This window comes from Aquarana catesbeiana, linkage group LG03 (assembly GCF_042186555.1).
Source record: "Aquarana catesbeiana isolate 2022-GZ linkage group LG03, ASM4218655v1, whole genome shotgun sequence".
Taxonomy (NCBI): domain Eukaryota; kingdom Metazoa; phylum Chordata; class Amphibia; order Anura; family Ranidae; genus Aquarana; species Aquarana catesbeiana.
The window spans coordinates 716,437,341-716,509,429 of NC_133326.1; the positions used below are offsets into that span (position 1 = coordinate 716,437,341).

Here is a 72,089-nt window from a genome sequence, read left to right on the forward strand (position 1 = left end):
GGCAGGTCTTGCGTAAAGGTCACCGGGAAGCTGGCAGCTGTGCAGGGACTGGGAAACGCTGGAGCCCAATGAGGTAGACGAATAGCAGAGTCCAACAGCAGGTCAAAGGTCAAACACAGGTGACTGGTAGCAAATCTTTAAACAGGCTGAGGAGTCTTGCACAGGAGACTGATAACAAGTCCGTAAACAGGCTGGGGGTCAAGCACAGGAGACTGGTAGCAAAGTCCGTAAGCAGGCCTGAGGGTCAAACACAGGAGACTGGTAGCAAAGTCCGTAAGAGTCAAGTGCAGGAGGAGATCAGAGCAGGTCAGGGTCAATCTAGGTCACAACGGCTAATCACAAGGCAGGATACAGAGGCAAGGAGCACAGGAAGCTCAAAATCTGGACCAAAGAGTGTACATAATATACCTGCTTATGGGGAATACTCTATTCCTACTTCCAATAGATTTGGAATATTGGAAGACAGGTATGACAAGGAAGTAGGTGAAAGGGACATAAGATCAATCCCATATGGAGACCAAATGGTCACACACCTCACCATCACCAGAACTCTAATAGGAATTACCCTGGGGAATCCAATAATTGGAATCACCCAAGAAGATCCAATAATGCACTCCCTAAAAGCAATTCATTCATTCATTCATTCAATGGGGTTCAATACGGGGGTTCTGTCCCTTGATCAGAACCCCACTGAGGCCTTTTTAGAGGGAATCAGGGCAACACCAATTTTCATGGCAATAAAAGCTTTTCACCTTTATAGGGGTTCCCTGAATACTGGGAAGGATCGCCTGTATAATGATGGGAGAGGCTCCCAAGGACAGACGAATGATCCCTCCTACATTGGCTTCATGAGGAAATGCCTCAATCCAAGAGATAGAAATTAGGGGCAGGTATCATCATCTATAGACTTGGACTGGTGAATGATGGATGTGTCAGGGGCTACTCCAAACATTGCCCCATGACAACAGTTATTGTTATGGACTATCTCGGTACCCAAGGATTTAGAAAGAGTAAGTATAAAAGTATTAATTTATTGAAAAAGAACAAAATATATATATAATGAGAAACATTAGGTACAGCAATAATATGAAAAGGTTATTGCATACTGTTGCACATGCAAGCAAAGGACAAGTAAACCCCACAATTATATGGGGAAAGAATGATGTAGGTCCAAACGTGATCCTCTACATGTTTCGCGATACAGGGGTCGCTTCTTCAGGAGTAGTTGACCATAAACATCTATAGAAAGATACAGTCTTATAGTTATGTAATCACAAAACCACACAAAAAAAGAAAAGCTAGAGTATACATATACAATTTACATAAAAGCAAATAATCAGATAATTTTGGAGTGTTGTAAATCAGGCATGGCTTACCAATGGGAACCCAAAAAAGGGGACCAGATGGCACAGTTTGAGGAAGGAAGGGGGGAAAAGGAGAGGGAAAAAATGCTGTCACCCGCTTCCCCACAGACACAGGGTAAGTGCCGGGCAGATGGTGAGCGGGCGGGGGGGAACACTGGCAGCATTTAATGGGCACACTGGCAGCATTTAATGGGCATACTGGCAGCATTTGATGAGCACACTGGCAGCGTTTTAAGGACAGACTGGCAGCATATGATGGGCAGTTGGGCACACTGGCAGCATTTGATGGGCACACTGACAGCATATGATGGGCAGTTGGGCACACTGACAGCATTTGATGGGCAGTTGGGCACACTGATAGCATTTGATGGGCACACTGGCAGCATATGATGGGCACACTGGCAGCATATGATGGGCACACTGGCAGCATTTGATGGGCACAGTGGCAGCGTTTGGCACAGTGGCTGCGTTTGATAGCACAGTGGCTGCAATTGATAGCACAGTGGCTGCGTTTGATGGCACAGTGGGTGCGTTTGATGGGCACAGTGGGTGCGTTTGATGGGCACAGTGGCTGCATTTTTCAGTTTTTTTGCGCCCCCCCCCAAAAATTTGGAGCACCGGCCGCCACTGCTATTACTGATAGAATTATCGGAAACCAAAAAAATGACCAGATCACCATGGCAAATAAAGGAACAAACACTTGTAAAGGAAAACAAATGCAGCCACCACATCTAAGGACTGGTAAGCTGCAGTATGTGTTTTTTTTTTTAGTTCTTAGGTTTTCTGTTTCTAATGTTGGAATTTCTACTGTTTATTGACCAATGAATGGGATGGGATGGGGTGCTCTTAGGCCTATTTTTTTTTTTTTTTACCGTCTACCATATAAGAGATAACATAAACATATAAGTTGTCATATCAGGATCCTAATCAAGAGAGATCAAAGTCCAAACTGTATGCAAAAAAAAATAACAAATTGAATTTCCCCATCACTCTTTCCTCCTATGCTTGAATTATTATACAGCAGACAATGCAGGAAAATCCTAATATAGAATGTAATGTTTTCTGTGGTGACCCCTCTAATGGGTCATCCACCAAATACTTCCAGGCTATGAAGACCCAGAAAACTCACCCAAAAGTGTCATTTAAATAATCAATCCTCATCCACGAGCAATGTGATGGAGTTTTTTTGGAATCTTGACTACAGTGAACAAACCTTCATATGGATGATAATTGTCCACCTTTAATTTTCAGAATTGCAAAAATTAGTTTAGATCATTCCGGGATCCGTGGGATAAAAATTAGGGATACGGTTTGGGTCTCCCATGGTGGTGAACCTCATGTTTGCAGTTCACAGACACAATGAAGCAATTTAAGAATCATAAGGCACAGACAGCCTGGATCTTAGATCAGATGGTTTAGATGGGCCAATATGTTTTTTTGTTTTTTGTTTTTTTTTTTTGGATGAGCCACCCACCTCACTATGAAAAGGTGAGGTCACAGCCACCATATTGTCAATGTGCTTTATCAATGATAAAGGAAAGTGTAGGGAGCTCCTGAGGAAGTGTATAGAGAGAGATCAAAGATGTGCATTATCTGTTAAGTTGATGTAACCAGGGCCATTGATAGGGAGGGACCACCAGTCCTCCTGGTGGGGGGGGGGTAAGGCACACAGGGGGGCCCAAACAGCAGGAGGAATCAGTGTGGTCGGTTGGAGGGCAATTACAGAAATATGCCTTATGCAACTCTCTGTAGCAGCTGAAAGACGGTTTCTCTCCCTCCAGCTGTCAGGGCTGGGCTCAGCCCTTCCTCCTCTGAGCTGGCCGCTCAGCTGTCGGCTAATTGCCAGCTCCTATCTCTCCACAGGTACCCAGCTGTTGATGATATCCTGCTCGTCAGTCCTGCCTACCATCCAGCCCAGAGGCTCTCTGCCTTCGCCTTGGTCAACATCACAGAGACGCTCTCCTGTGTTCCTGTTAAAAGACTTGCTTGGCTGACATCCCTTCTGGCTCCAGATCCTGCTTGCTGTTTTACTACGCTCATCTCTGGCTCCCTGACGTTTGGCTTGTCTGACTATCCGTTCCAGTTCCTGAACTCTGCCTATGTTTTGACTACGTTTGTTCTATTTACTTTAAAGCGGTAGTAAACCCGCTGACTTTTTTTTTCCCTACACCTGTAAGGGAAAAGGCATAATGAGCTACCGCATACTAGCTCATTATGAGATACTTACCTTAGAACGAGGCGCTGGCATCTCACCCTGTCCACGCTAAGGGAGCTGACATTTCCCCTCGGCGTGCCTTCCGGGTATTGCAGCTCCGGCGCTGTGAGTGGCCGGAGCCACGATGCAGTCACTCCCGCGCGCATCCTTTTTTTTACCGGCAAAGTCCGATGGCTGCCGGGCTTTCAGCCGAGAATCCCCTGTGCGCATGCGCCGCTGCAGTCAGCGGCTCATTGCGAGGGGAATATCCTAAACCGTACAGGTTTAGGAGATATTTTTTTACCTACAGGTAAGTCTTATTATAGGCTTACCTGTAGGTAAAAGTTTAAAAAAAAAGGTATACAACCGCTTTAATTATTAAACAAGTGTGATTTAACTGTACTTCTGTCTCGGTCTGATATCGTGGTTTCTGACACACGCTGGCTTTCAGCTGCTGCAGATATAGATACAGACACAGGGCAATGTTCCTATAATTGCTTCTCCCGCACCAATCCCTATCCCTGTTCTGCCTACTTCCTATGCCCCCCTGTCACTGTGCTGAGCCCCCCCCCCCCCCTCCCTTCCCATGGCACTGCCGGCTTCCCTGTCCTGTAAAAAAATGAATGGTAAAAAGAAAAGAAAATCCATAATGTAATCATTTAAAAATGTTTTAAATAAAACCATTTAAAAAATTTAAACTTATTAAAAAAATTATACTTTTGTATTAAAAAAAAACACAATAAAAAAGAACCAATTCACACAGATTCTCTGTTATGTTTGTGTCCGCTAATAATGATTTTAGTGTATTTGTAGTGAAAATGTTGTTTTGATATATTGGGGGTGGGGCCTGGTAGGCTGTATGGGGCCCCCGTGATTTCTAACAGCAGCCCTGGATATAACCCCTTACTAAAAGCCTCTTAAGCCAACCATAGATGGAGCGATTTTTCTTTCCTGCAACCACGGGTTGCAAGAAAGAAAATCGCTTGATTCCCCGATCAACACAGTTAGCATTGAAACACAGGGCAGCATTGAAAATACAAAAATTCTTTAAACAACGTGCTTGGGTGAATACCTTAAAGCAGTTCATACAGAACAGTATTGTTTTTACAGACAGCCCCAGGAATAGTGTATACCTGCAATGCACATTTGGCTTTGTTAGCAGCAGAACAGTTTCATTCAGGGATAACCAAGGTCAGATTTCCCAATAGGCACTGCAGGCATGTGCCTACAGGTGCCCTTCCTAGAAGGGGCGGGACGTCTTTATGAGTTTTTTGGGGGTTTTTTTGACAGCTGTCCTGTCTTCTGAGGAGTCCCAGAAATGAAGATCTGTCATGGACAGCTGAGTTGCTTGCAGTGAACTTAGTGCAGATCAGCAGATGCCGCCAAAACAGAAGCTGCCGGGTTGGACGGGTAACAGACGGGTAACTTGCGGCACACAGATCCCTCCCCCCTATCTCCTCTGGCTCCTGGTCCCCAGCAGCTGATCAAGTGGCTCTATTGGCGAATTAAGACTTGTAGTGATTGGGTGGGAGGAGGTGTGGTCGCGTTGGAGCGGACGTTGGTCACGTTGGAGGTGATCGCACCGGCTCGCCGTCTGGTGCAGATCAGGGACGTGCGGTGAGGTGGGTGTCTGGTGAGGCACTGGCTAGTATCAGAGCCAGATACACACAGGTTACATACGCAGCGATCGTTAGAGCGAGAGCAATAATTCTAGCACTAGACCTCCTCTGTAACTCTAAACACGTAACCTGTAAAAAAAATGTAAAGCGTCGCCTATGGAGATTTTTAAGTACTGAAGTTTGACGCCATTTCACAAGTGTGCGCAATTTTAAAGTGAGACGTGTTTGGTATCTATTTACATCAGCTTTCATTTTAAAAAAATTGCTACACAAATTCCATGTAACATAAAAAGTTGCAACGACCATCATTTTATCCCCTAGGGTGTCTGCTAGAACAATATCTATATATAATGTTTGGGGGTTCTGAGGAATTTTCTAGCAAAAAATGATGATTTTTACATGTAGGAGAGAAGTGTCAGAATTGACCTGGGTGGCAAGGGGTTAATTACCATAAGTAAGTAATATTCAAATAATTATTATATATTGTTTTTAAGGTAATTTACTATATTTTCCAAAATCTGTACTCAAGCAAAGGGCTTAATGGACAAATTACTGAAGTCTGAAGTTATAACTTCCAACCAGTAATTTCACAGTTAATAGATAAATAATAAAAGATTATCTTATAACATATAGCATAATAAATGATTTAGAGTGCCTTGAGCAAATATTCATACCCTTTGAAATTTCTCACATTTTGTCATGTTACATCCAAAAACGTAAATGTATTTTATTGGGATTTTATGTGATAGACCAACACAAAGTGGCACATAATTGTGAAGTGGAAGGAAAATGATAAATGGTTTTCAATTTTTTTTACAAATAAATATGTGAAAAGTGTGGGGGGCATTTGTATGGTAAATACTTTGTAGAACTCCCTTTCACTGCAATTACAGCTGCAAGTCTTTTTGGGGATGTCTCTACCAGCTTTGCACATCTAGAGAGGGACATTTTTGCCCATTCTTCTTTCCAAAATATCTCAAGCTCTGTCAGATTTGATGAAGAGCGTCTGTGAAGAACAATTTTCAAGTCTTGCTACAGATTCTCAATGTGATTTAGGTCTGGACTGTGACTGGGCCATTCTAACACATGAATATGCTTTGATGTAAACCAGTCCATTGTAGGTCTGGCTGTATGTTTCGGGTCATTGTCCTGCTGGAAGGTGAACCTCCGCCCCAGTCTCAAGTCTTTTGCAGACTCTAATACCACGTACACACGATCAGAATTTTGGCCCGCAAAAGACCGATGAGAGCTTTCCATTGGAAAATGCGACCGTGTGTATGCTCCATCGGACTTCCAGACAGCAAAGCATTGAGAGCATGTTCTTAATTTTTCGGTCGGAAAAAGTTCCTATCCAAAAATGCGATCGTCTGTGGCACGTCTGTGGCAATTCCGACGTGCAAAATTCCTACGCGTGCTCGGAAACAATTCGACGCATGCTCGGAAGCATTAAACTTCATTTTCTCGGCTCGTCGTAGTGTTGTACGTCACCGTGTTCTTGGAAACAAGGCAAACTTGAGCGGAATCCTGTTGGAGAAGCCATCATATCTTTTTCTGACAAGAAGTCCGAATGTGTGTATGCGGCATAACAGGTTTTCTTCTAAGATTGCCCTGTATTTGGCTCCATCCATCTTCCCATCAAATACCAACAAAGCCTGGGGAATGCCCAGGAAAAAATCCAAGCCTACTTACCACCAGCTCTCAGACAACCAATTAACCTGTCTAACAGTATGCGTTAAAAACAGGGGTCTCGTCCGCACGCATTTGCAAACGCATGCGTAAGCAACAGGGCTTCGTCACGGCACCCTGATATCTGTGGTTCTCACACTAAAATATGAGTATCCTATCAACTCTGACCAGCTTCCCTGTCCCTGCTGAAGAAAAGCATCCCCACCACATGATGCTGCCACCACCATGTTTCCTGGTGGGGACGGTGTGTTCAGGGTGATGTGCAGTGTTAGTTTTCCGCCACACATAGCGTTTTGCTTTTAGGCCAAAAAGTTCAATTTTGGTCTCATCTGACCAGAGCACCTTCTTCCACATGTTTGCTGTGTCCCCCACATGGCTTCTCGCAAACTACAAACAGGATTTCTTATGGCTTTTCTTCAACAATGTCTTTCTTCTTGTCACTCTTCCATAAAGGCCAGATTTGTGGAGAGCACGACTAATAGTTGTCCTGTGGACAGATTCTCCCACCTGAGCTGTGGATCTCTGCAGCTCCTCCAGAGTTACCATGGACCTCTTGGCTGCTTCTCTGATTAATGCTCTCCTTGCCCGGCCTGTCAGTTTAGGTGGACGGCCATGTCTTGGTAGGTTTGCAGTTGTGTCATACGCTTTACATTTTCGGATGATGGATTGACCAGTGCTCTGTGAGATGTTCAAAGCTTGGGATATTTTTTTATAACCTAACCCTGCTTTAAACTTCTCCACAACTTTATCCCTGACCTGTCTGGTGTGTTCCTTGGCCTTTATGATGCTGTTTGTTCACTAAGGTTCTCTAACAAACCTCTGAGGGCTTCACAGAACAGTTGTGTTTATACTGAGATTAAAATACACACAGGTGGACTCTATTTACTAATTAGATGACTTCTAAAGGCAATTGGTTCCACTAGATTTTAGTTAGGGGTATCGGAGTAAAGGGGGCTGAATACAAATGTACGCCACACTTTTCACATATTTATTTGTCAAAAATTTTGAAATCCATTTATCATTTTTACTTCCACTTCACAATTATGTGCCACTTTGTGTTGGTCTATCACATAAAATCCTGATAAAAAACATTTATATTTTTGGCTGTAACATGACAAAATATGGAAAATCTCAAGGGGTATGAATACTTTTTCAAGGCACTGTATAGTGTGAGTAGACTCACACTCTATAAAACCACACTCCATTTTTCAGTGTGATTTAGTCACGTCCACCTTTGACCTCAGTGCTTAACATCTCTACACCTGTCTTTGCCTCTCTCTCCCTAATAAAGTTGGTATTTATGATTATCTTTACTGCTGCAATAAAAACCTCTCTCCTCAGTACTCTGATCTCTTTACCTAATATAACTGATATGTACAAGCCCCACCCTGTGTAGTAGAATGTGACCAACTGCATTCTTCCCCAGTGTCAGGAACCTTCATTTCTCTCTTCTGTCAGCAATGGCATCTTCTAATCTAAGAGCTGAGCTGGAATGTTCCATCTGTGTGAACATTTATACAGATCCTGTAACCCTAAGATGTGGACACAACTTCTGCCGGGTCTGTATTGATCGTGTGCTGGATACACAGGAGGGGTCTGAAGGTTATTCCTGTCCTGAATGCAGAGAGAAGTTTCCAGGTCGGCCTGCACTGCAGAAGAACATGAAACTATGTAACATAGTGGAGAATTTCGTGTCTGCTCAGCCAGATCAGGAGGAGTCCGGGGTCTTCTGTACTCACTGTGTGGACTATCCTGTACCTGCTGTTAGATCCTGTCTGCTCTGTGAGGTTTCTCTGTGTGATAAACACCTGAGAGTCCACAAAAAGTCTCCAGAACACATCTTATGTGACCCCACCTTGTCCATGGAGAGCAGGAAATGCTCCGTCCATAAGAAGATCCTGGAGTATTACTGCACTGAGGATAATACCTGTATCTGTGTGTCCTGCACTTTGGCTGGTAAACACAGAGGACACCAGGTGGAGATGCTGGATGAGGCTTCTGAGAAGAAGAAGGAGACACTGAGGAATGTTCTGCAGACACTTCTGACAAAGAGGGAGGAGACAGAGGAAAGAGTCCAGAGTCTGCAGGAACACAGGAGGAAAGTAGAAGAAAAAGCAGCTGGTGATACCGAGAGAGTCACTGCTCTGTTTAAAGATCTCAGGAGACGTCTGAAAGACCTGGAGAAGAGAATCCTGAGGGAAATCTCCAGGCAGGCAGAGAGTGTCTCCATCTACATCTGGGATCTGGAAATAAAGAAGGAGGAGCTGTCCAGGAAGATACGTCACATTGAGGAGCTGTGTAACATGACAGATCCACTGACTGTCTTACAGGAATCAGACACAGGTGACTTGTGTGATACTGAGGATGGAGATAATGAGGACAGAGGGAGACATGAGAAGCTCCTACATGATGGAGGGGGTCAGGATGTGGCTGGGGTCTTACATACAGGTTTATCTGATATAATAACAGAGGTAAATGTATACTTTCCTATACAGAAAGCTGAAGACATATTACTGGATGTAAACACGGCTCATAATTATCTCCATATATCAGATGACAGGAAAACTGTATCCAGGTCAGATGTAGACCAGAAACACCAAAAAACACCAGAGAGATTTCAATTTTGTCCTCAGGTGATAAGCAGTTTGAGTTTCTCCTCAGGACAGCATTACTGGGAAGTGGATGTCGGGGGGTCAGATCAATGGAGAGTTGGGATGTGTTACCCCAGTATAGACAGGAAAGGGCAGCGGTCACTGATTGGATATACTAAGAAATCTTGGTGTTTGGACAAGTCGGGTTATCAGTATATGGTGATACATGATAATAAACCAATTTGTTTACCGACCAATAACTCCAGTAACAGAGTCAGGATATATCTGGATTATGAGGTCGGGCGGATCTCCTTTTATGATCTTTGTGACCCGATCCAACACCTCCACACCTTCACCACCACCTTCACTGAGCCCCTCCATGCTGGGATATGTGTATGGGAAGGTTCTCTAAATATACATGAGTGTGGATGCACTTGGAGGCTCTATAGGAAATAATGGGTGTTTATGGCTCCTGGGCAACCCATAGAGAGGGGCAGGGCATTATTTCCTATGGATCCTCCCAGTTCATGAGCTCTTTGTATAGAAAGGTGGGATGGTGAAGAATTGTATAGAGTGCTGGACCTGAGACAGAGCGCAGAGTGTAATACGACTTATTGTCTTTGTCCGGGCTGTGATGTCATATTAAGGAAATACTATCTATCGATCTATCTGGCTTGTTATCTAACTATTGTTATTAATCTATCTGTAAGAGTATACTCTGTAGATGGTGTCATTCCTTATAATTGATACATTTACAAGGAGTTTGTTCTATTGATTATTTTATTGTGTGAAGAAATACAAATGAATAATAAATCTACAAATAGAAAGAGATGAAAATCGATGTACAAATCTCAGAGGAAACATATCAAGTAATGATCCCGAGATTTACTAGGGAAAGAAAAAAAAATAGATTTATTTCTAATAAAATTATATTAAATTACTAATAGTGATAATTATTAATGATAATTTATCACAAATTATATTTTTGTATGATTAGGGATGTGGGGGGTGTTAGGATGTAAGTGAGTGGAGGTGCAGGTGTCTGTGCTGATGAATCAGGGTGGGTATGCTGGGGCGTCAGTGAATCGTGTATTTTTAAAATGATTTCAAGTCCACAAACTGAGGATGGCAAAGATTCCCCACACCAACTGCCGTGAGATGAAGATATAAATGCACTTGTCACCACTGTGAGGTAGGGGGCCTCTGATGACATCATATTATGACGAAACGTGCAGGACAGTACGAAACATGCAAGGCAGGACAGGACTATACAACGTAAGCACGCCACATGCTGTGGCCATCTTTAATCATTGTTTGACATGTTTGTTTGAATTTTATCTCTTGTGAGTGCAATATTTGGAATAGCGATTACAGTTTAAGACGTACTGCACAATTGTTTGTGTTATTTGCATCCCTTGAGGTTATCACCACGGCCATTGCATGCACTGCTGGGAATACGTGTTTCCTGTCTTAGGACTGTGAGGAATTTCCATCTGAAGGGGCTATAGTGATGGATACCTCAGTCATCGCAAGTTATGAACTGCCGATTCTTCTAGCCTTATCTCTACACATGCAGTTGTTGACCTCTCTATAATTTGAGGGTCAACATGTTCTGGTAAGCAGGTTTGCCCCCCTACCTCACAGTGGTGATGAGTGCATTTTATATCTTCATCTCATGGCAGTTGGTGTGGGAAATCTTTTGCCATCCTCAGTTTGTGGACTTTCTAGGCACACTGGACGTTAAAATTACGTTATAAAAACGTCAGTAGCTTTTTCAACTTTTTTCAACGTTTTTGCAATAGCGTTTTTTAGCGTTTATTAGCTGTTTTTATCTTTTATTAGTGCTTTTTCCGCATTAGCCTTTTTTTTTTTTTAGGAAAAAATATTTAAAAAAAAAAAATAAAATTTTCAATGGATCAAAAATGTTAAACATTGGCGAGCGAAGTTTTTGAGCGTTTATCGATGTTCATCAGCATTAGAGCGTTTTTACTGCTTAGAAACATCTCTCAGAACCCACTAGTTTTGGGTTTTTTTACTGCTCAAAAATGCCACTGCCCAAAACTGCTGATAACAGACTATGTGTGCATGGACACATAGGATAACATGATGGAGAGTTTAATGACTGTAGAAAAAAAAGTCTACAGCCAAAAACAGCTGCTGTAAAAACGTCAAAAAACGTTCAGTGTGCATAACACGTGAAGATAATTTTAAGGACTCTCTATTTAGTTGCTGCACCTCTTGTGTTTTGTAATTGTATATTGGGTGTGTAATCTACCTACTAGTTCTGGTAGCCAACTAAATATTTTATAAACCAAGCGCAGATTATATTTAGTTTTTTTATAGTGAATTGTCTATGTAGGTGTTTACATTTACGGATCAGTGTGGGGGGTGTTGGGGTGTCAGTAAGTGGGGGGAGGGTGCAGGTGCCTGCGCTGATTGATTGATGTGGGGGGTGTTGGAGTGTCAGTGAGTGGGGGTGCAGATATCTGTGCTGATGGATAAGTATGGGGGTATTGGGGTGTCAGTGAGTGGAGGATGCCAGCGTCTGCGCTGATGGATCAGTGTGGGGGTATTGGGGTGTCAGTGAGTGGCGTGTGCAGGGCTCTGTGCTGATGAATCAGTGTCAGGTGTAGGGGTGTCAGTGAGTTGGGGTGCAAGATACTGTGCTGATTGATTAATGTGGGAGGTGTTAGGACATCAGTGAGTGGGGGGTGAGGTAATTGTGTGAATGGATAAGAGTGGGAGTATTGGGTTGTCAGTGGGTGAGGGGGTGCAGGTTTCTTGCACTGATCAATCAGTTTGGGATGTTGTGGTGTCAGTGAGTGGGAGGTTCAGGTGTATGTGTGAATGGATCAGTGTGTGGATTGTTGGTGTGTCAATGAGTGGGGAGTGCAGGTCTCTGTGCTAGTGGATCAATGTGGGGTGTTGAGGTGTTAATGAGTAGGGAGAGTGGATGTTTGTGCTGATTGATCAGTGTGGGGGGGTATTGGGGTGTCGGTGAGTGTTGGTGCAGGCATCTTTGCTGATGGATCAGTGTGGGGGGTGTTGGGATGTCAGTGAGTAGGGGATGCAGTTGCCAGTGCTGATGGATCAGTGTGGGGGGGGGGATGTCAGTGAGTAGGGGATGCAGTTGCCAGTGCTGATGGATCACTGAGGGGGGTGTTGGGGTGTCAATGAGTAGGGGATGCAGTTGCCAGTGCTGATGGATCACTGAGGGGGGTGTTGGGATGTCAGTGAGTAGGGGATACAGTTGCCAGTGCTGATGGATCACTGAGGGGGGTGTTGGGATGTCAGTGAGTAGGGGATGCAGTTGCCAGTGCTGATGGATCACTGAGGGGGGTGTTGGGATGTCAGTGAGTAGGGGATACAGTTGCCAGTGCTGATGGATCACTGAGGGGGGTGTTGGGATGTCAGTGAGTAGGGGATGCAGTTGCCAGTGCTGATGGATCAGTGTGGGGGGTGTTGGGATGTCAGTGAGTAGGGGATGCAGTTGCCAGTGCTGATGGATCAGTGTGGGGGGTGTTGGGGTGTCAGTGAGTAGAGGATGCAGTTGCTAATGCTGATGGATCAGTGTGAGGGTGTTGGGGTGTCAGTGAGTAGAGGATGCAGTTGCCAATGCTGATGGATCAGTGTTGGGGGTGTTGGGGTGTCAGTGAGTAGGGGATGCAGTTTCCAGTGCTGATGGATCAGTGTGGGGGGGGGGGGTGTCAGTAAGTAGGGGATGCAATTGCCAGTGCTGATGGATCAGTGTGGGGGGTGTTGGGGTGTCAGTGAGTAGAGGATGCAGTTGCCAGTGCTGATGGATCAGTGTGAGGGTGTTTGGATGTCAGTGAGTAGGGGATGCAGTTGCCAGTGCTGATGGATCAGTGTGGGGGGTGTTGGGGTGTCAGTGAGTAGAGGATGCAGTTGCCAGTGCTGATGGATCAGTGTGGGGGGGTGTCAGTGAGTAGGGGATGCAGTTGCCAGTGCTGATGGATCACTGAGGGGGGTGTTGGGGTGTCAGTGAGTAGGGGATGCAGTTGCCAGTGCTGATGGATCACTGAGGGGGGTGTTGGGGTGTCAGTGAGTAGGGGATGCAGTTGCCAGTGCTGATGGATCAGTGTGGGGGGGTGTCAGTGAGTAGGGGATGCAGTTGCCAGTGCTGATGGATCAGTGTGGGGGGTGTTGGGATGTCAGTGAGTAGGGGATGCAGTTGCCAGTGCTGATGGATCACTGAGGGGGGTGTTGGGGTGTCAGTGAGTAGGGGATGCAGTTGCCAGTGCTGATGGATCAGTGTGGGGGGGTGTCAGTGAGTAGGGGATGCAGTTGCCAGTGCTGATGGATCAGTGTGGGGGGTGTTGGGGTGTCAGTGAGTAGAGGATACAGTTGCCAGTGCTGATGGATCAATGTGGGGGGTGTTGGGGTGTCAGTAAGTAGGGGATGCAATTGCCAGTGCTGATGGATTTGGATATTGGCATATTAGTGAGTGGGGGTGCAGGCTTTTTTGCTGATGGATCAGTGTGAAAATGAGGGGGTGTGCAGGCAGGTCTCTGTGCTGATAGATCAGCATGGACCTGTTGGGGTGTCAGTGAGTGGTTTGTGTAGGTGTCTGTGCTGATGGATCAGTGTTGGGGGTGTTGAGGTGTTGGTGAGTGGGGGGTGCAGGAGGCTGGGCTAATAGATCAGTTTTTGGGTGTTAGGGTGTCAGTGAGTGGGGGATGCAGGTGTATGTGCGAATCAGTGTGGAGGAGAGAGGGGGCGGTGCCCGTGCCCCCTTAATGCACGGGCCGCCACTGCAGGCAACACTGTACCCATATGAATTTTATATCATTTTATGAGAGATGGAACTTCTTTTGGTGGTATTTATTCACTCAAGGTTTCTTTTTAATGTTTTATTATATAAAGGAAAACAAAGACAGACATTTAAAAAAAAAAATAAAAAACATTCTTAGTTTCTGTTATAAAGTTTTCCAAATAAATAATATTTCTTTGTAAATTTAGGTCAAAATGTATTTTGCTACATTTCTTTGGTAAAAATAACCCAAACCCATGTGTATTATTTAGTTTGTGTGAAATGGTATATATATTTAAAAATGTATCAATCCTGTTGTACTGATATCATTTCTTGATTCTATAAAATGTCAGGGCAGTATAAACACCCCCAAAATTACCAATTTTTGGAAAGCAGACAGTCCAAGGTATTTAGTAAGAGGCATAAAGTTTTTTATTTTTTATTTTTTTTGTACCAGAATTGTTTGGGAAATGAAGAAAGTAAATAAAATGTGATTTTATTTCACAAAGTTTTTGTTATTTCTCACACACAGCATATGAATACTTCAGTGGCGGCTGGTGCTCAAAATGTTTGGGGGAGGCAAACAAACGGAAATTGCAGCCATTGTGCCCATCAAACGCACCCACTGTGCCCATCATATGCAGCCATTGTGCCCATCATATGCAGCCATTGTGCCAATCATATGCAGCCACTTGTGCCCATCATATGCAGCCACTTGTGCCCATCATATGCAGCCACTTTTGCCCGTCAAATGCAGCCACTTGTGTCCATAATATGCAGCCACATGTGCCCATCATATACAGCCATTGAGCCCATCAAACGCAGCCACTGTGCCCATCATATGCAGCCACTTGTGCCCATCAAATGCAGCCACTTGTGCCCATCAAATGCAGCCACTTGTGCCCATCAAATGCAGCCACTTGTGCCCATCAAATGCAGCCACTGTGCCCATCAAATGCAGCCACTTGTGTCCATCAAATGCAGCCACTTGTGTCCATCAAATGCAGCCACTTGTGTCCATCAAATGCAGCCACTTGTGCCCATCAAATGCAGCCACTTGTGTCCATCAAATGCAGCCACTTGTGCCCATCAAATGCAGCCACTTGTGCCCATCAAATGCAGCCACTTGTGCCCATCATATGCAGCCACTGTGCCCACTAACCCCCCACTCATGGGGCTAGCGGCTCTGGCAGCACCCCAACCCACCCCCCCATGCGCGGCTCTGATAGACCCCCCTGGAACTTACCGCCAGGCAGCAGCTTCTCTCAGTGCAGTGAGTGCACCAGAGCGGTGGCGACCTCTGCTCCAGCGCGTGTCTCCTCCGCTGAGTCCGCTCCTCTTCCTAAGCGCCAGGCATTCAATAGGATGGCCTGGCACTTTGGCCAATCAGGAAACAGGTCTGATGCCCTGCCTCCTGATTAGCAGGGAGGAAGGTTAGTGGGAAAATAGTGAAAATTAATTCACTATCGTCACAAAATTGGGTGGGATCAGGGCACACTCTCTCCGCCCCGAGCCCACCCTATTTTGAAGCCTATTAGAGCCTCTGGCTCTAATCAGGTGCTTCAAAAAGTACCACCCCTCCCGTCCCCACCATAGGCATCCATGTTTTGGTGTCCTGAAAGGGGCCGGGCGCATAGATGGGGGGCTGCGCCTGTGCGCCCACAGTGCACGGGTCACCCCTGGCATACTTACAATTACACCCCAAACAAATTCTGCTCCTCCTGAGTATGGGGATACCACCAGTGGCGGCTGGTGATAAATATTTCTGGAGGGGGCGGCAACCTAACGCCAGCGCCCCTCCGGATGAACAATCACCGCAAGCAAACCCCCCCATGCAGTAGGCGAACGGCTGGCGGGAAGGCTGCAAACTACCCCCCCTTGAGACAAAGGGCAGATAAGGAAGGTGGCGAAGGTATCGCAGCAAGCACTGGGCCCCCCTGGGCAGCGGCAGAGACTAACCTTAGGAGAGACTAACTTGAAGAGCCGGCCCATTCTCCTCTCCGTTCCCCTCCGGGTTGAACAGGAAGTGACCTGAAACATGATTGGCCAGTGTGTCCTGAGAAACAATTGGGAGTCCTAAGACTCCCTGACCAATCAGGACTTAGAAGCTGCTCCCTGATTGGCTGGGAGGAGAAGCAGTGTGACAATAGCAAATATTCATTCTCTATTGTCAAACAAGTGGGTGTGCTCAGGGCGCAGTGCTCTGCACCCCGAGCCCACCCTTTTTTGAAGCCTATTAGAGCCTCAGGATCTAATCATGTGCTAAAAAAAAAAAAAAACAACAATGGAATCCATGTGTCCGGGGCCCTGCATATAGATTAGGGGGCCGGATGCATGGATTAGGGAATTGGTGCCCCTGTGCCCTGCATTACGGGCCAGCACTGGATACCACATGTGTGAGACCTTTTTAGAGCCTAGCCATAAAGAGGGGCTCAAATCCAAAGGGCGCGTTCAAGCGGCACAAATAATGTAATCCTATTTTCCTGACTACCCATCACATTTCTTTGGGCCCTGAAGTGCCAAGACAGGAGAACCACCCACAAAATGACCACACTTTGCAAAGTAGACCTTCCAATGTATTTATTTAGAGGCATGGTGAGTCTTTTGAAGTTCACATTTTTTTTGCCTCAAGTTTTGGAAAACGACAAAAGAAAATGAGATTGTATTTTTTTTTTTTTACACACAGCTGTCAATTCATAATATATTTCCCACACACAGCATAGCCTTACTAAGAATTACACACCCAAACACATTCTGCTATTTCTCCCAAGTATGGGGTTACCACATGCAGTATGTGAGACTTTTTGTGCAGATGGGAGCGTTAATGGGGCTCAAAACCCAAGAAGCATCTTCAATCTTTTAAGGGGCATAAAATAGGCTAATTAGCTGACTACCTTTCACTTGGAGATCAAGGAGTGCCAGGACAGTAGGAATACCCACCACATTTTAGAGAATAACACCCCAAGGTATAATTTAAGAGACATGGTGAGTCTTTTGAAGATCTCGTTTTTCTGCCACAAGCTTTTGGAAAATGCGGAAAGAAGATTAAAAAAATATTTTTTACACAAATTTCTTATTTATGATTTACACCACTAAACACATTCTGCTACTCCTCCCGGGTATGAGCATACCACATAAATAAGACTTTTTTTTCCAGCCTAGCCACTTTCTAACTACTAATACTAACTAACCACACTTTGGAGAGTAAACACCCCAAGGTGTTTTCAAAGAAAATATGTAACCTATAGATGGCAAATAATATGACTAAATACCAAATATTGTAACGAATAGTCCAAAAAATTATAAATGGTGAATCCACAAACGTGATCCAAATGAATGAAAGCAGGTGTCCGTGGAGCATCACATAAAGCGGTGTAATCAATTCAATCAAAAAGTGATAAAAAGATATATATATTGAAGCTTCTCTAAAGTTCCATTAATAATAAACAATGAATCAGAAGGCATCCATGTGGGTATGAAGATGAATTGTGGCCAAGAGGTTGTAAAGAAGAATCCAATCTCCAAGTAGATATATACACCCGAAGTGAGTATGTAATCTCCTTACCCAAAACAATGACCACAACGGCAGTCTCACCAAACACAGGGATTTTGGTCTCCCAAAAACCTAGCAGTGGATGTCTCCAGCTCCTGGATCTTTAATTTTCGGAAACATAAACAAGAATTGCGCCCATAGTACAGTATGTAAAAATATATTTATTAAGCTCAATCAAATTGCACTTACGACATGAAGCTGATAAGCGTGCGGTGTGTCAGTATAAAATATATACTGACACGCCGCACGCTTATCAGCTAATTCTCCCCCCAAGTACGAGACAAGATACTCTGTCTTCAGGTTCAAGCAGGAATGAATCTTTATTCAAACACATGTTATACAGTTCCCACTTCGAAACATTTCCCCCCCCCCCCACCCTTGGAAAACAGGGTGGGTTAAACTGTCCAATAACAATGGACACGCAGGCCAGGTGTGCTTAACTTCTCATCAGTAAATAGTCTTAACAGGGGGGCTGCTGGAGGAATCCCCCCTCCCTCTTTCCTCACAGCAAGACCATAATAGCATAGTTGCCAACTGTCCCGGATTTCCCGGGACATTCCCAGAACTTGGACTCCATTCCTGAATTTGTGGTGTCCCGGGAAATGTCCTGAGAAATCCAGTTCTCGATTTTCGAAGCCGCCGCCACCGCTGCCACCGCTAGAGGTCCGTGCCATTTTATTGAAGTTCAGGAAGACAGCTGGGGGGGGCTAGACGGAGCTCCTGCGTCGCCGCCCACTCTCCACCCCGCCCCGCCTACCCCTGCCCCGCTGCCAGTCTGATATGGAAAGGGGCGGGGGTTCTAGCCATGCTTAGGACACCCCTGAGGTAGGGAGGGGGGGCGCACCACTGTGGGACTCCTGATGTGAGGGGGGGGCTCCACTAGGGACACACACCTGATGCAAGGGGGGCTCCACTGGGGACACCTGATGTGAGGGGGGGTCCACTGGGACACCTGATGTGAGGGGGGGCTCCACTGGGGACACCTACTGTGAGGGGGGGCTCCACTGGGGACACCTAATGTGAGGGGGGGCTCCACTGGGGACACCTAATGTGAGGGGGGCTCCACTGGGGACACCTAATGTGAGGGGGGCTCCACTGGGGACACCTAATGTGAGGGGGGCTCCACTGGGGACACCTAATGTGAGGGGGGGCTCCACTGGGGACACCTAATGTGAGGGGGGCTCCACTGGGGACACCTGATGTGAGGGAGGCTCCACCGAGGACACCTGATGTGAGGGGGAGCTCCGACGGGGACTAATGATGTGAGGGGGAGCTCCACTGGGGACACCTGATGTGAGGGGTGCTCCGCCGGGGACTTCTGATGTGAGGGGGAGCTCCACTGGGGACTCCTGATGTGAGGGGGGCTCCGCTGGGGACTCCTGATGTGAGGGGGGCTCCGCCGGGGACTCCTGGTGTGAGGGGGGCTCCGCTGGGGACTTCTGGTGTGAGGGGGGGCTCCGCCGGGGACTCCTGGTGTGAGGGGGGCTCCGCTGGGGACTCCTGGTGTGAGGGGGCTCCGCTGGGGACTGCTGGTGTGAGGGGGCTCCGCTGGGGACATCTGATGTAAGGGGGGGCTCCGCTGGGGGCACCTGATGCAAGGACGGACTCTGCTGGGACATCTGACGCAAGGACGGACGGCTGGTGGCAGGCGACATGGCTAGTGACACGCTCAGGGATCCCACTGATTCTGCATTATGGTGAGTTGAATGATTTCATTTTATATTACAATGTAATAATAGAAATAATGCACTTCAATCATCCTGACACCATAACAACCATGGTGCCGGGATGATTGAAGTGCTAACACCAGGTGTTTGGAGTATCTTTATCTGCTGATTGTTAAACTTTCTAGAATACACATATTTTTATTGTGTAGGATCTGGGGCTGCTGTCCCATCATTTCCCTCTCCCCCTCTCCCCCTCTAATCCCTCTCCCCCTCACCCCCTCTCCCCCTCTCTCCCTCTCCATCCCTCATTCATCTCAGACTCTAACTACACCCTCTTGAGCCACGCCCATTTAAGCCACGCCCACAATGTCACGTAAACCACACCCATTTTTCACCTGTATATTTTTCGAAGCCACGCCTACAAACGAATGCCCCGCCCCCTAATTATTGCACGGCTCCGTCTACAGCCACAAAAGTGTCCCACGTTTTTTTTTTACAATGTTGGCAACTATGTAATAGTTGAGGCAGACAGCCACAATAGACAATAGAATACAGTCACACCCCAACCGTCGCAGCAAAGAGTCCACAACAGGATGAGACAGCACACATTATATATACATATATACAGCATTGAGTCTGACTAGCACAGATCATAGTGGGGTTCTCATACACCCTGTGCCCCTATTAGTGACTCCCGTCACAGTACCGGAGAGGTCATTCAAATTGGTTTCATAAATATTCTTTTTTTGCCAATAAACACTCCTGATTTATAATCCCCAATGTCTCGAGAATATTTTTTTCTGTTTTTTATTTCTTTGGTCTTTTTCTTCCTTCTCCAGATGACTTTGGGGATTGGACGAAAGAGAACTATATTCACCCAGATTTTTTAAAGGGACAAGTTTATCTTTTAAATCTTTTATTTCTCTGTCTACAACTAACAGTCTATTCCTTTTCCTAGTAATAAGGAAATTGAGAAATTTAGTGACAGCCTCATTAAATTATTTGAACCATGACTCAAAATCAGAGTCTCCCTGTTGGGGATGGACATCCCAACTGAGACTCCTTGGCACCATATGTTCTGATACATATTGTTCTAAAAACGCTATGTCCCAATATAAATTAATTTCAGAGACCATAACATTCTTTAATCTAGTAAATAGACCTCCAATCTCTGTGTCACTGTTACTGACCACAAACACACCTTCAGTGTTGAAGGTGCGTGCAGTCCTATAATCAAAGACATCCATAAAGAATGTGTTTTGTAGGGCTGAACACAGCAGCAGTAAAAAAATGTCTATATAATAGACATATTATATAATATAATAGAAATAGTAAATAGTATAAAAACCGCGCTTAGTGTTCAAAGTAAATAACAAAAGCAGCTAGCACTATAAGAGACAAACTTGTGCAAAAACTATAAACATAAAACATGCAGCACTAAACATGAAAATACACAATCATTGATGATAGTGAATCCAAAAATTGAATATAAAATAATGTGAAAAAGTAAATAACACAATAAGAGAACTTCTGTATAGTTCATATAAGTGAGTCCATAAACTTTGTGGTTTTAAGTAATGATGATCTATCACCCAAAAGATAAGAGGAAAGAATCACCACCACCAAATGGAATATAAGGAGGATTACCAGAAAGAGATGTTTAAGATCTTGAGTGACCTTGAGTAACCAGGGTACATATAGAGAATTGGCTACCAATCCCACTTCACTATATAAAAAAGAATTAAACGTCATTATTGACAAAGGCTTTAATAAATATATATTGAATAAAAAAGAAAAAGCAATTTTAGTGCCACTTGCCCCAAGAATACCAACTATGTATTACTTACCGAATGTCCACAAAGATCCTGTACATCCACCAGTCTGCCCCATAGTAAGTGGAATCGACTCCATTACTTCACGTTTTGGGCGCTACATAGATTTCTATTTGCAACTGCTTGTTAAAAAGACTCCTTCATATCTCAAAGATACCAAGGATACTATCAGATTACTTGAGAGTGTGAACATCCAAGGATATTACCTAATGGCCACAGCGGATGTGGCCTCCCTCTACACCTGCATACCCCAAAATTTAGGTATTGAGGCTGTGGAGGTATTTTTTGGCTAAGGATGATTAACTATCACGACGCCAATGTAAATTTATTATAGAACTCCTTAATTTTGCCACCAGACATAATTATTTCTGGTTTGATGGCAAATATTATTTAGAACTGAAGGGTGTGGCTATGGGGGCTAAATTTGCCCCAAGCCTAGCCAACCATTTTATGGCCAAGTGGGAGGAGGATGTCGTCTATGCTTCCAATAGTTCCAATTTGGTTCTTTGGGCCAGATACATAGATGACATCCTTCTCCTATGGGATGACACTCCTGACTCTCTTGATCATTTTTTTAAGTCATTGAACAACAATGACACAGGTATCAGACTGACATATGAGTCTAGTAAAGAGCGCATACATTTTTTGGATGTGGATATCGGTTTGACTAATTGAGAATTCAAATGTAAAACTTATTTTAAGCCGACAGATCGCAATGGATTAATACCTGTGGATAGTTGCCACCATAAATCGTGGCTACAGTCCATAACCCATAGTCAATTTCTACGCTTACGCTGTAATTGCACAGATACACAGGATTTTATCCAACAGGCCTCTGTACTTAGACAGCGTTTTTTGGATAAAGGTTATGTGCAGGCTGATATAGACTCAGAATTACATAGAGTAAGTAATGTCGAGAGAAGTTCTCTTTTGGAGCTCAAACCCTATCAGAATAGGGGTGATACATTTAAATGGTCCATGTTTACTACGTTTTCCACCCAACATGGACAGATTAAACGAATTCTAGATGAACATTGGGACATTATTAAAAACGATCAGGTCTTGGGTCCTCTCTTGCCAGATCGGGCCAAGATTATTTATAGAGGTGCTCCATCCCTGCAAAGTAAAATTGCCTCAATATAATAAATCCTCAAGTAAAACCCTAATTTTTTCATAATCTTGTGGGTTATTACCAATGCAAAAAATGCAACGACTGCCTACACAATATAAATGGTAAACAAAACAATTTAAATCTACAGTTACTAATCAGATCTATGATATGAAGCAATTTTTCACTTGTGCTTCCAAACATATCGTATATCTTATTACCTGCTCATGTGGCAAACAATATGTAGGCGAAAAAAAAGGGTGTAATTAACCACAGTGTACCCAAACACTATCATAAACACCACAATCGGGATCCTAGTGGCACTAAATTTTTGATCATTGATCAGTATGTACCAACTTGGCATGGAGGGGCTTATACTAGAGGTGTTTCAAGACTTGAAACATTCTGGATCTACCATCTGTGTTCCTACTCCCCGTTGGGGATGAACGTGGAGTGGGACAAACTCCTTTATCAATCAAGCTTGATTCCACTTCATAAAGCTATCTTATAATGGTATAGGGGGATTCTATTAAATTATATATGTTTTTTATTCAATGAATATTTTATTTAATTTGTTCTGATTTATTTTGATTTTGTTTCAAAATTTAAGAGTATTTAATTGTCTATGTATGTTATATTATGATAGACTGTGTGAAATGTGTAGCAGTGGCGTTGCTATTTTCGGCTCTTGCTCTCTATGTGAGGCTTGACCTGCTATTATAGTTATCGTCCGCTGCATTATTCATTCTCCCCAGATGGGGCCTTTGGTGTCACATGATGGGCCTGTTTATGATGGCTGGAGGGTTGGTCTTAGCCTTTGTTGTGATGCAAGGCTTGACCTACATCCAGAATGCCGTCATATCCGGCGGTCTCTCTCCAGTTGAGACATGATTCATGCGTCCCGCCTTTCAGATTGAGGCTTGAGACACACGCTATCACGTCGCTACTAGTACCATTTCTATATCGAGGCTTGATGTGTTGTTCTTGTTTTCATACCAAGGCTTGGCGCCTCTGCGCCATCTTGCTGATAATCCCGGAAATGATCGACGGATTAGATGCGGCGTTAAGCAGCATGATTATCCAGGTGATGGGAGTACATTATCTATAATATTGTGGTGGCACAGGCAGTAGGACACCCAGATAATGTCTGACTGAGACGAAACGTCTCAGTTCCATTGTCCTGCCTATGCCATGTTTTAACTTGATGCATCATTCAATCAATGCCTGTTGACGTTTACTAAAATGTGAGTGTTCTGACTTTAAAAAAAAAAAAATTTATACGGTTTTATGTTGAGTCTTCTACCTTTTCTCCTTGGATCTATGTCCTAATGAAGCACCGATGAGAGGATTCCGATTTTGACTCTGAAGTGCCTCACTTTACTGGCTTTGGTAGCTGTTGAGTAAGTCTTCCAATTACCATAAGACCAATTAGAGAAGATCGCAGCAAACCGCCTTTACCTGTGTGTTCATACACCATTGCCTGTTTGACCTATTTAGTATAAACTGAATAGGGCCCATATGTTCCGTAAGCCTCCTTATATTCCATTGGGTGGCAGGAGTTTTTTCACAGCAGTGATTCTTTCCTCTTATCTTTTGGGTGATAGATCATAATTACTTGAAACCACATAGTTTATGGACTCACTTATATGAACTATAAAAAAGTTCTCTTATTGTGTTATTTACCTTTTCACATTATTTTCTATTCAATTTTTGGATTTTTTTATGGTACTATTTATGAAAAGGACAACTCAAGGTCAGGCTATGGGTATATGGGGTATCTCAGCCAATGGGCAGGGGTTTTCTTGAATCCCTTGGCTTGCTGGGAGAGCCTATATATTTGGATGGAGTCAGGTGATCTATGTTCTGTGCCACCCGGACAGCCGCCTGGGGGCATCTGGCTGCCAGGCTGTGTGAGGGCCTATCCAGAAGTAAGAGGGCATCGCAGGGTTGGGACTGCAGCTTGCAGTCCAACCAAAAGTGACGGTTCTGCGGGGAGGGGAGATGTCGCCACGAAGGGAACAATTGCCAGCAATTTCATGAACGAGGCCTTTCCACTGCCTAGTTATTATGGCTTGATATCCTATCGATGCTTTTACTGCCTCTTTTACTCTATCCTTATCCTTTAGGAATGTTGAAATGGTAGAATGTACAAGTTCCAATTCACTTGCTACTTTTTTAACTTTCTTGCCCGCCTCATAGTCCTTAATGATCTTATTTTTCACACCAAGATCAATAGATTTTCTTTTTTTTGGAGCACTTTCTGCAGGTGCAGGCACGCTTTTTCTTTTCTCTGACATGGCATGGGCAATACCCGTACAGTATACAGTAAGAATACATTACAGTACTGTGTACATAAGGACATAAAACAGTACAGTACAAAGAACGCTGGAAGGGGCATTTAGGAGAACAGAGTACAGTATAGTACAGTACATACCTGTAAATCAGCAGGCCGGGAGTGAGAACGAGGCTGGCGCAGAGTGATGACTTGACGTCCTGCGCGCAGGTCAGGAGAGTGGGAGAGCTAGTCGTAAGTCGTGATGCGCGGGTTGGGAGGGCTGGTCATAAGTCCGAGCAGTTGTGGGTCAGAAGAGCTGGTCGTAAGTCACAGCGGTCACGGGTTGGGAGAGCTGGTTATAAGTTTGAGTGGTTGAGGGTCGGGAGAGCTGGTCGTAAGTCTGAGTGGTCGCAGGTCAGGAGAGCTGGTCGTATGTCTGAGCAGTCGTCCTGCGCAGGTCGGGAAAGCTGGTCATAAGTCCAAGCAGTCGTCCTGCGCTGGTCGGGAAAGCTGGTCGTAAATCCGAGCGGTTGCAGGTCAGGAGAGCTAGACGCAAGTCTGAGTGGTCGTGGGTCGGGAGAGCTGGCCATATGTCAGAGCGGTCGCGGGTCGGGAGAGCTGGTCATATGTCAGAGCGGTCGTGGGTCGGGAGAGCTGGTCATATGTCAGAACGGTCGCGGGTCGGGAGAGCTGGTCATAAGTCTGAGCAGTCGTCTTGCACGGGTCGGGAGGGCTGGTTCTAAGTCAGAGCGGTCGGTAAACAGGTAAGCCGTTAAATGAGGAGTATCTGCATGGGGTGAGCCATAAATTGCGCCCCACTGAGATGGCACGTTACTCGCAGAGGAGTGCAGACCATGTTCCTGAGGGATTTTAGTACGAACCTACACCTAAGTGCATCAGCACTGTCTTTTCCACCTTATGTTCGTGGCTGAAATTATCTCTTTAGACGTACATTGTTTATTTATCATAATCTATTGATTTATCAGTTTACATACACCAATTTTTTGATTAACGTAAGTATCAGTTCTCAATTGGCTGTCTTTTTATTTTTATTCTTTGCAACAAAATGCTGCTGCACACACTCTTCAAATAAAAAAAGAACTTTTTTATTTACAAGCAGCTTTGATCTTTTCCCCACCAGTGGATACAATGTCAGTCCTCTGTAATAAATCAGCACGGTTACACATATCCCAGTGGCACGGTTCCAAAGAAGAGCTAGTTCAGGAATGCCCTGTTAGCTGGAACGCAAATCACCAGAAGTTCTCTCCCTCATTGACACGCACGCCATTTGTTTATTTAAACACACAGACAGAGCGCCCCCTTCCAGCACACTCACAAACAGCACAAGAAACAGATCACAGCTGTTTAAAAGTAACCTGAACTTCTATCTACATGGTCACAGTTTGGTAAAAAATCTATATTTAAACAGCTTTTATTATGAAGGTTTTGATGCAACAATAATCTCCTTTATAGCAAAAATATTAACTTTACCCACAATACATTTTGTATATGATATATATATATATATATATATATATATATATACACACACACACACTATATAACCAAAAGTATTGGGACACCTGCCTTATTGGAACCTGGTAGCCTCCTTTAATCCTTGCTTCCCCCCTATGTGAATGAGTATGGGGTACATTATACTCCTACCCATTCACCAAAAGAAAAGTAAAAAAAAACAAACAAATGACAGTAGCCAGTTTTTGACAAGTTCTTTATTAAAAACATTTAAAAATTTTTTTAAAAAACAATGTCCCCCAATGTAGATCCAACGTTAATCATGAAACCCGTCGCACCGCTGGACCAATTTTTTTTTCTTAAAATACTCAATCACGGCTGACAGCCGAATGCCTCTTTTTCTTAAATAGGCATACCACTTTTACCTACAGGTAAGCCTATAATAAGGCTTGCCTGCAGGTACTGGAACTATCTCCTAAACCTGCACGGTTTAGGAGATATTTACCATATACGCCTGCGCCGACGTCATCGGCGCATGCTCACTGAAGAAAGGACATGATCGTGCCATTTCTATAGGGCCCGTGCCATGACGTCATACGACTCCGGCCAGTCACATAGCCGGAGTCCACAGCCCCGGAAGGAAGAGGGGTGAAGATGGACGTGACCATCAGCGGGGACATCTTGGGCTTCCTTTGCAGGTAAGTGGCACATGATGGGCTAGTATGTGATGCATACTAGCCCATTATGCTTTTACTTTGCAGGGAACAAATGAGGAAGTAAGACCCATCAGGTTTTACTTCCTCTTTAAGTGAGATTTCTCCCTCTGTCACTAATTGATCACTATGATTGGGTAGAATATCTGTCCGAAAACTGAAATAACGGAGAATAACATGTTCCTATGGATCAGTGGGTTTAAGGTATAGCCCATTATCTAAATATCTATTAGGGAAAAGTTGCTGTTTAGCCTAAGCGTATGTTTGGGTTGGTCATTGTTTGTTCAAAGGTTCCCTGAATGCCCAAAGGAAATGGCTGCAGCGGGAAGTGAAAAATTTTGGATTGGTATTATGACCACTGATACATGTGTCAGCTTCCCACCGAGGCTGGCTGGTAGGAAACCAATTGCCAACATCATCCTGACACCCATTAATTTTTCCCACCTGGCCCATTCACCTGTCAACTGGAGACTCCTAGCTGATAGGTGAAGATTCATATCAGGCTCTCCAGGTCTAGTATGGATTTTAAGTGAGATCCCACCAAAAAAGGTAAAAGGTAACCGTAAAAAAAAAAAAATATATCAGACCCTTACTCTTAATGATGGTCTGGTACAGATGTTACGGGGGGCCCTACTCAAAATAAAATCAAGGAGTCCCTCTAAATTCTATACCAGACACTTAGGGTTTGGTATGAATTTTAAGAGGGAAACCCATGCAAAGCACAAAAAAAAATGCGTGGGGTCCCCCAAAATACATACCAGACTCTTATCTGAGCAGAGGGTTTGAACATGTGCACCCTCCACTGTAACATACCAAGCCACATGCATGGAGGTGTACCTTGCCAGTGGAAACCCTCAGACAAAGCACTTTAACCACATGTTGAGGAGAACAAGGGCCTTTTACCCACATCCCTGTCTCGGTGGTTTTGGGGATCTCTAAGCAGGGGTCTTTTAGGAATCTTGAAGCCCATTTTAAAAATAAAGAGGCCCCAGATGCTGGCCCCCTATGTGATGGACTAAGGGGTACATAATATCCCTACTCATTCATAAGAAAAAAAATATGTAAAAAAAAATAGTAATTAAACACAATGACACACCTTTGGCAAGTTTTATTTTTGGAAATGAAAAAACAAACAAAACTGTCCTCTGAAGTCCAATTTCAATCATATCATCCAGGGATGCAGATCATCATCATCGACCACTATGAATGAGGCTCATTGATCCAGAAAAGAAAAAACTTGTCAGATCCCACCACTCCCTCCCACCAGCTTCCGGGCCCTGACACTGAATGTAAAAAAAGGGGTGGGGTCTCCAGGGTTATGTTGATGACCAAATATGGAAAGGACCGTACTTGGCCAATGACAACATTTGGGAGCTGTGATTGGCAGGGAATGAGTGATGGGATCAGATGTGTTGGTGATTTTTTCTTTCCATGGGATGACAAGCATTATTCTTTGTGATTTATGAGGATCTGCATCACTTGTGGTTCATGATGGATTCACATTGTGGGACATTTTCGATTCCTTCTAATTTGTAATAAATGAGTTGCCCAAAAAATATGTGTATTTATTTGTTGATTTTTTTTTGTGAATTAGTAGGGGTACTGTGCACCCCTTACTACATGGTGGGCAGTGTCTTGGTTTTTATGATTTCGATAAGGTTTGTCCCCTCCTTTCCTGGCCTGCAAGGCTGCATGCTTGGATAAGAGTCTGGAATAGATTTTGGGGACCCCCAATAATTTTTTTATTGATTTTTGCATGGGGCTGCCCCTTAAAATATATGACAGACCCTTATCGATGATAATGGTCTGGTATGTATTTATAAGAAAAACCCCACACCATCTATATCAAACCTTCATCTAGGACAGGGGTCTCCAAACTTTCTAAACAAAGGGCCAGTTTACTGCCCTTCAGACTTTTGGGGGGGCCGGACTGTGGCTTTTGCGAGTAGAAAAGGCCCTAACATCAGTGGGAAAAAACGATGCCCGTCTTTGGTGTCAGTGGAAGAAATTGTGCCCTGTCATTAGTGTCATTGAGAGGAATTGTGCCCTGTCATTGGTGTCATTTGGCCCAATTGTTGGTGCAATTAGGAGGAATTGTGGCCCAACATTGGTGTCATTTGGCCCAATTGTTGGTGCAATTAGGAGGAATTGTGCCCCATCATTGGTGTCATTTGGCCCAATTATTGGTGCAATTAGGAGGAATTGTGCCCCATCATTGGTGTCATTTGGCCCAATTGTTGGTGCAATTAGGAAGAATTGAGCCCCATCATTGGTGTCATTTGGCCCAATTGTTGGTGCAATTAGGAGGAATTGTGCCCCATCATTGGTGTCATTTGGCCCAATTGTTGGTGCAATTAGGAGCAATTGTGCCCCTTCATTGGTTTAATTTGACCCAATTGTTGGCATAATTGGGAGGAATTGTGCCCCATCATTGGTGTTATTTGGCCCAATTGTTGGTGTAATTAGGCGGAACTGTGCCCCATCATTGGTATCATTTGGCCCAATTGTTGGTGTTATTAGGTGGAAATGTGCCCCATGATTGGTGTCATTTGTCCCAATTGTTGGTATAATCAGGAGGAATTGTGCCCCATCATTGGTGTAATTTGTCCCAATTGTTGGTGCAATTAGGAGGAATCGTGCCCCATCATTGGTGTAATTTGACCCAATAGTTGGTGTAATTAGGAGGAATTGTGTCCCATTAGTGGTGTCATTAGGAGGAATTGTGCCCCTTCATTGGGGGTCAGTGGAGGGGGGGTATGCCCCATTGTTGTTATTAGTGGATGAAATAATGCCACACAAAGATATATTTATAATTACACCCCAAAACACATTCTACTACTTTTCCCAAATATGGGGATACCACATGAGTGAGATTTTTTTTATAGCCTAGCTGCAAAGAGAACCCAAAATCCAAGGAGCACCTTCAGGCATTCTAGTGTGAAAAATAACACATCTAATTTCTGGAATATCATTGGCATTTTGGGTGCTCTGGACCACCAGGACAGTAGAAACACTCACAAAATTACCCCATTTTAGAAAGTGAATGCTCCAGGGTATTTTTCGAAAGGCAAAATTAGTCTTTTGAAAATGTAATTATTTAACCTCAAGTTTTTGGAAAATGCATTTTCTTTACACAAATTTGTCAATTAATAAGATATTTCTAACACACAGCATAGGCATACTTAGAATTACACCCCAAAACACATTCTGCTACTCCTGAGTATGGGAGGCCACACAGAGAGGCCCAAAATCCAAGGAACACCTACAGGCTATCTAGGGGCATTAATTGGGCATCTAATAATGACCAGGGACACTGTAACTGGTATGGCGGTGATCAGTGACACTGTAACTGGTGTGGCGGTGATTAGGGGACTATATAACTGGTGTGGCGGTGATCAAGAACACTGGGGCTGGTGTGGCGGTGAGCAAGGACACTGGGACTGGTTTGGAGGTGATCAGAGAAAGAAAGGCGGAGTGGTGATTTCTCTACAAAGCCAGCTGGAGACAGAGAGACCTTCAGCTCTCCCACCGGTACAGGAGGTGCCTGGGGAATTGTACCTGCCCCCTCTCCTACTGGAGCCTCTATCAGCTGACACACCAGAAGCAAGAAGCCCCAGAACCATGAGCACAGACAGTCTGGCCACCCCAGAGAATACTACAGATTGTCCTGATCTATCCGAAGAGTCAATTTTGGGTCCAAGTGAAGAGGGTGTGGGGGATGTAGATAGTCCCCAACTTCCTGTGGCCCGGAAACCTCAACCAGAACATGATCGTCTGCAGCCTGTTGGCACATCGCCCATTGTGGTCCAACCGTAGGCATGTTTTTACAAGATACTCTGATTATGTTGTTTGAACTTTCTCCTGTTGTACGTTAATCATGAATGCTGTGTTATTCACATTATTTTCTGTGTGCAATGCTGAGGACAGCATTTATCAAAGAGGGGGCGTGTAGGCAGATGCAGTTCGTTATTTGCATTGCAGGTGGCACTCAACTGCAGCAGCAATGCAGATAAAGAGGAAGTCATAGGGAACATGGTTCCTCTTCGGCTTCCTGAATCACCGGGGCAGCTAGATGCTGGTCTCCCATTTGTGACTCTGGCAGCCATCTTGGGTGTGGACAAGTCTATTTATTAGTGGGGTTTCAACTTGAAAAGAGATGGGAGGTTATGGGATGCCCACATGACTTCAACAACTTCAGGAACAACTTCCTATATATAGTCTCTATATACAGCCCCCACTTCTTCAGCCACCTGCACACACTTGGTTCCTTCTCCTATATTCAATAGAGACCGGATACGTGTGGCAGTCTCCCCCTTTTGTAGTCCCCACAGTGCTACTCACTCTGTCCTCTCTTACTCCTGTGCCTCCAGCAAGGACTTCCTCCCGTGTGTTATCGCAGGATCCTTCCAGCACCCCGGCTTAGGCCAAAGGACACCTCCCCCAGACTAAGGATGAGCCGAACACCCCCTGGTAAGGTTTGCACCAGAACTTGCGAACAGGCAAAAAATTTGGACGAACACCGTTAAAGTCTATGGGACACGAACATGAAAAATCAAAAGTGCTCATTTTAAAGGCTTATATGCAAGTTATTACCATAAAAAGTGTTTGGGGACCCAGGTCCTGCCCCAGGGGACATACAGTATATCAATGCAAAAAAAAAAGTTTCAAAAACGTCAGTTTTTTCGGGAGAAGTGATTTTAATAATGCTTAAAGTGAAACAATAAAAATTAAAGATTCCTTTAATTATTGTGCCTGGGGGTGTCAATACCACAGCAAAATGACATTTCTAAAGGAAAAAAAAAGTCATTTAAAACTGATCGTGGCTGTAATGAATTGTCAGGTCTCAGGAATATGGATAAAACTTATTGAAAAAAACAGCATCCCCCCAGTCCTTTACCAGGCCCTTTGGGTCTGGTATAAATATTAAGGGGAACCCTGTGCCAATTTTTTTTTAAATAGCGTAGGAGTCCCCCCCAAAATTCATACCAGACCCTTATCCGAGCACGCAACCTGGAAGGCCCGCAGGAAAAGAGGGGGGATGAAAGTGCACCCCCCCTCCTGAACCGTACCAGGCCACATGCCCTCAACACTGGGAGGGTGCATCAGTTTTATTTTTATTTTTTTTAAAGAGGACTTGTCTCAAAGTGTCTCCTTTTTTACTATTTTTGACACTTATTTTGTGAAATGGTAGGGGGGGGATCGGGATCTGGGGGTCCCCTTGTTAAAGGGGGCTTCCAGATTCCAATAAGCCCCCCGCCCGCAGACCCCCACAACCACCGGGCAAGGGTTGTGAAGATGAGGCCCTTGTCCCCATCAACATGGGGACAAGGTGCTTTGGGGGGCAACTCCAAAGCACCCTCCTGATGTTGGGGGCATGTGGCCTGGTACGGTTCAGAGGGGGGGCGCTCACTCATCCCCCCTTTTTCCTATGGCCTGCCAGGTTGCATGCTCAGGTAAGGGTCTGGTATGGATTTTGGGGGGACTCCTACGCCATTTTTTTAAAATTTGGCGCAGGGTTCTCCTTAATATCCATACCAGACCTGAAGGGCTTGGTATGGATTTTGGGGGGACCCCCACGCAATTTTTTTTTAAAATTTTGGTTTGGGGTTCCCCTTTATATTCATAACAGACCCAAAGGGCCTGGTAATGGATTGGGGGAGGGGAGACCCATGCCGTTTTTTTCAATGACTTTTATCTATATTGTCGAGGCCCGACAATTCATTATAGCCGCGATCAGTTCTAAATGACTTTTTTTCCTTTAGAAATGTAATTTTGCTGGGGTACTGTTCTAAACATGGGAAAAATGTGCCACTTTACAGGCATACTAAGGACACCCCCCAGGCACGATATTTAAAGGAATATTTCATTTTTATTGATTCACTTTAAGCATTATTAAAATCACTGCTCTCGAAAAAACGTTTTATGACAATAACTTGCATATAAGCCTTTAAAATTAGCACTTTTGGTTTTTCATGTTAATTTTCCATAGACTTTAACGGTGTTCCGCAGCTTTCGAATTTGCTGCGAACACCATATAATGTTCGCTGTTCGGCGAACACCCAATTCTCGGGCTCATCCCTACCCCAGACTAGTGGGCACCCCTGAGAGCCACCGACAGCCTGCTCAGCACTGTAAGAAAAAAGAGAAAAAGAGGGTGCACTAACCTTGTGCATTATCCTTGGATATAATTTTTTATTGTAAAAGATAAGTAAAAACTACTCACAAACATATGGAGGAAACTTGCATTACAAATAACCTTCAGATGACAGCGATTGGTCTAACGACAACAGACTCCAGACGGTAACAGAGAAGATTTCAAGGGCCACTGCCGGCTGGCGCGTTTTGAAGGGATACCTTCTTCCTCAGAGCCTCTTTCATCCTCAGCACTGTATCTCCATCTTCCACCCAACTGCCTCTGCTGGCCTGGCCCATCTCTATTTATTAGGTAAGCCTTGCCCCCTGCCAGCCCACTATTGGGAATTGGCCGAGGCCTCATAAATATTCAAGGCAGCTCCTTCCAACCTCCTGTCCACTGTGCCATCAAAAGCTGACACTGTGCCATCAATGCTGCCACTGTGTCATCAAATGCTGCGACTGTGCCCATCAAATGCTGCCACTGTGCCCATCAAACGCTGCCACTGTGCCCATCAAACGCTGCCACTGTGCCATCAAAGGCTACGACTGTGCCTATCAAACGCTGCCACTGTGCCATCAAACGCTGCCACTGTGCCATCAAACGCTGCCACTGTGCCATCAAACGCTGCCACTGTGCCATCAAAAGCTGCCACTGTGCCAAACGCTGCCACTGTGCCCAATGCTGCCACTGTGCCCATCAAACACTGCCACTGTGCCCATCAAACGCTGCCACTGTGCCATCAAATGCTGCCATTGTGCCATCAAACGCAGCGACTGTGCCCATCAAACGCAGCGACTGTGCCATCAATTGCAGCCACTGTGCCATCAAACACTGCCAGTGTGCCCATCAAATGCTGCCACTGTGCCAAATGCTGCCAGTGTGCCTAATGCTGCCAGTGTGCCCAATGCTGCCAGTGTGACAGTTTGCCCAATGTTGCCAGTGTGGCAAATGCTGCCAGTGTGCCCAATGCTGCCAGTGTGACAGTTTGCCCAATGCTACCAGTGTGCCAAATGCTGCCAGTGTGCCCAATGCTGCCAGTGTGACAGTTTGCCCAATGCTGGCAGTGTGCCAAATTCTGCCAGTGTGCCCCCCGCCCACTCGCCTTCTGCCCGGCACTTACCCTGTCTTGTGGGGCAGCGGGTGACAGCGACAAGCGGGGTCCTTCATGTGTCTCCTGCACTTCATCTCCAGTCAGGCGTTGTTTCAGCCAATCAGGTAACCAGACCTGAGCAGCCTGATTGGCTGAGGTGTGGGTCAGCGTTAGGAAAGCGATGTATTCGGTTCCCAAACACACCACTGAGTAATCAGTGAATGCACAGCAGTGCGCCCGCTGTTTACCCTTTTGGAAGCCTATTAGAGCCCATGGCTCTAATCAGGAAGCCTATTAGAGCCTATGGCTTTAATCAGGAAGCCTATTAGAGCCCATGGCTCTAATCAGGAAGCCTATTAAAGCCTATGGGAATCTCTTGACTGCTATAGCTACTGGTCCCTGCACTTGACCATGGACCATGACAAGCATATTCACTTTTGCATTTTCACAGAGACAGAATATATACATTGCTTTACGATTACTGGGTCTATTCATGGTTCACCCACTGGTTAATTTGATATTTTTTTCTATTGGCAAGTGTAGATATGTTGGGCCCACTCACACTTGTCCATTGTAGCAATGCATGGCAAAACACACATGTATTCATGCAATGCGTCTGCTTTACAATGCACATTTCAAGTGTTGTGGTGAGCTGTGTTACTAAAAAAGAGTTACTAAAAAAAAAGTGAGGTGGCAGTACATTCACAATTGTATGCCTTAATACAATGCACATTGACGCACTACAATGGATCAACTAAAGAGTAAATCAGCCCTTAATGTCTTCAGAGGAAGCATTAGGTTTTGGGGTAAATGGGTAAACCCATTAGAGAGAGAGAGAGCACACAAAACCTGACAGGCTGGTGTTTATTGGGGAGCTTGGGATACAGACAGTAGGAGAACTAGTCCACAAAAAAACAGAAGACACAGCACTGGAGAGGGGTCTTCAGGACGGCAATATGGGACAGCAAAGGGGAATAGTCCACAGAGTGACGGGGCGGAGCAGTGTTTGGTATGACTGGGAACTAAGTCCTTGGCATATGGGCAGAACAGGATTGTCACAATGGGAATGTAAGTCCTTAGCACAGGCAGGGCGCAGGGGATTCAGTTCTGGGCACACAGGCAGAGATCCGGGCAGGGGTGAGTTACATCCAGCACACAGGTGGACATCTGGGCAGGGGAGAGTTACGTCCAGCACACAGGTAGACATCTGGGCAGGGGAGAGTTACGTCCAGCACACAGGTAGAGAGCAGAGCAGGGGAGAGTTACATCCATCACACAGGTAGAGAGCCAGGCAGGGGAGAGTTGAGTCCAGCACACAGGTAGAGAGCCGAGCAGGAGAGTTACGTCCATCACACAGGTAGAGAGCGGAGCAGGGGAGAGTTACATCCAGCACACAGGTAGAGAGCCGAGCAGGAGAGTTACGTCCATCACACAGGTAGAGAGCGGAGCAGGGGAGAGTTACATCCAGCACACAGGTAGAGAGCCGAGCAGGGGAGAGTTACGTCCATCACACAGGTAGAGAGCCAGGCAGGGGAGAGTTGAGTCCAGCACACAGGCAGAGAGCCGGGCAGGGGAGAGTTATGCCCAGCACACAGGTAGAGAGTCGAGCAGGGGGAGAGTTACATCAGACATACAGGTAGAGATCTGGGCAAGGGAGAGTTATGTCAGGCATACAGGTAGAGATCCGGGCAGGGGAGAGTTACGTCCAGCACACAGGTAGAGAGCCGAGCAGGGGAGAGTCACATCTAGAACACAGGTAGAGAGACAGGCAGGGGAGAGTTACGTCCATCACACAGGTAGAGAGCCAGGCAGGGGAGAGTTACGTCCAGCACACAGGTAGAGAGCCGAGCAGGGGAGAGTTACGTCCAGCACACAGGTAGAGAGTCGAGCAGGGGGAGAGTTACATCAGACATACAGGTAGAGATCTGGGCAGGGGAGAGTCACGTCTAGAACACAGGTAGAGAGCCGGGCAGGGGAGAGTCACGTCTAGAACACAGGTAGAGAGCCTGGCAGGGGAGAGTTACGTCAGGCATACAGGTAGAGATCCGGGCGGGAGAGAGTTACGTCTAGAACACAGGTAGAGAGCCGGGCAGGGGGAGAGTTACATCAGACATACAGGTAGAGATCTGGGTAGGGGAGAGTTACGTCCAGAACACAGGTAGAGATCTGGGTAGGGGAGAGTTACGTCAGGCATACAGGTAGAGATCCAGGCGGGGGAGAGTTACGTCTAGAACACAGGTAGAGAGCCGGGCGGGAGAGAGTTACGTCTAGAACACAGGTAGAGAGCCGGGCAGGGGGAGAGTTACATCAGACATACAGGTAGAGATCTGGGTAGGGGAGAGTTACGTCCAGAACACAGGTAGATATCTGGGTAGGGGAGAGTTACGTCAGGCATACAGGTAGAGATCCAGGCGGGGGAGAGTTACATCCAGCACACAGGTAGTGATCCTGGCAGGGGAGAGTTGTATCCAGCACACAGGTAGAGATCCAGGCAAGGGAGAATTACGTCTAGCACACTGAGGCAAAGATCTGGGCAGCAAGGGTTACATCCAGCACAGGGCAGAGCACACAGCAGGTATGGCAGAGCTCTGACAGCGTGGGGGTTAAGGGACTCCCCAGCCAGCAGACCAGAGCCTGGGGCAGTGAGCTAGGGGTCGGCAGCAGAGGCAGGTCAGCCAGGAGTCCACCAGTCTTGGTGCAGTAGGGGGCTGTGAAGGTCTCGCTGCAGCACAGAATGTAGATCGGAGCAGGGAGGCAGTGAACAAGAGGCAACAACCCCCATGCGCCTTTCCGGCCCCTTATCCCGGAGTCAGGCGCGTTTGCGGAGCTCAGGTAACCTGAACTTTGGCGTTGGGTTACCCTGGCAACAGGCCTCACCCCTCCACACCGGCCCTGCACAGGGAGCGTGGCCTTAATCCACAGTGCGCACGGAGCATGGGAACAGGGGGCTGTGCCTGCTGAGACAGGAGAGGGGGGAGCTGGTGGCGACATGTCATGGTGAATCCACAAGCAGGCACAGCGGGGAGGCCCGGTTGCCCGGCCCAAAGAGCAAGGGGAAGCCCTCACCAGGGGGCAGCTCCCTGGCACCCTGCACAGATCTGGGGGAGGAGGGAGAGAGAAATGGAGAGAGGATCAGAGGAGCCTATGATGGGAGGAGGGAGACAGGATTGGGGTGAGCCTGTGACATAGGGCAAACTAGGAGAGATGGTGAAGAAAAAAAAAAAAAAAAACACGAGCCCTGTTCACTGCGACACTTTGCAACTTTTCACCACAAGTGTACCAAAGGATACCCTGGAAGGTTTTGGATCCTAGCAATGTCCCTGGTAATAAGTAAAACATGATGCAATGAAGAAGAAAGTCAGCAATAGCAGCCTATGTACTTTTCTCACTTACTTTCACTTAACCAGACTCCCCAAACATCCTAAATCCCAAATTGATAGCTACTAGGCTCAGACTCTATGTAAGCACACTCCTTTTTACCATGTTGCAGCCATGTCCATCTTTCACCTGGCCATAGATGGGTAGAATTTTGAATGAATTATTTTAGGAAAAGAATGTTCTAAGATAGTTTATTAATTTTTTGAATCATTAGCTGAGTCAAATTGATGTTAGTTTTTGACCGCAGTGATGAGAAAATTCCAAGGAGCAGGATGGAAAATTTTTCTCGAAAGGAACTAATTTCTAACAGTGTATGCGGTTTTCATTTGGTAAAGGTTACTCATTCCAAAATCAAATGTTAAATGGAAGCAAAATCTTTGGAGTGGCATTTGAATGTTCTGGGAATATTCACATAAATTTTACGTTAGAATGTTGGGGGTTCAAAATTCTATTCATCTACAGCCAGCGTTAGTGTGCCATGTTTCTTCTTTACACCCGTCTTTCCCCTTGAACTCTTTTCTAATGTGAGGGGGTGTGATTATCTTTACTACTGTGAGAAAACCCTCCCTCCTCTGCACTCTGATCTCCGTGTCAAATTTCAATGATCCAGCCCAGCCTCACCATGTGTAAGAGAACGTGATCCCTCCCAACTGCATTCTTCCCCGGAGTCAGAGAACTGTATTTCATTTCCTCATCTGCTGTAAGCAATGGCATCTGATCTAAGAGCTGAGCTGGAATGTGCCATCTGTCTGAACATTTATACAGATCCTGTAACCCTAAAATGTGGTCACAACTTCTGCCGGGCCTGTATTGATCGTGTGCTGGATACACAGGAGAGGTTTGGAGGATATTCCTGTCCTGAATGCAGAAAAAGATTCAGGGGTCATCCTGCACTGCAGAGGAACATAACACTATGTAAGATAGTGGAGAACTTCCTGTCTGCTCAGCCACATCAGGAGTTGTCCGGGGTCTTCTGTACTCACTGTGTGGACTACCCTGTACTTGCTGTTAGATCATGTCTGCTCTGTGAGGTTTTTCTGTGTGATAAACACCTGAGAGTCCACAAAAAGTCCCCAGAACACATCTTATGTGACCCCACCTTGTCCATGGAGAGCAGGAAATGCTCCGTCCATAAGAAGATCCTGGAGTATTACTGCACTGAGGATGATACCTGTATCTGTGTGTCTTGTTTTATGATTGGAGGACATAAAGGACATGAGATTGAGTCACCTAATAAGGCTTCTGAGAAGAAGAAGGAGACACTGAGGAATGTTCTGCAGAAACTTCTGCCAAAGAGAGAGGAGATGGAGGAAAGAGTCCAGAGTTTGCAGGAACACAGGAGGAAAGTAGAAGAAAAAGCAACTGGTGACACCGAGAGAGTCACTGTCCTGTTTAGAGATCTCAGGAGACGTTTGGAAGAGCTGGAGAAGGAAGTCCTGAGGGAGATATATGAGCAGGCAAAACAGGTCTCCTTGCCGGTGCTGGGATTAATCCGGGATCTGGAAATAAAGAAGGAGGAGCTGTCCAGGAAGATACGTCACATTGAGGAGCTGTGTAACATGACGGATCCACTGACTGTCTTACAGGAATCAGACACAGGTGACTTGTGTGATACTGAGGATGGAGATAATAAGGACAGAGAGAGACATGAGAAACTCCTCCATGATGAAGGGGATTTGGATATAGGTGGAATTTCACACACATTACACACATTATCTGATATAATAACAGAGGTAAATGTATACTTCCCTATACAGGAACCTACAGATATATTACTGGATGTAAGCACAGCTCATAATTATCTCCATATATCAGATGACAGCAAAACTGTATCCTGGTCAGATATAAATCATAAGCGCCCCAAAACAGAGAGATTTCAGGATTATCCTCAGGTGTTGAGCAGTCGGAGTTTCTCTTCAGGGAGACATTACTGGGAAGTGGATGTCGGGGGATCAGATAACTGGAGAGTCGGGATGTGTTACCCCAGTATAGACAGGAGAGGTCGGGAGTCAGTGATTGGATTTAATAACAAGTCCTGGGGTTTAGTCAGGTCTGGTAATCAGTATTCAGTGAGACATGGCAATAGAGAGATCCCCTTATCCACCAATATCTCCAGTAACAGAGTCAGGATATATCTGGATTATGAGGCCGGGCGGATCTCCTTTTATGATCTGTGTGACCCGATCCGACACCTCCGCTCCTTTACCACCACCTTCACTGAGCCCCTCCATGCTGGGATATGTGTATGGGAAGATTGCATAAAGATATGTGGGGGGAAATTAGAAGAAATCTGTCCAGAAACTGGTGACATCACAGGGCGGGTGGATGGCATTGTTGGAATAGGATGGGATTGGTGGAATTTTTAATCAATAGAGTAAGGAAATGGGTGTGGCTTTAGTTGGTATCCTGCAGGTTTTTTTTTTACTATGAATAAATATAAGTGAGATTTCTTCTTCTGTCACTCACTGATCACAGTGATTGGGTAGAATATCTATCCAATACCATGTTCCTATTGGTCAGTGAGGAAATGTGTGGCCTATATAATGATCTATCTATCTATCTATCTATCTATCTATCTATCTATCTATCTATCTATCTATCATTATAATACGGTCTCATTCCTTATTATTAATACATTTACAATGAGTTTCTTCTATTGATTATTTTATTGTGTGAAGAAATAAAAATGAATAATACAGTAGATCTACAAATAGATAGAAAGAGATGAAAATTGATGTGAAAATCTCAGAGGAAACATATGAAGAAATGATCCTGAGATTTACTAGTGAATGGAAAAAAAATGTGATTTATCACTAATATAATGATATTACTATAATAATGTATGATAACTAGAACTGGAATGTATACCCAATATAATGTGTCCCCATAGAATGGATCACCAATAGAATTCTATGGTATCACTTTTATAATGGACCCTAATACAATGTATCATTGTGATGGTGTATCTTATAATCACTAGATGTGGCGATAGGAGGAGAATTAGGAAAGGAGATGTTAATGTGAATAACGTTTTTCTCTATTGTACATGTGAAGTGTTGGTGATATAATGCAAGTAATGAAATGTAGATTTATTGATGAATACGGTGTGATTTCTGGGGTGGTGGTAATTTTGGGGGGTGTTGGACATCAGTGAGTGGGGGTTTCAAGTGTCGTTAAAAGTACTACCTATGGTCGGACTTTATAGGCCAAGAAACAATGGAAGAAAGGGATAATATAAAATGTCACATTTATTGAAAAAGTATAAAATATAAACATAATTGTTGAAAATAGTATAAAACACGATACATATGCATTTATGCAATTTGTACAGTGAGCCCTTTTGCATCTACGCGTTTCGCCGCTAGGCTTCTTCAGGACACGACCAAGGTTCAAAAACGCAACACATAAGAGAACAAATCTCACTATCTTGTTGAGTTGAAGTGCGTTGTGATATATACCCGCAGCCTGGATAGGTGGTGGGTTTCCAAATACTAAGTAAATTTCACATTTTTAAACATCAGCAAGTAGAGTTTTCACTCCAGAACATATATGAGGCAGGCTGAGCAAAACTATATGGTCCAATATATATAGGGAAGAGATCCTAATTAGGATTAAATAATGCTCATGGCTAATAAAGCCTAGGAAAGCACGCTGTGCATGGAGGGTATAATAAGGGTATAATAAGACAAACGTGCCCCTGGGAGACAGCCGGCGCTGGAGTGAAGACTCTACTTGCCCATGTTTACAAAATTTGAAATTTACTTAGTATTTGGAAACCCACCACCTATCCAGGCTGCGGGTATATATCACAACGCACTTCAACTCAAGATAGTGAATTTGTTCTCTTATCTGTTGTGTTTTTGAACCTTGGTTGTGTCCTGAAGAAGCCTAATGGTGAAATGCGTAGACGCACAAGGGCTCACTGTACAAATTGCATAAATGCATATGTATCATGTTTTTTAATATTATCAACAATTATGTCTATATTTTACACTTTTTCAATAAATGTGATGTTTTATATTATCCCTTTCTTCCATTGTTTCTTGGCCTATAAAATCCGACCATAGGTAGTACTTTTAGTAATACCCCCCCCCCCCCCCAATATTAATATTACGGATGTGGCAATTAAGTGCTCCTTCTTTCTATTTATGGGTTTCAAGTGTCCATGCTGGTGGATCAGTGTGCAGGGGTGTTGAGGTGTCAATGAGTAGGTAGCGCAGGTGTCTGTGCTGGTGGATCGTTGCGGGAGTGTTGGGGTGTCATTGAGTAGGGGGTTATTCCCAAAATATTCAAAATATAGGCTTCAGGTATGGGTTTGGCAGAAATTGTCTAGCATCAGGACAGTATAGAAGCACATTCATAGGCAGTAAATTGAAAGAGATGAAGAGGTTTTATCTTCCAAAAAAAAAATTAGAGAGACAACAGCCTCAAATGTTGTTCAGTGGCTGGACAGTACATACATGTTTTTAGCACATTAGATGAATAAATTCCACAGTGCGATATGGGCGGGTGAAACTGAGGTGTTTAATAATTGGTAGCTGCAATGACACAGAGGACATCCGTTACTCACAGGGTGCAACTCAACAATCATAAAATACAGCAAACCTCCGTGCACATATAGTCTCAAATGCTTCTAAATAACATTTCAGTGATGCAGTGCAAAAATCACATCTTCTACACTAGAAACGTATATCTGCAAAACTACAACAACAATCATGCAGCTTGTTCTCCTATTACACTGTGGCAACATTTACTTGTCACAGGAACATAAACTAGATGATTTTAGTGCTAGGTATGGCTCTGCATTTAATATTTCTAGCATCAGGACAGTATGGAAGCAATTTCATAGGCAACAAATTGAAATAGATGAAGAGGTTTTGTCTCCCAAAAAATTAGAGAGACAACAGCCTCAAATGTTGTTCAGTGGCTGGACAGTACGTAAGTGTTTTTAGCACATTAGATGAATAAATTCCACAATGCCATAGGGGTGGGTGAAACTGGGGTGTTGAATAAATGGTAGCTGCAATGACACAGAGGACATCCGTTACTCTGGGGGAACAGGGTGCAGCTGAAAGGAAGTTCCCACCAGAAACAAGTTACTGCATTTTCCTTTCCACCTGCTGTACAGGCAGTGCTCTAAGAAATGTGTCCTCTTTTCAGAGCAGGATTTTAGTTCCAGTCTGCGGCTGCTGCTGGACATATTATGTAAACTATATAATATAAACTTTATTTTTGAGGGGGTGTCAATTTTTATTTACATCCATTGCGCTCTCTCCCCCACAAAATTTTATGTCGTTCTCGACATAAGCAGATGGGTTAGGATAAAGCATAGTTTTCTTGCAGTCTTAAAGTATCTTTAGGGAGTCATGGGTAAGTAGCAATCTGGGTTGCTTGAGGAAACATCTTCTTTGTGACAACTGCTCCAAATGTTAAGTCACAGTTTCTCACGAGGCCCATTGCACGCTATAGTACCTGGCAATGTCTTTTTGTTTAGTAAACCCATTTCAGACATATTTGTGTAAGTTACTGTAAGTAAACTAAAGATGATGAAGAACTAGGGGACAAACTCTTACTGTTGTCCCTTTCCTTATCTGAGAATGGCAGAAGACTAAATGTACATTGGCAATGTCAGCTGATAGTTTCCACCAATACCATTATTTGTTTACTCTCCTTTTCCTGTTCCATTTCTGGCCAACCTTTTTTTTCACTGTAATTTAGTTCCATCACCTAAAACTGTTTTTTCTTTACCATCTGTAATAAGAATGCATCTTTAACCAAACGAAAGTAAGATACAGTTGTGCTCATAAGTTTACATATCGTAGCAGAATTTATGATTTCTTGGTCATTTTTCAGAGAATATGATAACAAAAAAACTTTTTTCACTCATGGTTAGCGTTTGGCTGAAGCCATTTATTATCAATCAAATGTGTTTACTCTTTTTAAATCATAATCACAACAGAAACTACCCATATGACCCCGATCAAAAGTTTACATACCCCAGTTCAAAGCTGCCCATTCCTCTTGGCAAAAAGCCTCCAGTTCCTGTAAATTCTTGGGCTGTTTTGCATGAACTGCACATTTGAGAACCCCCCAGTAGGGATGAGCCCGGTGTTCAAGTCGAACATCAGGTGTTCGCCTGTTCACCGAATAGTTAAAAATTTTGGTGTTCGCGGCAAATTCGAAAGCCGCGGAACATCCTTTAAATGTCTATGGGAGAAATCAAACGTTTTAAAGGCTTATATGCATGGTATTGTCATAAAAAGTGTTTGGGGACCCGGGTCCTGCCCCAAGGGACATGTATCAATGCAAAAAAAAAGTTTTAAAAACGTCCAATTTTTTTCGGGAGCAGTGATTTTAATAATGCTTAAAGTGAAACAATAAGTGAAATATTCCTTTAAATTTCGTACCTGGGGAGTGTCTATAGTATGCCTGTAAAGTGGCGCATTTTTCCAAGTTTTTAGAACAGTCCCTGCACAAAATGACATTTCTAAAGGAAAATTTGTCATTTAAAACTGATCACGGCTGTAGTGAATTGTCAGGTCTCGGCAATACAGATAAAAGTCATTGAAAAAAACGGCATGGGGGTCCCTCCAAAAATCCATGCCAGGCCCTTTGGGTCTGGTATGAATTTTAAGGGGAATCCCAAACCAAAATTTTACAAAAAAAATTGCGTGGGGGTCCCCCCAAATTCCATACCAGGCCCTTCAGGTTTGGTATGGATATTAAGGGGGAACCTTGCACCAAATTTTTTTAAAACAATGGTGTAGGGGTCCCCCTTAAAATCCAAACCAGACCTTAAAGGTCTGGTATGGATTTTAAGGGGAACCTCGTGCCAAAATTAGAAAAAAAATGGCGTGGGGGGTCCCCCCAAAAATCCATACCAGACCCTTATCCGAGTATGCAACCTGGCAGGCCGCAGGAAAAGAGGGGGGATGAGTGAGCGCCCCCCCTCCTGAACCGTACCAGGCCACATGCCCTCAACATGGGGAGGGTGCTTTGAGGTAGTCCCCCAAAGCACCTTGTCCCCATGTTGATGGGGAGAAGGGCTTCATCCCCACAACCCTTGTCCAGTGGTTGTGGGGGTCTGCGGGTGGGGGGGCTTATTGGAATCTGGAAGCCCCCTTTAACAAGGGGACCCCCAGATCCCAGTCCCCCCTGTTTGAAATGGTAACGGGTACATTGTACCCGTATCATTTCACAAAAAAAGTGTCAAAATGATAAAAAAAAACACAAGATGCTTCTTGGGACAAGATAAAAGAACTGTCATCGCGCTGAAGCATCATAAGGTGGTGCCTCCCATGGAGGCGGATCTTTTTATTTTTTTTCCAGTCCGTCGGCGGAGCGAGAGAAGAAGATGAATGGACTTCGTGGGACATTTTTATTCTTATATTTTTAAAAAAAGGACTTGTCCCAAGATGTGTCTTATGGTTTTTTAACATTTTGAAACTTTTTTGTGAAATGGTAGGAGTACAATGTACCCATTACCATTTTAAACAGGGGGGGCCGGGATCTGGGGGTCTCCTTGTTAAAGGGGGCTTCCAGATTCCGATAAGCCCCCCGCCCGCAGACCCCCACAACCACCAGGCAAGGGTTGTGGGAATGAGGCCCTTTTCCCCATCAACATGGGGACAAGGTGCTTTGGGGGCTACCCCAAAGCACCCTCCCCATGTTGAGGGCATGTGGCCTGGTATGGTTCTCTCACCCCCCTCTTTTCCTGTGGCCTGCCAGGTTGCATGCTTGGATAAGGGTCTGGTATGGATTTTTGGGGAGACCCCCACACAATTTTTTTTTTATTTTGGCGCGGGGTTCCCCTTAAAATCCATACCAGACCTTAAGGGCCTGGTATGGAATTTGGGGGGACCCCCACGCAATTTTTTTTTTAAATTTAGGTTTGGGGCTCCCCTTAATATTCATACCAGACCCAAAGGGCCTGGTATGGATTTTTGGGGGGACCCCCATGCCGTTTTTTTCAATGACTTTTATCTGTATTGCCGAGACCCGACAATTCATTACAGCTGCGATCAGTTTTAAATGACAATTTTTCCTTTAGAAATGTCATTTTGTGCAGGGACTGTTCTAAACACGGGAAACATGCGCCCCTTTACAGGCATACTATAAACACAATGTCATGTTGGAATGTCCAATGTTACCATTGTGGTATCATTCATATTCTCTGAAAAATGGCCAAGAAATCATAAATTCTGCCAGGGTATGCAAACTTATGAGCACAACTGTATAACATACTTGGTCTAGCTAAATAACGATGGCACAAATGTCACAGTAAATAAACATTGGAACACATAAGAAATTTTACCAAATGTTTGAATCTTCAGCAAAACATTCTGGACTTAAATACCAGTTAGGGTAACCAGGTAATGCATGACTACAGTCTATGACCAGTACAGTTGGATTTCTGGTAAGAGTACTTGGTTAACCCAAAGCGTTATAAGTCAAAATTTGGTTGTCCTTTGTCTCTACTTGGTTGTATTCTTTTTGGAGAAAGTGAATCTGAATCATCCTCTTTCTCATCTGCAACACTTTCAACACTCTCTACTGAGTTTTCTGGTGATGAGATCTCATCTTCAATGCTTCTTGAACATTTAGTTTGTCCAATTTCACTTAGTTTTTTTTAACCTAACCCTGCTTTAAACTTCTCCACAACTTTATCCCTGACCTGTCTGGTGTGTTCCTTGGCCTACATAATGCTGTTTGTGCACTAACAAACCTCTGAGGCCTTCATAGAACAGATGTATTTATACTGAGATTAAATTGCACACAGGTTGACTGTATTTAATAATTAGGTGACTTCTGAAGCCAATCAGTTCCACTAGATTTTAGGTAGGGATATTGGAGTAAAGGGGGCTGAAAACAAATGCACACCACACTTTACACATTTTATTTTATAAAAGTAATTTGAAAACCATTGATCATTTTTCTTGTACTTCACAATAATGTGCCACTTTGTGTTGGTTTATCACATAAAATCCTAATAAAATATATTTATATTTTTGGTAGTAACATAACAAAATGTGGAAAATTTCAAGGGGTAGGATTTTTTTTTCAAGGCACTGTATATGGTATCTTCCCATTAGGATCTCAATTTTCCAGGACCTTCTCTTTCGGTAAGGATTCATACAAGAACTTTACTACCAGGTATTAGTTCAGTACCATGTACTTTCTTGTCATAGTGTTCTTTTCCTCTTTCTGCAGCTTAAGTAGCTGTTTTTAAGGCAACTTCATAAGCTTTAATCATTCTCTTTGTCCATGTGTTCACATATTCAGGGCGTGTTCTATATTTTTATGGTTGAATATGTTTTTATTGATCTTTTTAAGTAAAACAATAAAGGAGAAAAAAAAAAGGGGGGGAGGCAGTAACATGAGTAAACATACCACGATGCATACAATACAGTACATTCAAATATACATGCGTGAGAGACGGTTCTCAAAACTATTGTAAAAAACTATCGTTATCTTGAACGTGATCATGTCCAGAAGTTGTTCATCGTGGATAATGCGGAACTATATACCTAGAATAAAAATAATGACTCTTCATGCAGACGGTCTACTCATAAGTTTATCTGAAGAGGAGTAATGAAGCCAGATGTACCACAGTTTGAGGTGGTTATCCCAGGCGTCACCTTCCCTAGCCTGCAACCCCTCCATGAGCATGGCGTCATTGAGAATATCCACCCACTTATGGAGGTAAGGTACAACCTCCGATTTCCAAAATTGTATTATCAGATGGCGTGCAGTTGACATAAAAAATCTGTAGATTCTTTTTATGTGATTTAGTTGTACCTGTAGAATGGATAAGAGGGCCACTTTAGGGGAGGGGATGAGAGATTCATCATACATGTCTTTGTAAATCTCAAAAATCTGCTTCATAAAAGGATGAACGCGACTGCATTCCAACCAAACATGGAGATAGGTTCCCCTTCCTCTGTGACAGCACCAGCAGACGTCAGTAGCGTTGGGGAAAATTCTGTTAATAGTGACCGGATCTCTGTACCACCTAGACAGCAGTTTATATTTCTTTTCTTGGGTGAAACTAGAGATGGAGGACTTATGGGTGAACGTAAATGAGGTTTGCCATTCTCCCGAGGAGATTTCAGTCTCCAGGTCTCTGGACCATTTCCGTGTATAATTGGGTAAGACATTATGTGTGTGGGAAAGGATATCTTTGTATATCAGGGATAGGGTATGTCTGGGAACCTAAGAAGACACATCTCTTCAAAGGCCGTAGGTGCTCTGTGTATCTGACCTGATAGATGTAGCGCGTTGCAGAATTTCGTCAAAGACAGCACTGTCAACTAGTCTGTCTTGGGGGTTCCCGGGTTGTCGAACAAGGGGGATAGCAGGCTGGGGTCTGTGGACAGTGCGAAGGCGACTTGACGCTGGTACCAAAGAGATAACACCGCCTGCATCACTATTGTGAGTGTGGTATGGAATCTTAATTAAGATCTCAGTGTCTCCAACCTTATGGTAATATTTTTTAACTTAGTCCAGAATGTCAGTGCATACCACAACCCTTTCCTGAGTTTGTTAATTTATGGGGTTTTCTTACCAAAGTATAAAATATCTCCCAAGATCCCGGCCCCCCCCCCCCGAGGGGAGCGGGGTCACCCATTACGCAACGGGTGACCCCCTCTGATGTCACATGGAATGCCACAGGGAAGTCCCCGTCAAGTCCCTGTGCGTCAGAGGGGGGCGGGGTCACCGGGATGCCCCGCCCTCCGTTATTTAAGAACCGTCAGAAGACGAGAAGTGTCACACAGCGGGAGCCTCCCATCATGGTGGATGCGGAGCGGCCCGAGAAGAAGATGAAGAAAAGAAGATGAAGAGAAGAAGATGAAGAGAAAAAGACACAGCGGAGGAAGATGCCGGACGAGAACACCGGAGGAAGAACCACAAGAACAAGAAGATGGAGGAAGAAACCGAAGGAAGATAGAAGAAATAAGATAGAAGAAAGAAGATGGAAAGAAGAAGCATTCAAATAAAGGAATTGTCAAAAACTGTCTCTTGACATTTAAACATTTTTGCCAGTTTTTTTGTGAAATGGTAGGGGTACTTTTGTACCCCCTTACCATTTCACACAGGGGGGCCGGGATCTGGGGGTCCCCTTCTTAAAGGGGGCTTCCAGATTCCGATAAGCCCCCCCGCCCGCAGACCCCCACAACCACCGGCCAAGGGTTGTGGGGATGAGGCCCTTGTCCTCATCAACATGGGGACAAGGTGCTTTAGGGGGGACCCTCCCAATGTTGAGGGCATGTGGCCTGGTACGGTACAAGAGGGAGGGTGCTCTATCGTCCCCCCCTCTTTTCCTGCGGCCTGCCAGGTTGTGTGCTTGGATAAGGGTCTGGTATGGATTTTTGGGGGGATTTTTTTTTAAAAAATTTTGGCGAGGGGTTCCCCTGAAGGGTCTGGTATGAATTTTGAGGGGGACCCCTACGTCATTTTTTTTTAAATTTTGGCGCGGGGTTCCCCTTAATATCCATACCAGACCTGAAGGGCCTGGTATTGAATTTAGGGGGACCCCCATGCCAGTTTTTTTTTTAATTTTGGTTCGGGGTTCCCCTGTGGGGAAATCCCATGCAGTTTTTATCAATGAACTTTTATGTGTATTGTCGGACCGGCAATTCAATAATAGCCGCGAGTAGTTTTAAATGACTTTTTTCCTTTGAAATGTCATTTTGCTGTCAGACTGTTCTAAACACGGGAAACATGCGCCCCTTTACAGGCATACTATAGACACCCCCCAGGTACGAAATTTAAAGGAATATTACACTTTTATTGTTCGACTTTAAGCATTATTAAAATCACTGCTCCCGAAAAAAACAGACATTTTTAAAACTTTTTTTTGCATTGATACATGTCCCCTGGGGCAGGACCCGGGTCCCCAAACCCGTTTTTAGGACAATACCGTGCAAATTAGCCTTTAAAATGAGCACTTTTGATTTTGAAAGTTCGAGTCTCATAGACTTCAATGGGGTTCTAACGTTCGTTCGATGCTTTGGTCTGTTCGCAAGTTCTGGTGCGAACCGAACCGGGGGGGGGGGGGGGTGTTCAGCTCATCCTTACTAAGCACATCGAGTGGTTCCAGTCACAAGGTCCAGCAAGGTGGGGAGTGGTCAAATATCAGCAGACTTCTTAATCATATAGGGGGCATCTGTGATCCTTTCCTTAGGGCCTTCACAACCTTTATACAGTTTTGGGACAATAAGCTCATAAAATTATCATGAGCTCAGCCCAGAAGGTTTGACTCACTCTCCATTGGTTGGGGAATTTTAATGGTTTGCCAGGTACCGTAGGTAATATTATCTTCAGCCACTGGGGGGGGGTGTCTGAGGACAAAAAGCGTGTTCTAAACTTACTTTGTTAAAAAGAAGGAATATATTTTCTTATTATAATGAGTATTTATTTTTTGGGGATATGAATATATGTCTATACGGTTAAGGGATACCTAGTAGTCGGTGCGTAATATAATCATTGATTTATAGATGTGATTAATTAGAATCACACAAAATGGATATTTATATGAACAACGACATGACTCCTGTATCTCGTTATGTAAACCTATTTGTCTTGAGACAAGACATGTAATATAGGTATTTTCGTATAGATGCGGTCACACTTGTCTTTACCATCATGATGGGTATCTAAACACAATTTTTTATTTGTACTATATTAAAATAACATATTCCTACTTTCAATATACGTGTATTTATAATGCAAAATATACACAGGTTTTCAGTGTTTTCTCACAAATGAACTTTGAACATTTTTAGCATATGCATCACTTATGAGATATATATATATATATATATCAAGAAAAAAAAATATGCAGGAATTGAAGATCTTTCTTGGTTGTTGGAAGTGGACTTTGGTTTTTGCTGGGAGTCTGGAGAAAAGTTCAGCTGTACAAACAAACTCTCCTTATCGACACTCCTGGGTCAATACGATTATAGACTGTTCATACATTTGGGGTGATTGAGTTTTGGGTGTCATATACACCTTACAGCTCATCCACTGTCTGTAAGACAACTTGAGTCAACATTGGTGTTGACGAAAGGATCTAAATTCACAATGGGTTTATTTATCCGATTTCTTCTTTAATTAAAAGCTTTGTGACTTGTTTTTGGACACACAAATTTCGTTCCTTCTTAGCTGGTTTTGTGTAGTGTTTATGTTTCTGTTGGGAGGGGGAAGTGTTCTTTTGGAAGTCGACTCAGAACTTAACAGTTTAAATTAAAGTATGATATTTTGAAGTATCTCCGTCATGACAGGGGGGAAGAGTTCAGTAATGCCATTGAGTTTAGCACTATAACCCCATAACAAAGCTCAGATATCCACCCGCGCCATGTCTTGCTCTATGAGTGTTTTTAATGGATCTAGGCTGCCAGTGAAAGGGGAAGTTCTTCTGAATTGTGGCCAGGAGAGGTGGAGGTAAAGATATGTTCAGGGCTTCCTTATTGGAGATATTCAATTTAAAATTACTATGGGATCCGAAGCGATTGAGCTCCTGGATAAAGGAGGGGATACTGACATGTGGTTGTGTAATGTACATTAGTAAATCATCAGTGTATAGCTTACAGTGTGCCGATGGGTTGGGAATACCATGGAAGGTGTCATTATGTCGAATTGCTTGGGCCAGGTGTTTGATCATTATGGTGTACAGTAGTAATGGGCATCCTTGTCTGGTCCCGTTGCTGATCCTGAAAGCCTCCGAACTCTCCCCATTAGCCACGACTTTCGCTGAGGGGTTAGAGTAAAGGGAAATTATTTTAGCTAATAAATTTAGGGCCTATCCCTATCTGTTGCAGGGACAGCTGGAGAAGCGATCAGCTGACCCTGTCAAAGACCTTCTCAGCATCACACGCCAACAGACATGTGGGGATGTGTTTACGCTGAACGTAAGAGATTAGGTGAAGTGTCTTTGTGGTGTTATCCCTGGCTTCTCGGCCCGGGATAAAGCCTACTTGATCGCTATTATGTACCAGGTTGTCAGTGACGGAGCAAGACGATGCATGATAATTTTTGAAAACAACTTAAGGTCGACATTCAGCAGAAATTTGGGCCTATAATTGCCACAGTTCGATTGGTCTTACCCCTGTTCAACGCTGTATCCTGGCCTAGGCCGACAAGGCCCAGGCCTGGGGAAGCACTTTGCAGGGGGGCAGCATGGAAAGAGTCCCCGCCGGCTTGCGCTACACTGTTATGCCCCATACCACTCCGGTGGAAAATGTGTGATAGGACCTTGTTGTCGGAAATTCCGACTGTGTGTAGGCTCCATCACACATTCTCCATCGGAATTTCCGACACACAAAGTTTGAGAGCTTGCTATAAAATTTTCCGACATCAAAATCCGTTGTCGGAAATTCCGTGTGTACACAAATCCGACGCACAAAGTGCCACGCATGCTCAGAATAAATTCAGACAAAAGCTATTGGCAACTGCCCCGTTTATAGTCCCGACGTACCTGTTTTACGTCACCGGGTTCAGAACGATCAAATTTTCCGACAACTTTGTGTGACCGTGTGTATGCAAGACAAGTTTGAGCCAACATCTGTCAGGAAAAAAAAATCCATGGATTTTGTTGTCGGAATGTCCGATCAATGTCCGATCGTGTGTACAGGGCATTAGTGTAGCGCCAGTCCTATGGGATGGACTGCGCTGAGAGGCAAATTAGTCTAGTGCCCCCATAAAGCTGCTCATTTTGACTGTCCTATTATCCTGGACCACAAACCTTCCTCACTGCGCTATAGAGCTACACGATTCTGGCTAAAATGAGAATCACAATTTTTTCGGGAAAATCGTGGGTGCGTGTTGTACGCCGATCCCCCCGCCGATCTCTACTGATTGTGAGCGGAGCGAAGCGATTGCGCGGAGATACACATAGCCGAGTGTACTCGGCTCTTCTCGGCTCCGGGGTCAAAAAATGACCGGGTCATCTTTTGAGATTCGGCACTGCGTCGCTTTAACTGTCAATTGCACGGTCGTGCGGCGCTGCACCCAAAGCAAAATTGACGTCCTTTTTTTCCCCACAAATAAAGCTTTCTTTTTGTGGTATTTGATCATCTCTGCGTTTTTTTTTTGCGCTATAAACAAAAAAAGAGCGACAATATTTTGTACTTTTTGCTATAATAAATATCGCCATTTTTTTTTTTTTTAAAAAAAGCAAATTTTTTCTCAGTTTAGGCCGATATGTATTCTTCTACATATTTTTGGTAATAAAAAAAAAAGAATCTCAATACGCGTATATTGATTGGTTTGCGAAAAAGTTATAGCATCTACAAAATAGGGGATAGATTTGTAACATAATATATATTTTTTTTTAGTAATGGCGGCGATCTGCGATTTTTATCGTGACTGCGATATTATGGCGGATACATCGGACACTTTTGACACATTTTTGGGACCACTGACAATTATACAGCGATCAGAGTTATAAAAATGCACTGATTACTGTAAAAATGTCACTGGCAGGGAAAGGGGTTAACACTAGGGGGCGATCAAGGGGTTGTGTTCCCTAGTGTGTGTTTTAACTGTGGGGGGGAGGGGACTGACCTAGAGGAAATGACAGATTGTGGTTCCTAGCCATTAGGAACTCACGATCTGCCTCTCCTCACAAAACAGAACAGGGATTTGTGTGTTTACACACACACTTCCCTGTTCTGCCCCTCGTGCCCGCTGGTGGTCATCGCGCCGCCTGCCATCCCGCTTAAAGGGACCGAGGTATAGCTACGGCGATTCGTGGGATCGCGCTGACCTGCCATAGTATGACGGCGGCTGGTCGGCAAGGGATTAATAATTGGTAGCTGCAGGACACATGGGACATACATTACTCTTAAGGAATAGGATGCAACTGAACAAAACAATCATAAAATAATCATAAAATACAGCAAACACACCTAAAACTGTGTCCATATAGTCCCTAAATGCACTTAGCGCCTTGAGGCGATTCAGTTCGCATTCGTAGCGCTTTACAAATCATTCATTCATTCATCCTAACGCTTCTGAATAACATTTCAGCGATGGAGTGCAAAAATCACATGTCCTGTACACTAGAAACATATATCTGCAAAACTACAACAATCATGCAGCTTGTTCTCCTATTACACTGTGGCAACATTTACTTGTCACAGGAACATAAACTAGTTGGTTTTAGTGCTAGTTCTGGCTCTGGATTTGATATTTCTTACCTGCAAGTCACACGGGACATACATTACTCTGGGGGAACAGGGTGCAACTGAAAGGAAGTTCCCACCAGGAACAAGTTACTGCATCTTTTTTTCCACCTGCTGTACACAGGCCTTATGAGTCACTCTTCGTCTCTGCCCCCCCCCGTCTTGGCTCCACCCCCTACCCACCTCCCAGTACAGCTCCTTTTAGAGAGTACAGAACAGTGTTGCCAACCCCCCCCCCCCCCTATTAGTTCTATTAGTAACGTGTTTCATTTAAACAAAAGTCAAAAACCATATTTCTCCCTTTACATGAAGGTCAGATTAATATAACCCAGCCAGCACAGAGTTTCCCCTTACAGAGTCTGCAGGATTCCCCCTTACAGTGCAAGGGAACTCTGACGTAAAGGGGAATGCTGCAGATCATGATTTAAGAGGGAACTCTGATGTAAGGGGGGCTCTGGTGACCAGAGACCACCATTCACAGAGTGAATACACTAAGGTAAGGGAGGGGGTTACTAATACAAAGGGGAACCTTTATATATCAGTGCCCCCTTAAAATATTGTATTCACTCCCCCCTTACATCAGTGACCTCAGACTGGCCTGGTGGCGCTGTCACTGACCTCCTCTCAGGTACACTGTGCAGGGCTCATTTAGACGGCTCCAGGTTGGTGGCTTTGGTGTTATCCTATAATCTCCTCTCCACAGTCCACACACATCTGACTCCTCCTGGAATTCCCATCCCGGGGGTGCTCCCACTCTTGCTTTCTCTCCAGACTCCCCCTCACAGACTGCAGACATGATAAAAGGCAAGAGATGGTCAGAGACTGCAGACATGGTACAGGAGATGGTCAGAGATTGTGTACATGATACGAGAGATGGTCAGAGATTGCGGACATGATACAAGAGATGGTCAGAGACTGCAGACATGATACAAGAGATGGTCAGAGATTGCGGACATGATACAAGAGATGGTCAGAGACTGCGGACATGATACAAGAGATGGTCAGAGACTGCAGACATGATACAAGAGATGGTCAGAGACTGCAGACATGATACAAGAGATGGTCAGAGACTGCAGACATGATACAAGAGATGGTCAGAGACTGCAGACATGATACAAGAGATGGTCAGAGACTGCAGACATGATACAAGAGATGGTCAGAGATTGCAGACATGATACAAGAGATGGTCAGAGACTGCAGACATGATACAAGAGATGGTCAGAGATTGCGGACATGATACAAGAGATGGTCAGAGATTGCTGACAGGATATAAGAGGTGGTCAGAGGATGCAGACAGGGTACAGGAGGTGGACAGGATATAGCAAGACAGAGATTGTACAAAATCATTGTCTACAATCTCATCACTGTCATTTTTGTTTGGTAACTATTGCCTGTGCCTGTCTGTGGCCATCACATAGATAACAGCCAAAGTGACCAGTGGTTTTCATAGGATTTTGGACCATATTATATATTATTACAATAATTTTCATTTCCATGAATTATGTATTTCCTCATATATATTTACTCACCATTTACTCATATATCATTTGGTCACGTTAGTGAGAGTTTATTATTTTATCATTGAACATTTAATATATTTATCCACCATCATTATTAATTTTTTATTTATACACTGATAGTATTTAGTCAAAATTGGAAATTGAAATTATTGTAATAATATATAAGATGGTCCAAAATCCTAAGAAAACCACTGGTCACTTTATCTATGTGATGGCCACAGACAGGCATCAGGCAACAACAGTTACCAAACAAAAATGACAGTGATGAGATTGTACAAAATAAATAATTAATAAAGCGTCTTAATTTAGTGAATAAAATATGACTCCTATTTTATTCACTAAATTAAGACACTTTATTAATTATTTGGTAGAACGGCAAGCACTGTTTGCACATTAGGTAAGGAAGATGGACAGGTCACAGGTTGTGTGCATGTTTTCATATTTTACTCACCAGGGGCTTCAGCCAGGGTGTACTCAGTCCTCAGTGCTGGCTAATGGCACTGGTCAGGGCCTTGTCTGTCTGTCCAGGGGGTGAGTCTGACAGGCGGCCAGGTCTGCGCTGCTGTCCATCTCACTCGCCGACAGTGCTGCACTGCTGGTCCCGTCTATGGTGTTGAGAGTGCAGTAGGCGCGGTGCCGCCAGTTGCCATGTCACAGCCAGCCAGGAGAACGAACGAGTGGACTCAAAAATGGCGCCAGACGGCACCATTACATTACTGAGCATGCGCCACAGATCGAGCGGGTAAAAGTTATCCCGAGCCCGGCCAGCTTTGAAACTGCACGTACGCAGTTACATGGTTGGCTCCTGGCCATCTTTTTTACAGGCACCGCTGCCCGTAACGGACATTTACCGGTGCCCCGAAAACAGGCTTAAATTTACGGGCTGCCCGTAAATCTACGGGCGGTTGGCAACACTGGTACAGAACCAAGTATCATTTTGTGCTACTAAATTGTATGGAATTTGATAGACCCCACCCAAGCAGCAACAGACCCCACCACAGCAACAATAGATCCCCCCACACACAATGACAGACCTCCCCCCAGCAACAATGGACCCCCGCAACAAAATACCACACCAGCAACAATAGACCCCCACAAAAAAATAGATTACCAGTGAAAATAAATCCCCCAGCAGTCAGCATCAATGCCATTTTCCACCAGATGCAGTATGCCACTTGCCTCCACAGATGTGTCACTTGCCACCCATGTTCCCCTGTGTTACCTTTATTACTGTCCAGTGTCCACTTGTGTGACTGTCATCTTCTTCTTCATTACTTTTTTCCCTCACCTTCCAAGGTCGAATATTCCCTCTGGTGACTCTGAGTGGTCTCTCAGACAATGATTCGGGCTGTGGACTAAAGGAGGAGAAGTCAGGCACTTGGGCAGCCATCGATCTGATCCAGAAGCAGCACACAGAACAGACACCAGATGACCAGTCCCTGCTGCTGTCACTCCCTCTGCTTGCTGCTGGGTGCCGGAGAAGGAGGACGTGCCAAGGAGGGTGGAGACAGCAGTGCAGCACTAAATGTGGGCCTTTCTCCCGGCCTCACTGAGAAATTGAGAGTCTGATGTCACTGGTTGCTGAATGCCAGGTGGGCTGGCCCTAGCAACCAGTTCCGGAAGTGTAGAGAAATGTAATTACTAGTTAGTAGGTGGTAGCTGTGACCTCAATTTTATTCTGGGACACTGTATTGTCCTGGAATGAAGGTGCTCGGGACCAGGGACAGAGATGGCAATTGCGGGACAGTCCCGGGCAATCCGCGACACGTGGGCACCCTAGCGGGCACGCGAGAATGGCTGTTCTGCGGCGCTGTCATGTAACGTCATCCCAGAACAAGAGTGCATCCCACGGGAAGTAGTTAAATTCTTGTTACTCACAATATATGCCAGCCGCTATCCTTTTGTCTCTAAAATCCAAGCATAGTTAAGTTTTATTTATATAAAATTTGCACATTTTATTCTGTAATTTGTCCTGTTTAAAATGACACTAAAATTATGATTGTGGTACAAAACATTGCAAAGTTATTTACAAATGAAATAAAGTTTTCTCTCTTGTAAAAGCAATCCTAGCACCCAACTAGATGCTGGACTGCTTTTACAAGCAGCGGGAGAGGGCGTCCCACTCCCTTCCCGCCGCCTTCCGTGGCTTGCTCGAGCTCTCATGTCCCACCGGGTCAGAAAGCCGAAAAAGCCGGGATTGGCTTTGATTGGCTATCCGCTATGGTAACCCGGAAGGGATGACCGGACATCACTTCCGGTTTTCCCGGATGTCAACTGTGCCATTTTGAAAAGCATTACAAAATACATATTTTGGTGTATTAAATGCTTTTAAGTGCAGAGGAGGGATTTGGTGTCTTATAGACCCCTGGTCTCTCCATAAGGTGTACCTGTCACATGCCTAATGCTTTCACAAGGGATGTTTACATTCCTTGTGAAAGCAATAAAAGTGATACAATTTAAAAAAAAATCTAATAAAAATAATAATAAAAATCTAACAAAAAAAATGTAAAATGCACCCTTCCCCCATGCTCACATGCAAAAGCGAACGGGCGCATCAGTCCCGCGAGCATTGCAAACAGCGATCGGCCCACACATGTGAGGTATCAATGCGAACATTAGTTCATGGGCAATAATTCTAGCACCAGATCTGCTCTGTAAAACTAACAGGGTAACCTGTACAGGCTTTTAAAACATCGCCTATAGATAGTAAATTTAAATTTACGTTGTTTGACGCTGTTGCACGAATGTGCACAATTTGAATGAGTGACATGTTTGGTATCGATTTACTCAGCATAACATCATCTTTTTTACTTTACAAAAAAAATGGGTTATGTATTGTAATTTTTTTGCATTAAAATTTATATATTTTTTCCCCTAAAAAAAAAAATCGCTTTAGAAAAACTGCTGCGCAAATATCGTGTGAATGTTTGGGGGTTCTAAGTAATTTTCTAGCAAAAAAAAATACTGATTGTTACATGTCAGGAAAAAGTGCCAGAAAAAGCCTGTCTGGGAGTGGTTAAATGTGAAATGTGTAAATATATTAACAAACAATAGGAAGAAACCGGAGACCACCCCAATGGTTGCCAGAGAACAAGGGGGAAAAAAAATGGACTATCTTGGTACCTAAGGGCTGCATAAGAAAAAATGTAAAATCTATATTTTTTTAATAGTACATCTAAAAATATAAAATGTCCGTGTGGGCTCGAGTATAAAGAATGTACTATCCATCAACTCCAGAGGAGACTGAAGGAAATTGTAACTAATATCAAAAATGGGTACCCAAAGCACAATCTTGCGCACCATTATGCTACCCACCATGAATCCAAAGGGGACTGTATTCTTGGGAATGGATAAGTTTACTGGGAATTGAAGGGGGAGTCATATGACCAGAGGGGTTTCTAAATTAGAGACACAATGGATCTATAAGGCTAAGACTTATAGCCCCCGCGATATGAATATCGAGTGGGACGTAAATGCATTTATCAGTAATGCTTAAAATATACTTTTTACAGTACTTTTGCCTGAGTTGTAGTAGTTCATAGAATCAGAATTATGTAGTCTAAATTTGATTCTGCATTTAATATTCTGTTAATAATCACGTAAATGCTTAATTACTAAAGGTTATAATTGTTATTGTTTTAGGTATATTTGCTACTAATGTGATTCTAATGTACAATCCATAAATTACATTACAGAGTCCACAAGATGCCCAAGCATTATTTCTGTATGAAAAAGAAAAAAATATATATTTTATATTTATCTTTTAGTTTTTGCTTTTTAATTGTCCGTCAATCAGTCAGTTAATCTTACTTAGTAGTTTCTTAACGTCTGTTCTAACTATTGAATTTGTTTTTATTTGCTGTGAAATGCATTTTTCAGAGTTTCAATGTTGCTGTCCAATTAGCTGTGATTGTTCTTATGACTTCCGGCGATTGGAGTGCTGTCCACTTCCGGCCTTCGCTTATTTCGTCCCGCATATATAAAGACACTAGAATGTCTGTTTAGCCACGCCCTGATGACGTCATTCTGTGACGAAACTGCGTCTGGTGGAGGCGGCCATCTTGCTGGTGGGGACTGCTGGATGTGTAAAAAAACAAATGTGATTTTATTTCTGGAGCATGTGAGTGCATCTCCTAATTTATTTTCAAGAAACGCTGGTTGATATACTGCACTGTGAGGTCTATCCCCTTGTATTCACATGGGATGGAATAATCTGCCATGATCATTATTGAAACGTTTGAAAAGGAAAGCTGATATTGGGGGGGGGGTTGATTTACCTGCACTCTGGCTTGCATGGGAAAGCTATAGTGTGAGGTGAACGGGGACCGAAGAGCGAGTGCTAAGTGGTGGAGGATCAGCAGAGCTGGGGGGATGGAGCAAGAGAAACTAGCAGATGTCACACATAGTGAGCAGCATGGGAGCAATATAGCAGGAGGTGAGCGGGGACCAGAGAATGCAGGATCAGCAAACCAGAGGATCTGCAGAGCTTGGCATTACTACTGAGTGGGGGATAACTAGAGCGGGGGCTTACTACTGAGTGGGGGGATCAGCAGAGCTGGGGGTTACTACTGAGTGGGGGATCAGCAGAGCTGGGGGTTACTACTGAGTGGGGAATCAGCAGAGCTGGAGGTTACTACTGAGTGGGGGTTCAGCAGAGCTGGGGGTTACTACTGAGTGGGGGATCAGCAGAGCTTGGGATTACTACTGAGTGGGGGATCAGCAGAGCTTGGGATTACTACTGAGTGGGGGATCAGCAGAGCTTGGGGTTACTACTGAGTGGGGCATCAGCAGAGCTTGTGGTTACTACTGAGTGGGGGATCAGCAGAGCTTGGGGTTACTACTGAGTGGGGGATCAGCAGAGCTTGGGGTTACTACTGAGTGGGGGATCAGCAGAGCTTGGGATTACTACTGAGTGGGGGATCAGCAGAGCTTGGGGTTACTACTGAGTGGGGGATCAGCAGAGCTTGGGGTTACTACTGAGTGGGGCATCAGCAGAGCTTGTGGTTACTACTGAGTGGGGGATCAGCAGAGCTTGGGGTTACTACTGAGTCGGGGATCAGCAGAGCTTGGGGTTACTACTGAGTGGGGGATCAGCAGAGCTTGGGGTTACTACTGAGTGGGGGATCAGCAGAGCTGGGGGTTACTACTGAGTGGGGGATCAGCAGAGCTGGGGTTACTACTGAGTGGGGGATCAGCAGAGCTGGAGGTTACTACTGAGTGGGGGATCAGCAGAGCTGGGGGTTACTACTGAGTGGGGGATCAGCAGAGCTTGGGATTACTACTGAGTGGGGGATCAGCAGAGCTTGGGATTACTACTGAGTGGGGGATCAGCAGAGCTTGGGATTACTACTGAGTGGGGGATCAGCAGAGCTTGGGATTACTACTGAGTGGGGGATCAGCAGAGCTTGGGGTTACTACTGAGTGGGGGATCAGCAGAGCTTGGGGTTACTACTGAGTGGGGGATCAGCAGAGCTGGGGGTTACTACTGAGTGGGGGATCAGCAGAGCTGGGGGTTACTACTGAGTGGGGGATCAGCAGAGCTGGGGGTTACTACTGAGTGGGGGATCAGCAGAGCTGGGGGTTACTACTGAGTGGGGGATCAGCAGAGCTTGGGGTTACTACTGAGTGGGGGATCAGCAGAGCTGGAGTACTACTGACTGGGGCATCAGCAGAGTTGGGGGTACTACTGAGCAGGGGATCTGATGAACAAGAGTACTAATGATCTGAGAGTGGAACCAAACAGCTTGGTACGAGGGTACCAAACAGCTATCTGAGAGTGGAATTCCAATAACTTTGGAGAGATTTCCCCTCACTTCCTGTTGCATCTACCGAATAGGAAATAAAGCAAAATCTTTCTAGGGTAACACAGGCAGCAAAAAAATAATCTGACAGTTTTAACCCTTCCCCATTCTACAGAACGTAAAAAAAGAGCTATACATATATTTTATTACTGCCACATATAATCCTCAACCTAACCACTTCCCCTCTCCCCCCTGTACACCCCCTGCGGAGCGGAGCAGCTTTTACATTTCTGCTTCAGACTTGTTTATTTGCCAATAACTTTTACATGACTTAACCTCTTGCTTACCGGACACTTAAACCTCCTCCTGCCCAGACCAATTTTCAGCTTTCAGCGCTGTCACACTTTGAATGACAATTGCGCGGTCGTGCTACACTGTAACCAAATTAATTTTTTTCACCCAAATGGAGCTTTCTTTTGGTGGTATTTACCCATTTGGGTTTTTATTTTTTGCTAAACAAACAAAAAAAGAAAATTTTTGAAAAAAAAAAACGTTTCATAGTTTGTTATAAAATTTTGCAAACAGGTAATTTTTGCTCCTTCGTTGATGTTTGCTGATGAGGCTGCACTGATGGGCACTGATGGGCACAGATAAGGTGACACTGATGGGCACTGATAAGACGGCACTGATGGGTGGCACTGATGGGCACTGGTAGGTGGCACTAGTAGGTGGTATTGATAGGCAGCACTGGTAATGATGCAGTGATTGGTGGTATTGAGAGGTGGCACTGAGGGCACTGATAGGTGACACTGTGGGCACTGATGGAGGGTACTGTGGGCACGGGTAGGTGGCGCTGTTGGGCACTGGTAAGTGACGCTGGTGATACGCGGCATTAGGGTTTTTTCAATCTTGTGCTTTTTTTTATCTCACACTAAAATAAGTAACAAACAAATTTAAAAAAAAAAAATATATATATATATATATATATATATATATATATATATATATATATATATATATATATATATATATATATATATATATATTGTAATAGTCCCTTTCACTGGGAAAAGGGATGGGATCTCTAACCCTGTGTCCATGTCTTATGGAGAGCCAGCAGGTTGTGTGCCCAGGTGCACACAGCCCATATAACGAGGGGCTAGTGAGAGCAGAGGGTGGAGGAAGGTGGAGTGTGTGTAGCTTGTTGCTACTGCTGTGTGAAGACAGACCTGTGTCTGGAGAGTGGTCTGCCCTGTGGGAGTCTGCAGCCTATGTAAAGGGGATTCTTTGCCCAGGGACTGGGAAAGGCTGGCCAGCCTTGAGAGTCGGGGAGACTGAGGAAGCCAGTGAGTCCAGGGGGCTGTAAAGAATTGGCAAATCTGTTGAGAGCAAGCAGAGGAACTGCTGACAAGAGAGCCAGGTGGCTTGGTATGTTTTCCTTATTTTTGGAGTGCTTAATGAAGTTAAACCCCTGCGTGGGAATCCTGAATAGACCTTTTTGCTTTTGTTTTTTGGTTTAATAAACGTGGGCTACCAGGCCCTTAACTATAATGCCTGTCTGAGGTGGACTCACTGCACTAAAAACGCATTTATCGCTTGAGCTAAATACCCCAAACATTACAAGTGGTGTTCGAATGCGGGCAGACAGACGGTGAAGTCCGGGTCTCTGCGCCAGTAGTGAGTCATTTCAGGAATTGCTGCTAGCGGTGTGTGGCAGCCAGGCAAACTGCATTGCGCAGAAGTTAAATTGATGAACTGTGTTTGTGTGCATGAGACAGCACAATCTGTGTGTGCACTGTGCAGGTGAAGTAAAAAGCAACTTGCTTTAAAGTAACAGTGCTTCATTTTTTGCTGGAAAGCGCAAAAGTGTGGTGGAGTGACTGCAGAGATGAAGCAAGAGTTTGAGCCTGCCGGAGAATATTGCAGACTGTTTTTTGCTACACTTAAAGGGGAAGTGCATGCTGTTGCCCCTGGCAACGCTGGTGCAAGCAGGCCAGCTATTAAGGTGCAAAGTCCCAAGCTTACAAGAGGATGCAATTTGGGAAGCCCTGTCAAGGCTCTGAAGCAAGAGCGCTGTTTTCGGTGCAGAGAGTGGGGGCATGTTATCTCCAAGTGCCCTTTGTCTCAGTCTCCAATACAAGGCGACACGGCCAGACAGAGGTCTGCAACAATGTTTAGAAAGCCTGATTTAAGTCCCAGGAGTGTCCAAAAGGCTTATCAGAAGGTTGACAAGTATGTGGTTGCCCGTAGCAACGGCAGTGATGTCAAGTCTGTGGACTACGCGAGAAACGTATTGCCGACAGAGGACCGTGGCATGTTTAAAGCAACAATGCTTCAAGGAGCGCAAAGTCGCTGCTTTTGGGAGAGTCAGCAAAGTACAGCTGGAAGAGTGCCATCTCCCTTAGCAACAAGGGATCGGGTGTTAACCGGAAGGAGGAGATACAGTGGAGATGTGGAGCGGCATCCCATTAAAGATATGTGTAAAAATGTACCATGCCTGGAATGTGGTCAACTGGGGCATGAAATTTTTTCTTGTCCCAGGTTATGGAACATGCCTGGAGATGTGGTTACTGGGCAGAAGTCTTTGTCTGCAAGCCCAGATTTTTGTGCAAACCTATTTTCAGTCACCTCTGGCAACAGTGAGGAAGTACCTGTTGTGCCTGCAGGGGGTGCTAAGGAGTCAGAAGTGGCTGCTGCAGTTTCATCCCATGGCCACCAGGGAGGGTTAGTCAGTAAAAGTGCGATAAAGGATAGACAACGTACTCAAATGAAGCCAGAGTTACCTGCTACAGATTATGGTAAGACTGTTGCAGTTTGCGGGACTGATCCCAGTGAAGTGGGAGTATATCCGGCTGGGAGATCAGCAGAAGTGGTAAAAATGGACTTGCTGCAGTTTGCTACCCCGAGTAGTGGGGAGACACAGGTTGAAGCTCAACCTGCAGCAAGGTTAAGAACTCAAAAAGACTGGACTCTGTATGTACCTGGTGTAATCCACCAGAGTGCTGGAAGTGGTAACCTAGGGGTGACCAATACCGTTTGTGTGCCAGGTTCCCTAGTGACAGGTGCTACAGAGATGCCCAGGGAAACCTCCCAGGAGCCCGCAGTGGTGAGGCACATGGTTTCCCAGGACAACTGTGGAGCCGCCCTAGTGGGCAAAAGAATGCCTTTGGAGAGGAAGGGTGGTGTGCTGAGCGTTACACGGAGTGCTGTGTGTTCTGACCAAAAACAGCCTGTTAAAGCTTATAACACTGCTATGTCTATGGCTGAGGATACATGTACTTATTGTGATGTATTCAAAAGTAATGATGATGTTGAAAAGTGTATTACTGACAATGTTGATGGTTTGGTGTCTCCCATGGTAACCACAGGTAGTGCAGCAGAGTTGTCCCAGGAAATCTCAGGAGGACTCCCAGTGTTGGAGCCGGCGGGGCTCCAGGACAGCTCTGATACTGCTCAGGTGGAAAACAATGGGAAAATAGCTCAAATGAGGGAGTATGTATTATCACAATCTGATGTGGTTGACAGTGACTGGGGCAGATTGTCTGCTGCTAAACCACTCTGTCCACCTGTGTCTCCATGGGCAGAGGGAGCAGTACTACAGAGTGCTGATGACTGGAGCACAGACAGGATAGACTGGGATAGTCTCGCCATTAAGGTGATAGCGTGGTGGAAAGAAATTTCTGAAGGTAATAGTAAGCTGGACACTATTGCTGCTGTGACAAATGGAGAGGCTGCAAAGCCAGTAGACACAGGTGCGTTGGTTGTTGCAGAACTTAACCCCCTCCAGGCGGAAGGATCGGAAAAGGGCGCATATATAGCAGAAGTTTTGTCCACAGCAAAAGAGATGAGTAATGTTGAGTGTCAGGATGATGGGATAATGGATAGGGACATGGAAGGGCTCAGTGTTGCTGAAAATGAGAGGATGAGTGTGACACATGCGATTTGCAGTGCTCATGGGGAGCCGCAAGTTTTGTCAGTGGCCTCTGAGGTGGAGGTCTCTTTGAGTGTCTCGGCCTCTCAAGCCTTAGCAAATGAGCCCCTCCACGTCGTTAGTAAGGTAAAAGTCCCTAGAGTTCTGTGTTTAGATGTGGCATGTCTAGAAATAACTGAGATGTTGTTGGAATTGGTGAAAATCTTTCCGCTGTATACCTGCATGTATCCACCGCAGATGGGCGACCTTGTACTGCGTAGTACCAATCAGTGGAGACACGTGGTACAGGCGATGTTAAGCAATGTTGATAAAAATTGGTTACTGCAATGTTGGTTACTTTTGCATAAAGTGGTCTCGCAGTTCTCTGCGAGAGTGCTTCCAGCGACAGTTATGTGCGGAAGGCGTTCAGGGGAACTGCTAAAGGAATCAGAAATGATAGACATAGTAGAAGTCTCTCCGTATGCTGGTGTGATGAGGTGCATTCCTGCTGGTGCGATCCGAGGTGCAGCTGAGCAGTGGTTGGTACATGACACGTGTGCTGTCTCACCCGCTAGACCTCGTGAAAGGGAAGGGCCCGGAAAAGACGCAGCAGTAGTGGGAATTCAATCCATCACTCGCAGGGAGGTGCAGTTTGAGGTACCCGGAGACACTTTGACAGGAAATGGCAGTGTTGGTAACTGTAATGAAAAAGTGTATGAGAAGCACTGTAGAGCACTGTTGAACAACTCAGAGGTATTGGTTGAGGTACCAATGGACACAGAAATGGTTAAAGAGATTGGTGTGGAAAAATGTGGCGCAAAATGTGTGTTGGTAGGACAGTCGCTATTGGAGTGTTGGACAACCGGGAGCGATGTGAAACTGCGGGAATGTCCCATAGGGAGTAACTGCTTGCCTGTAGATGGTCCCTCCGTAGACCCTGTCCTAGCAAACCAGGTGACAAGAGGTCTTGATGATGATAATATTGAATTAAATAACCCCTTGTGGAACATTGCTATCGAGGTTAAACAGAAGTATGTGGTGTTGATCTCAGATGATTTGGTTGCCAAGGGTAACCACACAGGGGTTAGTGAACCTGATAAACAGATGTTGTTGGTTAGTGTTGCGTCAGGTAGTGAGAGGGGTCAGTCCCTGACAGATTTCATGGAAATGGGTCCCCAACAGTCCCAGGAGAGTAGGTCTGTGGGAGGGAAAAGGAGGATCCCGTGGCCAGAAGGTGGAAGGGATAGAGAGATTAGTGGGAGCCCATGGTTCAAGGTGAAGTGCTGGTGGAAACATACCCGGAAAAAGAAATGGGCCTACGCAGCGAATGGCTGGCACAGAGGTGTCCCATTCTTAGTGACTGGTTTATGTGTTCCTCCCTCCGGTGCGAAACAAGGGGGGAGTATAGGGAAATGTAGGACCCTGTTAAGATCCAGGGTGGGACGTACCTGGAAGCGCACCCGAAAAAAAGGTTGGGCCTACGTGGCTGACAGCCAGCACAGAGGTGTCCCAACCATGACGGGTGCTGGTGTTCCTCCCTCCGGATCGAAACAAAGCGGGGGGATATGTAATAGTCCCTTTCACTGGGAAAAGGGATGGGATCTCTAACCCTGTGTCCATGTCTTATGGAGAGCCAGCAGGTTGTGTGCCCAGGTGCACACAGCCCATATAACGAGGGGCTAGTGAGAGCAGAGGGTGGAGGAAGGTGGAGTGTGTGTAGCTTGTTGCTACTGCTGTGTGAAGACAGACCTGTGTCTGGAGAGTGGTCTGCCCTGTGGGAGTCTGCAGCCTATGTAAAGGGGATTCTTTGCCCAGGGACTGGGAAAGGCTGGCCAGCCTTGAGAGTCGGGGAGACTGAGGAAGCCAGTGAGTCCAGGGGGCTGTAAAGAATTGGCAAATCTGTTGAGAGCAAGCAGAGGAACTGCTGACAAGAGAGCCAGGTGGCTTGGTATGTTTTCCTTATTTTTGGAGTGCTTAATGAAGTTAAACCCCTGCGTGGGAATCCTGAATAGACCTTTTTGCTTTTGTTTTTTGGTTTAATAAACGTGGGCTACCAGGCCCTTAACTATAATGCCTGTCTGAGGTGGACTCACTGCACTAAAAACGCATTTATCGCTTGAGCTAAATACCCCAAACATTACAATATATATATATATATATATATATATATATATATATATATATATATATATATATATATATATATATATATATATATATATATATATATATATATATATATATATATATATATATATATATATATATACACAGTATCTCACAAAACTGAGTACACCCCACACATTTTTGTAAATATTTTTTTCTATCTTTTCATGTGACAACACTGAAGAAATGACACTTTGCTCCAATGTAAATTAGTGAGTGTACAGCTTGTATAACAGTGTAAATTTTCTGTCCCCTCAAAATAACTCAACACAAAGTTCACCAAGCTCTGGTGAGCTCCATGCCCAAGCGGGTTAAGTTAGTGCTGGAAAATAATGGTGGCCACACAAAATATTGACACTTTGGGCCCAATTTGAACATTATCACTTAGGGGTGTACTCACTTTTGTTGCCAGCGGTTTAGACATTAACCACTTCAATACCGGGCACTTAGACACCTTCCTGCCCAGACCAATTTTCAGCTTTCAGCGCTGTCGCAGTTTGAATGACAATTGCGCGGTCATACATCACTGTACCCAAACTAAACTTTTATCATTTTGTTCCCACAAACAGAGCTTTCTTTTGGTGGTATTTGATCACCTCTGCGGTTTTTATTTTTTGCTAAACAAATAAAAAAAGACCGAAAATTTTGAAAAAAATTAAACTTTTGCTTTTGTTTCTGTTAAAAAAATTTGTAAATAAGTAAGTTTTCTCTTTCACTGATGGGCACTGATAAGGCAGCACTGACAGGCACTGATACGGCAGCACCGATGAGGTGGCACCAGTGAGTGGGCACTGACGGCCACTGACGATGGGCACTGATATGTGGCACTGATGGGCACTGGTAGGCGGCATTGATGGGTGGCACTGATATGCAGCACTGATGGGCATTGATAGGCGGCACTGATGGGCACTTATGGGTGGCACTGGGTGGCACTGGTTGGCACTGATGGGCACTGATAGGCGACACTGGGCACTGAAAGGCAGCACTGCTGGGCACTGATAGGGTGGCACTGATAGGCAACACTGCTGGGCAATGATGGGCACTGATAGGCAGCACTGCTGGGCACTGCTGGGCACTGATACGTGGCACTGATGGGCACTGATACGCGGCACTGATATGAGGCACTGATGGGCATCCCTGGTGGCACTGGCAGTGGTAGGCATTGGAGTGGGAAATGATTGGCAGCTGCCTGGGCACACAGTGGTATTTCCCTGGGAGTCTAGGGGCATACCTGGTGGTTCAGTGTGGATGGCTTCCCTGGTGGTCCTGGGCGGCTTCCCTGGTGGTCCTGGGCAGGATCCGAGGGGAGGCTGTGCTGATAAACAATCAGCACAGACCCCCCCTGTCAGGAGAGCAGCCGATCGGCTCTCCTCACTCACATCTGTCAGACACGAGTGAGGAAAAGCCGATCAATGGCTCTTCCTATTTACATCGTGATCAGCCGTGATTGGACACGGCTGATCACGTGGCAAAGAGTCTCCGTCAGAGACTCTTTACCTAGATCAGAGCTGCGGGGTGTCAAACTGACACCCCGCAACAACGATCGCCGCAATGCACGCCCCCGGGGGCGCGCAGCGGCTCGATATTCCTGATAACGTCATATGACATCCGGTCAGGAATATCAAACCACTTTGCCACCATCATCTGGTAATAGGGAGGGCGGCAAGTAGTTAATGGCTGTGTGTTGAGTTATTTTGAGGGGACAGCAAATTTACACTGTTATACAAGCTGTACACTCACTACTTTACATTGTAGACAAGTGTCATTTCTTCAGTGTTGTCACATGAAAAGATAGAATAAAATATTTACAAATATGTGAGGGGTGTACTCACTTTTGTAAGATACTGTATATATTGGTTGATATGGTAGAAATAAACAAAAAATCAGCACGAATAAATGAAAAAAAGGTGGAGGAATAAGTTAATTAGGGCTGATTATGGTAAAGTAGGGGTAAACAAGGGGCTCACTAGACAAATGTTATTATTTTTTTAATTGTCAGGTTACTTTAACTGACAGCATCTGCAGAGGGAAGCCCATCCCTTTTATCTGAAGGTGACTGAAACAAAATAGTTTTAAACATAACAATGGGTCTAATCAATGTTTATAAACAATGTTACTTTGTATCTCTTTATCTCCCGTCTGATTAATGTTTATAAACAATGTTACTTTGTATCTCTTTATCTTCTGTCTGATCAATGGTTATAAACAATGTTACTTTGTATCTCTCTTTCTCCTGTCTGATCAATCCCATCTGAAGAACCTCCTACTCACGTTCAGCAAGCTCTCTGGTGTGTAATCTGTAGAACAGAAGCAGGTAAGTATGCACAACTAATAAAGTTTGATATACTGTAATCCTCACCATGTCCATTTCTGACCTGGAGGATGATTGTGTGCTCCTCAATTTAAAGACCATGTCATGTGACTCTCACAGCCATACATTTGCCCCTTCAGTATGAGGTCCCTTCACATGTCATAGGTCAGCTGGTTTGCAGAGTTATGGTCCCCCCGATATAAGATTGTGGTCTGAGGAAACATAATTGTCAGTTAATCATTTAACTGCTAAAGAAAACTAAGCAATCCAAGTTGATCATGTGCTACTGAAGTAAATTAAAGGAATTTACACCCTTTGTGATCTTTTGCATCAGCAGCAACCCTTCAGGAGACGGTGAACCGGTAATTCCGGACAGATGAACACTGAAGGAAAGGCGAGTCCCTGAGGGGAACGTGACAAAAATAAAACACAGCAAACAAGCAAAGAAGATGGGCAATGATGAGGCGGGTTGGAGCTTCATGAGACACCTGCTGGTGAGACTGTAATGCCCCGTACACACAATCGGACTTTCCGACAACAAAGCCGTGGAATTTTGTTCGAAGGGTGTTGGCTCCAACTTGTCTTACATACAGACGGTCACACAAATGTTAGCCAACAATTACGAACGTAGTCGACATACAAGAGGTACGGTGAGCCGATAAAAAGAAAGTTCAATAGTCATGCGCCACCCTTTGGGCTCCTTCTGCTAATGTTGTGTTTGGTGAGCATTAAATTTCGAGCATGCGTGTTTGTACTTTGGACATTTGTCCGACGGACTTGTGTACACACGAAAGGAAAGTCCGACAACACACATTTGTTGGTGGAAAATTTGAGAAGATGCTAGCCAACATATGTTGGCGGAAAGTCCAACAATAAATGTCCGATGGAGCATACACATGGTCGGACTTTCCGCCAACAAGCTCACATCCAACATTTGTTGTCGGAAAATCCAATCGTGTGTACGCGGCATAAGGGAACAAGTCAGGAGCATAGTGCCCCCAACAGCTGATATAGGGGAACTGCAAGATTCTTACACATCTCTCATTGGATGCTATAGAATAACCTTTCACTGCCTGAGCTCATTCCCTGAGGGATTTCAGAGGATATCTCAACCATTTGAGCAGAACTGTCTGATATGTGTAAGGGAAGGGTTAACATAGGGTCATATGACAAGCCTCCCTCCATGTGCCATGCATGTATATATTTATAGGTTTATCGCTGTACACATTATATGTTTGTGGTTCCATTATGTACTTTGGCTGCACCATGAAGACATAAAGGGAAGCCACCTTTAAAAAAAACTGCATGTGAGGGGGTGTGGCCTTTTTGCTGCGGGTGTGGTCGATAAAAGTGGTATGGCTTTGATACAGTACGTTATAACTGCAATAAAATGGCTGTACTGCAAAAACATTACTGTGAAAGTTAGAAACAACTTAAGCCAACCCCCCCCCCCCCCCCCGGCAAGAGATGAGCTCTCACTGTGTGCAGTAAAGCTGCAGGGTTCCTCTGAAAAGCGATGTCCCATTTCTCTACACATTGTGCCTTATTACTTGTTGCCTTTGTGGTGGCGCACTGAGCCATGCTGCCTCAACCAGCCATTGCACCTCTGCCACCTTGCTCCCTGTGACAGAATGGGGTCCCAACCTGCACCAGAGAGGACCCCATGCATGCACATGCTTACCTCTTCTTGCTCCCGTACCTTGTGACAAGGTCATCGATCTCCATAACTCCGGCCTGCTCCTGCTTGCTATGGGAGATGGGCTACTCAAGAGGGAGCCAAAGCAGCAATCCCCTTGCTTACCAGGTACCACACTTACCGACTAGTTGCTTTGTGTCTTGAACTTGTACTTGGGTGTTCTTAGCTACAGCATTACATTACAGTTAATCCTGTTTCAGTAGTGTTACTTCATACCCCTGCAGTGCTTTACAGACCCTGGTTCTTTTGGATACACCAGAACCAACAAGCACCCTTTTAATAACTTCAGATCAGGCTTTAAACAGTTAACAAACTTGCCAAAATGTCTTCTGCAGCATTACAGCACAAGTGCAAAACACAGTCCAATTAATCCTTCACTAAAATGATTGTGGCCGCCTAGGCATACCCTGTAAAGGTGAAGTCCATGGAAGGTAATGCTGCAGTCTCTTGCGGGACTACAAGGCACAGCACTCCCTGCAGAAGCTTCCCATGAAGGCTCCTCTCTCCATCCAGCAGGATGATGCTGCTTGTAAAGGGTTACATCTTCCTCTTGCTTTTCTTCCCATGCTTGCTTGGGCAGAGCCTTCCCCCTTTTTAAATGACACAGAAAGGAAGGCAGAGCCCTGCAAAAAAACAAAACAATGGAAACAGCAGAACTAGCATTAACCCTTTCTTAACCTCGGCAGATTAGCTAGCTCAATAACATAATACATTCTAGTTGTAGGCAGTTGTCTACAATTTTGCACAGAATGAAGAGAGACAGTACTTTTACAATACAGCTTGATACAAAAAGGGATGGTAGGGATGAGTTCAGTGTTCGTTCCGAATATAAGTTCAAACAGAAAATAGTTTGTCCAAACACTGAACATTTAGGGCACTCAGCATGGACAACTTGACAGCTTCTAGCTGTCAATGGTTGCTAAGGAAGTAGCGGCTCCTTGCAGCTTCTGCATCCTTACCAACCACTGATTCCACCCGGCCTATTCACTTACATTGCTGGGAATCACCAGCCATGTAAACAAATGGGCAGGGATCGGAGCAGGTTACACCATTGCCTAAAAATGGCCACACGGCCATATATGGGCAATGATGTCGCCACTATCCCAGCAGT

General features: G+C 44.7%; 1 protein-coding gene across 1 annotated transcript; it reads left to right on the forward strand.

Annotated features, from left to right (window-relative positions):
• The first annotated feature begins 8,323 nt into the window (after positions 1-8,323).
• LOC141134365 (uncharacterized) lies at positions 8,324-40,662 on the forward strand. The gene is made up of 2 exons (XM_073623932.1): positions 8,324-9,878; positions 38,156-40,662. Exons 1-2 carry the CDS (start codon positions 8,324-8,326, stop codon positions 39,814-39,816), a joined length of 3,216 nt encoding a protein of 1,071 aa, XP_073480033.1. The 3' UTR covers positions 39,817-40,662.
• The last annotated feature ends 31,427 nt before the right edge of the window (positions 40,663-72,089 follow it).

Excerpts from the sequence above, each read along its gene's own strand:
- LOC141134365 (XM_073623932.1), top strand. The coding sequence starts at position 8,324 with ATGGCATCTTCTAATCTAAGAGCTGAGCTGGAATGTTCCATCTGTGTG. Across the intron at positions 9,879-38,155 it reads TTCTCTAAATATACATGAGT|CAATGGCATCTGATCTAAGA; the intron begins GTGGATGCACTT and ends ATCTGCTGTAAG.